General features: G+C 47.9%; 1 protein-coding gene and 1 long non-coding RNA gene across 3 annotated transcripts; one reads left to right on the top strand and one right to left on the bottom strand.

Annotated features, from left to right (window-relative positions):
- Positions 1–33374: 33374 nt before the first annotated feature.
- LOC113478679 lies at positions 33375–47542 on the bottom strand. Its single transcript, XR_003398110.1, has 3 exons — positions 47420–47542; positions 44111–44451; positions 33375–33740 (listed from the first exon to the last, which is right to left on the bottom strand). It is a non-coding gene; the product is annotated as an uncharacterized LOC113478679 (long non-coding RNA).
- Positions 47543–47736: 194 nt separating this feature from the next.
- LOC113478150 (phosphofurin acidic cluster sorting protein 1-like) lies at positions 47737–69406 on the top strand. 2 transcript variants are annotated; one of them, XM_026845070.1, is made up of 24 exons: positions 47737–48022; positions 55071–55160; positions 55520–55645; positions 55834–55996; positions 56154–56245; positions 57234–57314; positions 58112–58171; positions 58815–58966; positions 62993–63086; positions 63416–63487; positions 63779–63909; positions 64033–64165; positions 64290–64394; positions 65671–65777; positions 66096–66250; positions 66345–66455; positions 66543–66645; positions 67017–67049; positions 67404–67446; positions 67549–67591; positions 67696–67837; positions 68029–68252; positions 68456–68569; positions 68677–69405. In XM_026845070.1, exons 1-24 carry the CDS (start codon positions 47795–47797, stop codon positions 68790–68792), a joined length of 2718 nt encoding a protein of 905 aa, XP_026700871.1. In that variant the 5' UTR covers positions 47737–47794; the 3' UTR covers positions 68793–69405. The 2 variants fall into 2 exon arrangements, with proteins under 2 accessions (XP_026700871.1, XP_026700872.1); XM_026845071.1 differs by lacking the exon at positions 67017–67049 and having other exon boundaries at positions 68677–69406.
- The last annotated feature ends 660 nt before the right edge of the window (positions 69407–70066 follow it).

Genomic DNA, 70066 nt, shown 5'->3' with positions numbered 1-70066 from the left:
AAATGCATGTGGTTTGGGCTCACTTTGAGAGACTGTATATGTGCACCTTCAGGACATTATGTTTCATAAGATGCTCTGAATACTCTATCATTAAAACTTTCAAATGTGTGTTTTGGAAAGTTAGAGCCTAATGAACATATTCTTGCATCGAGAGCAGTTATTGCAAGTACAACCAGAAATATTCCATCAGTGCCAGCTATGGTGATCCCCTGAAGTGCCGTGAGGTGAATGCTCTTGTCTCTGCAACCTTGTTGTCCTATTTGGGCAGACAATATCTATTACCTGACACCTCATGGAGCGTAGGGTAAGACTTCATTTGTGCAACTGGTTGCATGCTTTGCTTTGTCTGCGGTCAGGAAAGCCTTGCAGTGAGCAGTACGTGTCCATACAGTATGGAGGAATGTGCTCTCCTCTGGCACAGCTGCATTCATCTGGGTTGGCAGCATCTCACAGCCCCGTGAAGCAGGCTGCTCTGTCAGCTGAGGACTCAGGGGTCTGTTTTTTCTCTGCAAGGAGTATTGCTTGTCTTTTCTACAACCCCCAAGAGTTTATTTTTCTGAAGCTGATTTGGTGATGAAGAGCCTCTGAACTGGGTGTTCCTTTAAGAAACACTTATTCCAGCTGGAATAACGTGTATTTATGTGCCTTAGATGTTCTTGAGTGGTGGTTTCCTGGGTAAATCAGGCATTTTCATGGTAAACTTCCAACCTCAGTAAAATCTGTTCTGTTTGAGTAACCTGGAGTTGCACCTCTGGGAATGTTAAATGATTCTAGATCCTTCCCTCAAAACTATGATGCTGTGACAAACTGGAGTAGCTCCAGACAGGGAGTGCTTGGGAGAGGCCACAGTTTCTTGTAAAGAAACAGTCTCTCGTAACTGGTGATATTTGCCATGTTTGAATGATGATTTCCTTTTAGTCCTGTATAGAAAACAAAATGTTCTAAACAGCCATCAGATTGCTTATTATTCTTAATATTGTGGGCTTGGCTACAAGCCTGCAACATATTACATCTGATGTGTTGTCCGCTATCTGTTGCTCTCTGTGGCTTGTCTGTCGCAGAGGAGCACATTTGGGATTTCTCCTCTGGCAGTGTTATGTTTCCCTTCTGAGCGTACAATAATTGAGTTGGTGTCTGTTATTCCTTCTTCCTGCTCATTAGTGGAACTTGGGACGAGTGTCCCCTGCTAGTATGATTGATGGGGTGTGTGCTCCTTTCAGAATATTAACAGTGACTTTCCTGAAGGCTTAATTTTATTTGAAGTACCTGACATGCTGCTTCCTAACCTTGCTCTCCAGTGTTTCATTCATTCGCTAGGCTTTGTTAGCTCAGCTGTCTGATGGCTTATCAAAAATGTTGCATTGTTCTTACTGTGCTAATATGCTCTAAGTGCTCATTCTGCTTCCTCTTGAGTATTTGGTTACTTGTGATTGATTACTAACAGCCATGTAGTATGTGTATAGTGCACCCCTCTGGGATGGAGATCCCCTGACCTTTATCCTGTCAAAATTGCTGAGCACCAGTACATTACGGGGTTCCTGTAGCAGATCCGTTCTTCAATGAAATTTGTGCTGATGCTTTTGTGTAAATGTTTGTAACGTGGAATGATTCTAGATTGAAACCCATGTCTCCAGTCAACACCAGAGAAATTAGTTCCATAAAAGAGCCAGAGGTGAGAAACATACTGTGTTTTTATAACATGCCAGATGAGCATCTGGGCAAAGCTATTTTCCAAATACCTTGCGTTTTCATCTGGTCCAAGCTTTCAGCATTCCAGCTGATGGGGAAGCTGTACTTCTGCTTTGTTTTGGTTTGTGCTTTTTTAACTACATCAAAGCTGGTGGATACTGTTTTGGGAAACAAGAAGTGAGAGTGCCTTACTCCTCTGTGTGGGATGTGGCAGCAGGAACCTGTCTCTGCCTCCGGGGAAGCAGACAGCTTAAGTGATATTACTCTTGTAGTTAGAAGTCTTTTAGATAAATGAGGCTTTGTTAGGATACTTCAGTATACTCATTGCAATGGACCCGAAGGAGAGATGCAGTATTTCAGGTACCTTAACACACTGCAACTTGTGGTTACAGAGACCACTCCCTGCTCTGCAGTGTGATTCAGCCTCTGTGCACACAGCCCAAAATTACACTGGATTTTTCTGCAGGCCTGTTGCAATGCCATCTCCTTTATAATTTACTGCCCACTGTCATCTCATGCTCTTTCTGTTTCTCCTGTCTCCTGTTGTCTAACCCAGTGAGGGGTTCTGTTTAGTAAATAAAAACTCCTGTTGTATTTTGGCTGCTATTCTAGTTTTTCTAGATCCTCTTTATTTTCCTACTCATGGTGGTTTTTACACTTCCACTGTAAATCCTTCTTATCATGCTCTTATTCTGCAGTCTGAGCATATCTTAAGTAGCATGAGAGCCAAAGCCAGTGCACATGGGACCATCTCCTGGATAAAAAATGTCCCGGTTCCATGCCCAGCTGTGTATTTTATCTCCATGCATATGATAACTAAATTCTCATCAGTATAGGCAGTTTGGAATGATGGCAGAACTCATGTCTTTGCTTCCATTTTCCAAAACTGAAAAACACTAACAATTAGCTGTTGTGCTGTTACAATGGTAGCAGGATTAGAATAAGAGTAACTCCTTTCTAAAGGGTTCTGCTACTCTGTTTCTGTTCTTTAATAATTTTCTCTACCAGGGGAGAAGATACATTCATCCAGAGCCTCTCATTGATACTGCTGTGTGATTTTCAGAAACAGTTCAAGTAGTGTCTCTGAGTCTGTATTATTTAGATCAGGGTTTTTTAAAGTTTTATATTATTTGTATATTTTCAGAATATCTCCCTCGTATTTGTTTAGCATTTTTCCCTGTGTTCCTTCATCTATCTTCTCATAGTCCATTCATTTTCTACCTTACTTATACATCCACTTTTTTCTCATCGTTCATTTCCTTCAAATCCTGTGCACACATGCTGATAATCTTGTCACTGTTCTCACATTTTTTCCTTGCTTCTGTCTTGCCCTGCACACCTGTAATTGAGTAATCTTCAGTTCTTAATCTTAACTTTTCTCTTTTCAACTAGTTTGCTTTTTTTTCCTCAGAGTTTAGAGGCTATTCCTTGTGAAGCTGCAATAGCCACACCTTGTTCTTGTATGGCTGGACTATGTTCTTGATGTGCTTGGGTTGTTTTTTAATGGCTTTTAGATTTTTTCACTGTTAATGAATATATTATTTTTTCTTTTACTACACATTCTGAATTTTCTTGTGTGTGCATCCCTGAAATACAATCCCAAAGGTTCACATTTGTTTCAGTCCTCTCATACCTTCCACTATTCCTTCCCTTTCCCTTTCCCTTTCCCTTTCCCTTTCCCTTTCCCTTTCCCTTTCCCTTTCCCCTTCCCCTCCCTTCCCCTCCCCTCCCTTCCCCTCCCTTCCCTATGTGCTCCTTTGTCAGAAGCAGACTTAGGATGTCCCTTTGGATTTCACAGCATACTGTGTATATGAATAATTTACTCTTTTTTTTTTTTTCTTGATGTTTGTCAATTCCCTTGACTTTTCAAGCTTTTTCACTGCTTATTGTGTTCCTTAATCTCCAGTCAGACAAAAGGATGACATTCCCATTACTCTGCATTTATACTTTGTTCATCTCACCTTTGTATTGATGAAATATTGATACTTATTTGAGGATAAGTTTATCTGTTGCAGTGCCGATTTGTGGAAGTATGGACAAGTCACCCTTATTTCAGGGACCTGCTCCACCCACAAGGATCTGAGCAGAGAACTGCATTGTACAGGCTCTGGTTATTAACAGCTTGTGTTGCAAGTGGATGAAAAGCCTACGCAGAAATTTACCAGTTTTGGTGAGAATCATTCTTTTGAGTGAAGAATCTTAACTGTGCAACTCTAGAATTAAACTTTTTTTTTTTTTTTTTTTTTTTTTTTTTTTTTTTTTTAAATGTAAGGTTTTTTCCTTACAGTTATGAAAAAGCCTCAAAAATGGATGTCTGTGCTGGTTTGACACTATCTCTTCCATAGGCCTGTATCATGGCTGTTGTATCACTTCAGTCCCTCCTCTGTGCTCTCTTCCTAGATGTATTTTACTATGGTAGCATGTCCCTGAGCCTGCATGTAGTCAGATCTAAGGTGCTTGCCAGCTCAAGGTAACAGCAAAGGAAACGGGATATTTGGTGGGTTTGCTACTTCAGAAGTAGCAAGCTGTAACACAACCATAACTCTGCGTTCATCATCAGTAAGAAAGTTGCTAGACTGTGTATTACAGAAGCTGCTGTATGGCACATGTCCCCTTTTTGTCAGCCTGCATGGAGGTCTCTACCAGGACAGTCTGGACGATGCAGCACGCTCTGTGTTTTACGTCACTGTAGCAGGGTTTGCCAGACAGGTGTATACTGGCACTTGAACAAATGCCTGCAGCAGAGAACTAGAGGAAGTTGGTGTGGATCAGTGAACTAACCTTGACCTCATTTCACTGCTTTTCCCAGTTTGGCTCTATTGGCCCATCTCCAGTGGACTTGGAGGTGTACCCCAGCAAACTGCCAGCTGATGAGTGTTAGGATGTAACCTGTCCTGCATCCCATTAGCACTTTCAAACTTGGTTGAAAGGTACTTGTCACTGTGTCTTAAATGCTTGTTCTTTTCCTCCTGTAGACAAGGCTGCAAGTAGTGTTTTTGTAATCACTCACTACTTTGTGGTGGTTAATTCATTAACACATTTTATTTTAGCCTGGAGACACAGTGAGTGAGCTGTTTAGCAACAGGTATCATGGCAGACTGCTAGTGCTGTAGCTCCATGGAGGCGTGGTGCATTTGCACCTTGCCGTGCTATTGAGCACTGCTTTGATAAACTGGCAGTGCAGCATTTTTGATAAAGCAGCCTTGGATTTGGGGACAGCTGGTGCAGCAATTCGGCTGTCTGTGGAAAGAAAAGTTCAAAATCTGTTACGTTTGTGAAAAAAGTTCTGTGACATCAGCCATACTAATGCTAATGCCTAATTTCAGCATGGGTAAAATGAGAGAAGATCAATGTGTTGCTGCAGAATTACATATTTTTTGTCTACCCTGAGCTTGCTTTTAGGCAGAGCCCAAGTGAACAGCTGGAAGTTCAAACACAGTGATCTTAAGTAAAGCAATGATCAGTTAAAGATGGGATGTTTCCCAAGTAATGTACCCCTTCTGTTGCCTTCAACTTTTTTTTTAAAAAAAAAAAGTTTGCTGCAGCATGTAGCCTTACCACTAACCTGTGGATTGTTTAGTAAGCTCTTTCTAACGTTTCTAGGGAGGCTGTTACACAGCAGCAGTGGATTTGGTCACATGCTTTTTGTTAAACTTGTTTGAAAATAGAGCAGAAAGATGACCTTGCGGTTTGGACACTGAAGTGAGGCTTAGATTCAGATCCAGGATCTGAAGTTGCTTGCTCTTCTAGTTCAAATAACCCTTTCCCTGCCTGAAGTCATAGCTATGACTCATGTTCCTGTTCTCCCTACTTTGTTCCCACCCGCTTGTTTCCATGCTGCAGTGTTGCTATTCCCTTGGTGTGTGCTAGGGTGACTGTGGAGTTGTATTGTAAAGCAAAAGTCATCTTGAGGTGTGGCAGGGTCGCTCCCAAAGCCAGTGTCCTGCAACAAGGAAGGAATTTGTCCTTCTTAGGAAAAATAGAGCCTTACAAGACTATCTGTACATGCTGGTGTGTTTCCCTGAGCTGGAAAGACAAAGCTGATGCTAGAGGAAACAGCTGGGCGATTCTTCCCTGGCTTCCAAGGACTGAGTGTTGAGCTAGGAAGCCTAAGGCTGCTCAATTGGAGAGAAAACCATCCAAGAGCCAGATCACTAGCAGAGTTTTCCTTGCTGTCTAATCTGGATGCTGCCAGCTGGGAATCCCCTGAACAGGCTCAGAGGACCATGGGAACTGGTGTAGTCTGGAGGAAGGTTTTGAGAGCAGTATGTGGAAATCAGTTGGGATTTCTGGGATTTTCTGCTGAGGTTTTAAGGGCTCTTTGTGCTGAGGAAAGATGGGCAATTAATATCTACATAGCTTGCAGTGGAGCATGAGAGAGGCTAATGGCTGTGTGACTGAGTAGCATGCTGTGCATGCTGGGACAGGCTGTCTAGGCAGATCCTAATGCTTCCTCAGGAGATGCTTCCTGACAATGTGCTTATTATCTGGAAATCAACTTGTGTGACAGGAGGCGCCAGGAGGCTATGGCAGAGTCTCATGTCCTGTTGTGGTAGATGCTGCACGATGTGCTATAATGAAATGCTCCCTATTCTGTAGGGGTTTTACTCCATGCTTTGGATAGACAAGGGTGAGGGGGAAGTAGAGGTGAAGTGATTCATCCAACAGTTAAAAAGTGGCAGAGACGGATTAAATCTTGCCTCTCTGCCTGGAACCAGATCTTAAGTCTAAATTGCTTCCTTCTGTAAAAGCAATGAAGTCTCACTAGTAGGAGAGCCTAGAGGATGTGGTTATATCACTGCAATGCTCCTGTGCACATGGTGGGGCAGCAGTTGTTTGGTATGGTTTGGCCTCAATTAATTTTTCTCTTTTCTTTTTTCCCCTCCCCAAATGTTTGGGTATTGTGAATAACACAGCAAATGAGTTGTAGCTTCACACAGGCAGCTCCTAGAAAATACACACTGTCTGTCCAACTCTCTCAAATGATCTATCTGCCAAATTTTGTCCTGGCTTATCAAGGGCAACTGTTTCAAAGAACCATGACTCATAGAAATCTGGGGTTAGAGGGAGGTTGAAGGTCCTATTACCTGTGATGGAGAACTTGGCTCTTTTCCAACCCCCTGTTTGCAGGCTCGTGTGCCCATGTGCATTGTACAGGTAACTCTCAACCATCCCCAAGGTTTGCTCTTTTTCCAGAGGAGTGATACTGAGAGTCAGGGGGGAGGGGGGTGGGGTAGGGTGGGGAAAAAGGAGAGAAGGCAGCCTGGAAAGAGCTAATATAAATGCAGGAAAGGGGGTGGGAGAGAATGGTGCATTTTCAGGCTAAGCTGTTTAATGACTAGTAGCAGTAGTTTAAGCACAATTTGAGCAGTGATCTTTCCAGTGATGCATCTGTGTGGGTATTTAATGTTAAGGATGCAGAGTGATGGGAGAATATTTTCAAGGATCCTGTTTCATTCATTGTTTGTGCAGCAAGGTGTACTTGCTCCCTACAGACATGGTTAAATATGCCTTTAAACCAGTGAGGTGAGAAGTGTCAGCTATGAGTAAGAGGCAAAACTACAACTCTAAACACCCCTCTTAAGCAACTGGAGGAGGAAAGGTTTAACAGCCACTCCCCTGCCTTATAACTTCTGCCTACTCAGAGCCTAGCCGAGAGGAGGAAAAGGAAATCTCTTAATCTTATTATTGTTTGTGACTACAGTAAGCAATCCAGTTACTGCCATCATTTAATCCTGATGCTGTTGGATCCCAATTAGAACAGAGAAGTCTTGGTTTCGTACCTTTGCAGGCAGGGATGTGGTGTCTGTGAAGGAAATCACTGAACCTCTCTGTGCCTTGACCATTACCTGAAGAAACTGTGATGAGGCTTCACACTGACCACTTGGACTTTGTCCAAGGAGCATGAGAACAGTTGGCCCCAAAATTTGAGTCTTGTCTATCTGTCCAGGTAAGGAATGACTGCCTGGCTGCCACTGGGTTCTCCAGCCTCTCTTTTTAAGTGACCTGGATACTTCCTTCATAGATAAGTGTCTTTTGGGGAAACTTTGAAGCTTTTAGCAGATCCTGATAGTTCCTCCCTCTTGAGAAGAGGCATCTTGAAAAGCATGTCCAAAGACCACTTCTGCCACTGCAGCCATGGTTATTTTTCCTCTGAGTAGCTAGCAGAGCTGTGTAATATATAAGACACTGGGCCATAGGCTGTTGTAGCTTGTGCCTGTGCCAGGGGAATGGTGTTCTTTGGGTGAGATGCAGAAAAGCAAAAATGGTTGGTGATAGGACAGCAGAAGTGGTCAACATCCCAGGCTGTGAGCAGAAGGCAGAGCGGTTAGTTATTTGCACCCAGAAGATCTTATACTCTTTTCTAAAAACTGATGAGGCACTTGTGTTGTGTCCAGTCCTGATTGTAGTAGCAAACACTCCTGTCGACATGAATATGAATAGCTTTTGTGTCCCAAGTGACAAAAAAATTAATAACTCTGCTTAATTACAACCTATTTTTTTTTCTAATACTCTGAGAGTAAATGGTTTTTCAAGGAGAGCTGGCTGTGAGATATGGAGGATGTCGGAACTCTCTTTGGGAAGAAGGCAAAACTAAGTAGATCAAGGTTTAAAATCCAGGGTAGCTTTGTGTGAGAGAAGCTCCATGGTCTCTCCAGAGTAGATGTGATTTCAAGCCAAACAAACTTTCTTTTGAGGTTAGAAGTGTTCAGTCTAGATCTCTTTCCAGTGTGGTTACAGCCTCAGCTGTCCAGGTAGAGACAGTTCTAAAGAGCATCTTCCTTGGGATACCTGACAGCACAGCACCCTGAAAGAGGTTATGAAAAGTGTAGAGTTATGTGTGGTTTTGCCAGCACTAGTTATATTTGATATAAGTAAAGTATGTGAGGCTTCAGAATTCATTTCCTGTTATCCAGAACAAACATTTGCTGCTGACATCCCTCAAGAAGGATCCCTGAGCTGTCAACAATGCAGGTGAATTGATATCTGATATGGTTTCTCTGTCTAAGCAGTAGGGCAGAGAGCAAGATGAGGGACTTTCTCAAAAGCAGCAGCAGCAGGAAGAACAACGAATACTAAAAAAAAGGAATCTTATTTAAAAAAAAAAGAAGAAGAAAGAAGGAAAGAAGATAGGTTGGTGACAGTGCAAGGATTTCTAGAAGTACCTTTTGAGTTCTTGGTTCTTGACTAACTATGGGAAATGAAGCCACTGAAGGAGAAATAACTTTCTTCTTTCTGGAGTTGAGAGAGATAATCTCAGACTGCCTGAAATGAGACTTTTGAACAACTTCTTCCCTTATTTTGCAATTGCAAATATTTTCTTCTCACAAAACAAGTGGTGTATGTTCTGTAGAGCATCTATTGCTCTTTGGGCATGTAACTGAAACATGTGTGCTCCCCCCCTCTATCTGAAAGACAAAAAATGGACCTCAGTGACAAGTTACCACCAAGTGTCAAGGACACTTTGGAAATGCATGCACTGCAAAAGACATTTGAATTTGAGCTGTGGTGACATGGCTGTTAGTCCTTCCTGCTTCTGTCCGTACCTGTGGACTCTTTTCGGAGTGCCAGCTTTTTGTGCTAGCTTCCATACCTGTAGGATGCTCATGGAGTTGCAAGTAACAGTTGCTGCTTCTGAATAATATGTGGTGATGAGAGGTGGTGATGGAGAGTATTTGAAATGCTACATTTGAAACGTGTCTCTGCAGAATGCTTGGCTCCACCAGCAAGCTTGTCCAGGACATCATTGTGCTCTGCCTGTTGTGCGTCATCCCCCTTCTCCTGGGACAGAGGTTCTCAGCCTTTTGGAAAAGCAATAATTCTGATTAAAGCAAGTAAGTCACTAGCTGGTACTGGCCATGTCAGGAGTGATGCAAGTCAGGTTAAGGCCACCAGGAGGCCTGCATGGATGAACAAGTAGCTCTTGGACAAGCTCAAACATAAAAAGGAAGCCTACAGAGTGTGGAAGCAAGGACAAGTAGCCTGGGAGGAGTACAGAGAAACTGTCCAGGTAGCCAGAGATCAGGTTAGGAAGGCCAAAGCCCTGATAGAATGAAATCTGGCCAGGGATGTCAAGGGCAACAAGAAAAGCTTTTCAGGTACATCAGTGGTAAAAAGAAGACTAGGGAAAATGTAGGCCCTCTCCAGAAGGAAAAGGGAGGCTTGGTCACCTGGGATATGGAGAAAGCAGAGGTATTCAACAACTTTTTTTGCCTCAGTCTTCACTGGCAAGGACTCCAGCCACACTGCCCAAGACGCAGAAGGAAAAGGCAGTGACTGGGAGAAGGGAGAACTGCCTACTGCTGGAGAAGATCACGTTCAAGACTATCTGAGGAACCTGAAGGTGCACAAGTCCATGGGACCTGATGAGATGCATCTGCAGGTCCTGAGGGAACTGGCAGATGAAGTGTCTAAGCCACTACCCATCATATTTGAGAAGTTGTGGCAAATTGGCAAGGTTCCTGTTGACTGGAAAAGGGGAAACACAGCCATTTAAAAAAAGGTAAATAAAGAGGACCTGGGGAACTACAGGCTAGTCAGTCTTACCTCTGTGCCTGGCAAGATCATGGAGCGGATCCTTCTGGAAACTCTGCTAGGTGACATGGGAAATAAAGAGGTTGGTGACAGCCAGCATGGCTTCACTAAAGGTAAATCGTATCTGACAGATGGACCACTCGGTGGATAAGGAATTGGCTGGATAGTCACGCTCAAACAGTTGTGGTCAATAGCTCAATGTACAAGTGGGGAGAGATGACGAGTGGCTCAGGGGTCATTGTTGGGGCTGGTGCTATTTAACACCTTTGTTGGTGACATGGACAGTGGGACTGAGTGCACCCTCAGCAAGTTTGTTGATGACACCAAGCTGTGTGGTGTGATTGACATGCTGGAGGGAAGGGATACATCCAGAGGGACCTGGACAGGCTGGAGAGGTGGGCCTGTGCAAACCTCATGAAGTTCAACAAGGCCAAGTGCAAGGCCCTGCACATGGGACAAGGCAATCCCAATCACAAATACAGATTGGGTGTTGAGTTGATTGAGAGCAGCCCTGCAGAGAAGGACTTGGGAATATTGGATGGAAAACTGACTGTGAGCCAGCAATGTGCACTCACAGCCCAGAAAGCCAAGCGTGTCCTGGGCTGCATCAAGAGAATTGTGGCCAGCAGGTCGAGGGAGGTGATTCTCTGTTCTGCTCTTGTGAGACCCCACCTGCAGTGCTGAGTCTAGCTCTGGGGCCCCAAACATAAGAAGGACACAGACATGCTCAAGTGGGTCCAGAGGAGGCCATGAAGATGATCAGGGGCTGAAGCACCTCCCTTCTGAGGACAGGCTGAGGGAGTTGGGGTTGTTCAGCTCAGAGAAGAGAAGACTTCAGGGAGACCTTATAGCGGCCTTCCAGAAAGGGGGCCTACAGGAGAGATAGGAAGGGACTCTTTATCAGGGAGTGTAGGGATAGGACAAGGGGTAACAGTTTTAAACTGAGAGAAGGCAGATTTAGATTAGATATGAGGAAGAAATTCTTTCCTGTGAGGGTGGTGAGGCCCTGGCACAGGTTGCCCAGAGAAGCTGTGGCTGCCCCATCCCTGGCAGTGTTCAAGGCCAGGCTGGACGGGGCTTTGAGCAACCTGGTCTATGGAAGGTGTCCCTGCCCATGGCAGGGGGGTTGGAACTAGGTGATCTTGAAGGTCCCTTCCAACCCAAACCATTCTGTGATTCTATGTCTCTGGTGAAGAAGTAGGGAGAGGGGGCAAAAATTAAGGAGAGTTTGTGTTCTGTCCTAGTGAACCCAAGCCATTTTGCAACTGTAGTACTGAAGCACAGTAGGAACACAAGCCTGTGGTGTTTCCATAGGATCTCTGTGGTTCTCACAGCTCTCAAGCTCTTCTCTGTTTCCTACAACATGCAGATTATATAAAGGACAGGTGAGGTTGGGTGAAAGCCAGCCATGCTTTCCACTTGCTAATTTTCTTACCTTTATATTTTCAGGGTTTGCACTACCTTGAGATTTCCCATATTTCAGTTATGATACAAATATTTTGAAGGATTAAGCCTTAATGTTTAGAATTAGATAAAAGGGGTTTTGAGGGAAGGAGTCTGTTTTATGCCTTAGTGACCTTCTTGTGCATGGACAGCCTGCAATGTTTGGGAGGAGAAGCAGCTCCTTAAACTTTTTGTTGAGTAGGTCTGCTAATGACAGATGATGTGGGGTGACAACTGCTAGTGGTCTGGTAGTAAAACGACCAGCCCAGTGAAACAGAGTAGCAGAGAGATTTTCCGGCTTGGGAATTTGTAGGAGGTTGTGAATGAGTGATTCAAAAGAGCTTTTTATATTGAACTATGTTGCACTTAAAGCTGCGAATATGCACCTATTGCCAATCTTAGATCTCCCAACTTTGGTTTTGACATGCTGTCTTAAAGATTTACAGCCTGAAACGGAAGAATTCATTGCTTGTGCTGAGTTTCACCACATGCTTTCACTAACATTAAATTGCTGCAATGAAGGACAAACAGAGCAAATTCGCCTAAACTGAATGCTGCCTTTCCTCTGACTTATATCTGCTGTGTTTTGAGGAGTGAACCTCATAAGCTCTCTTACAGTATGCATGCAGGTCCACAACAAGTACCCCTAAATATGTTTTTGGGTTTGTTTTGTTTTGTTTTTCTCTAATGGAAGGCCTTGAGACATTCAGGACTAGGGAAAAATCTTGCTCTTCCAAGTGGACTCACCTGAAAACAAAAATGTTTAGAGTTGCCCAGGACCCACAGGGTCTTGCCCTTCTTTCTTCCCTACCCTTGCAGAATTTGGCATGTGCTTTCTGTTGCATTGATAGTAGGAGCTTTCCTGTAAAGCTTTGTGATTCTTAAGGCAGGCTTTGGTTTCTTTTTACTTTGCCTGCTAATGTTATGCTTTTGAGGACTATCATCCTCTGAATATCAAGGCAGCTTTCATTTCCTTAAGAGTAAAGATCTGCTTTTGAAGGTATCTGCAGATTCTGCTCTGAAGGAAGGGGTCTAATAAAATAAGGAATTTTCCATCAGGACGAGCTACGTGTTTCTTGGTGGCTGCAGCTTCTAGATGAAATGGGTGAGATGCTCCTAAAGCATATGTTTTAAAATCAGATTTGTCTCTATACTGTGAATTACTGGGCTACATCCAGTTACAAAAGTGGATATAAAATCCTGCTCCTGACTGCAGACAGCTCCTGAGACCACAGCTCCAGACTATAACAAATGTGTTGAGTGTTAGTTGTTCTTCAGGCAGTTACTTTATTGCAGATCTGAGAAAGCTGAGCTATGAGGTGTGTGGTTGAGTTGATTTTTTTCCCCTGTCCTTTGGGATGCATTTCAAGCTGTTTCTCAATGGCTGTTGGCAGACTTCCAGTCTCTTCCTTGCTAAATCACCTGTAGTGTGAGTAGTTTAGTAACACATGAGAATTACAGCAAGCACAAGAGATATGACTGCAGTGTGTGAAATACACTGTTGTGCCCTGGGAGTGCAGAAGGAAAAGCCTGCCTGAAACTGATGTTTGGGGTGCCTGGTTAGTAGGAATTTAGTGCAAATTCAGCACTAACTTTCAGCTGATGACATCCCTAGCAGAGGATAAGCTAATAGGAGATGTTTTCTCTCTTCTGAGATAATTTTCTCACCAACCCAAAGGAGAATGGAGTAATGTGGCAGGGACACTGAGAAGCTGCTCCTTCATAGAAGTACATTACCTGGTGGGACTCCCTAGAGCTAACAGCAGCTTTGCTGGAGGGCAAAAGAGAGTTTCATGAAAACTCACTCTGAAACATGGCTTCTGGAAGGATACTATGTTTTTTGTTTCTTCATCCATGGTAGCTGACTTTCATTTTCTCTTGTATGGACCTGGGTGGGATTAGTTAACATGTTTTTTGGTAAAGAGGAGACAATCTGCCTGCTATCCAGTCTTTTCTAAGGAAGTTTGTCACTTTATGGGTGAGAGGAAAAATGCCAGCCCTAGCAGTGGTGCTGCTAGGGATGAACACCTCTTGCCTTTACTCCTTCGTGAGGAGAAACCTCTCTTCCAGTGCACCTGAAACCCTGCCCTCTCTTCTTTTTTCCAGAAGAGATGGAGAGGGGCAAACACTATGTGACATATCTGTTAGAGATATTGATCTCCCATTGGTTGCTCTGCTTTTAGACAGACCAGGGGACTGGTAATTATAAATTTTATTTCTTAATGAAGAAAAAAGTAAAGACTTTCTCAAGCAGGGCTCTACCATTTTCTCTCAGTTGCTCCTCCCTGGGCATATGGAGAAAAGCTAAGCTGTCTGTAGCCCTCCTGGAAGTTGCCTTAAAATTTGGCTCACCATGGTGTGAAGCAAATCCTACAGCTGCTCTGAAGCCCTTTGTAGGATTGTTGGTTCACATGCTTCAGGTGTTAGGGGAGTGTGTTAAGATAGAAGAGGCATTTGCAGTTCAAATATCATAGCATCTCCTTCACTGGAAGGGATCCATGAGGATTATCCAGTCCAACTCCTGACTCCATACAGGACAACCTAAAAGCCTCACACTGTAACTGGAAATGGGTGCTTCCAAACCTTGCAGCAGGTAACGCAGTACTAAGTCTGTGGCTCCAGGTAACACAGTGGTGGGGCCCATGCCGCGGAAGAGAAGGTAAGGAATGGTAAAGCCCACCAGATGACCAACCAGCTGAGTACTTGACACGAGAACTGGCTGTGGGCAGCTTGTGCAGATGTTTGTGTGTGGTTAAGCTCTGCTACCTGCTTGAGATGCAGCAGAACAGACAGGTCATGGTATGCTGCACTCTGGCTGCTTGAGAGCGTGCCTTGCTGTGAGGATGGGTGAAGGTAATTGTCCCCATTTCTAAAGGACATCTTGTAGCTCCCTGGCTATAAGTCATAGGCTTGCAGGCCACAAGTGTATGCTGGGGAAGGGAAGCTTTCTCCTACTGAATAGTAATTTGTTTTTTGGAAAGGAGACGATTTCTAGGGAACAACTTGAGGAGCCATCTCTGGATCCAGGCAGAGCTGTTCAGGATGGGAATTGGAGCTCCTCAACAAGCTGTAACTTTGCTTCTAAGTGTAAAGATTTTGGTGCTGTTTAGTGCAACAATGACTTTAAGGTTGTTGAGTTTCAACTTTACAAATGTTAAATTCAGCTCCTGTGAATGAATATTGGACACTGTGTTGCTGGTGGAGTTACTCCTGGAATCAGGCTGCTGCTTTGTCTGTCTGTTGAAAGGAGCTGCATCTAATATCTGATGGGGAGACACTTTTTCAGCTGTGTAGCCTTTTATTCTCTTGATACACCTCACAAAAAGGGCAATAAGTTTCAGAGATGGCTTCACATTATTTTGTTACTCACTGATGACCATTTTTCTGTGGGGTTTTGGTGTGTTGCCACTTTGTTTGCCTGAGAAAATATGGTGTTTGTGTATGCTCCACAGGAGATCAGGCCAGACAGACCTTTAAGACTAATGTCCCCTCTGATCTTAAAAAATATGGAAAAAACCTGCAATGGGAAGTCTTACAGGCTGAGCCTTAGGATGTGGCATGTTAGATCCTGACTTGGTTTTCTAGTAAATATCAAATATCAGCTGCCTTTTTGTTGTTGTTGTTGTTTTTTTGTTTGTTTGTTTGTTTGTTTTGTTTTGTTTTTAATTCCCTAAGTATATGTGGTGTTTGTCATCTTTCATCTTCTGCAATGCAAGTAGCTGGGACACATGACCCAAAGTTATTGTGTGAGCTCTCATCATAGCACAGTCAGTGTTGTCAATAGAAATCTGTGTAGCAGATTGCAGGACTCGGCAGAGGACAAAATAGGTGAAATAGAAGGACACAAATAAAGCCAACAGTACTGTCTTGATGAAGCTGTATTAGCACTATGGTATGCTGAGGGAGAGAAAGGTGAGAGGCACCCCAAAGTGGCTAACTGCGATTGTCTCACCTTAACTGGAAGCCTCACTGAGTTGTATGCCTTTCTGCTGGGTTGCTGGGTGATACGTTTAGTTGGCATTAGAAGTGGTGACTTTTATGGGTGACTCATGCATTGAGTTGTTTCAAAAGAAGGTGGGAGAGCTTTATTCCTTTCTCAGGTCGAATTCCAAACCCACTGTACCTACACTAGGCATGACACCTTGGATGGCATGAATTGGCAGTCCTGGCCTTGCAGCTTGGGACTGTCACCTATTCTCTGGCACTAGTTCCAGCGCACGCCTGACTGTGTGGCAAGCCAGCTCAGTGCTGGCCTGGAAGGAAACAACTCATTATTTTTTAGATTCATTCTTTGCTGGATTAGCAAATTGAGTCAGTTCATCATGTGCTCAGACACATGGTGGTGGTGGTGAATTGCAGGGAGTAGAGAACAAGGCATTGGCTTCTGGTGGTGGTGGCTGCTGGCTGGTTCACCAGCTTCTCTGCCTGTACCCTCTGAAAAGGATGTTGGTGTTTCCAAAGAACTGGAGTGATACTTTATTTCTGTGAACATCTCTTACAAGGGCCTGAATATGAGCCTGGAAATGAACTGTCTGGACCCTTGGGGGCATTGTGGGAGAAGGTGTGCTGTTTTATGTGTGTGTATGTGTGTGTAGCTGTATAAGGAAAAGACGTTCCTTTTTATTTCTTCACAAATGTCTTTTTATTACTTTGATTAATGTGGATAAGTAATCCTCTTTACATGTTGTTTTGGGGTGGCTTCAATTAATGGTGATTTGGAGTATAACTGGGTAGAGTAAGGTATTTCTCACTGAGTGCTAGTTCTAATGGGTATGTCATCAAATGTTCTCTTCCCAGGCACCTTCTCTGGGTGACTCCTTGCATAAAATTCTCTGAAGACATAGAAATATCTCTCTAACTGGAAGAAAGGCTCTTCCAAAACCACCAAAGCATAGCAGAGTTGGACTGAAGCATAGGTATTGTCATTATGTTTGAAGATGTTACAGAATTTCTTGGATACGGTGGTGTTTTATGCCGAAATTGCCGTGGGGTTGCAAGCAAACATCATTCAGCAAGTGAGTGGCAGGCATATTAATAGGGCTTTGAAATCTTACACTAGAAACAGTTCAATCAGGAGTGTAGCTCTCAGTCAGAGGTGTGTGCTGGACAGATTATCAATAGTGTTCAGATACCAGCTGTATCAAAAGCAGAGCAAAATCAAGAAAAAACTGCCAGAAACAGCTAACAAATAACCCCCACAGTTCTTTGTTCTGAGGAGTCTTTCCTTTAAGCCTTTCTTTTTCCAGGGGGGAAATCGACCCTGAGTCTAAACCCAGTGCTTTAGTGCCTGGGAGCAGCTATGCTTTGTGGAGGGTGCTCAAACAAAGCTAGCTTGTGGGAGACTGTCCCAGCCTGCTTTTTCAGGAGTAAGAAGCATTGCTCTGGAGAGGTGGAGTGCTGGTTCATACACAGGGTGTGCACACAGAGCTTGTTCATGGAGAGACAGGGGCAGGTACTGTGTACTTCATGTAGCTACCAAACCTGGATGCAGAGGTGGCTGTAACTGATGGCTTTTCATAGTCATGTGCCTCATCTCTGTCCTAGAGCCTGGTTGTCACCTGTATCATCTGCATTTTTTCTTTATATTTCATAGCTGTTCACACTGCTGGATTAAATCTTTTTTTATTGCAAGAAGAATTAAGATATATATCCTATGTTTCCTCTGGCAATGAAATGTGTGCACATCTGGGGTTTATTATGTTTTGCAAGTGTTCAGTTGCAGAATTTTTGCATCCCGCAGCATCACCAAGAGTGAGACTGGACTTGCTTTCAGATTGGGATATTGCAGAGGGAAGCAAAAGCAGTGCTGACAGAAATGCAAATGGTAGATGAGTCTCATGTTTCAGGTTATCTCTAGAATTGCTGGAATAATTTGTACTTTCTACTTGGCAGGTACCAGCAGTCAGAGGGACTGACAGGAGCAATTGCGTTAAGCCTACTAATACTGTGAGCCAGAGGGATTGCAGTGTTGTCTGACTGAGGCTTAAGCCAGGTGTTTAATATCAGGTACTTAAGTTCAAGCTTCGAGAGATGATGTAAACAAGAAGGAAGGGAAAATGCCCAGTTTTATTTCTGGGATTTTGGAAAATGCTGGAAGACTGCTGTGCTCTGAATGATTGTCAGCCCTTATAAAGTGGTTCTGGGTGGTTCTACTCACTCCAGTAGGTCTAGTTTGCCTGTTGTGCTGAAGCAGCTCAGGCTACTTTTTATCAGAGAACAAGCTGTCTGTGTTGCACACAACATGCATGCTGCTCTGAAACCAATGTGTGTAGTCTTCAAAGATCCTCCATGTGTTGCTCCCTCAAATGGAAAAACTTGGGGAATCAATTGTGGTGGCGGTTCAAGGATCTACCTTACAGTACCTTCCCAGCCTGGCTTTGCTGGACAGCAAGCTTTCGCCGGATGTATCAGCTGCTCTGGTGTCCCTTGGAGATCTTCCATTCATAAGACTGAGCGGGGTTGATATTAGTCTTGCAATCCTGTTGCCAGAAAGCAGGATAACTGGCTGTCATCCAGGTGCTGGAAGGGCTTTGCTCTCTGAATTTTCTGAGTATGGTGGTCTCCAGTGACATGGGTTTGCGGAGTTGCTGTGGCAACCTGCATAGTCCAGTTCCTGGCTTCCCAATTAGCTTTGCTATTCATCCCCCTTGTGAGAGGGGGAGTGGGGGTTGGGCCTTGGGGCAGTATGCCTGCTGGACAAGCAAAGCAGCCTCTGAAGTAGGGGCAGAGAACACCATCTTCCCATATAGCATTATAGATCTGAAGTGCTGTGCCTGCCTTCCCTCCCTCCTTCCAGCTGGGCTGGTGAGTGAGAGCTGCTGCCTCCCTGCAACCTCCCTGCTGCCTTTGCTTGATTCTTCCTGCCATAGTCAAAGGGTTCTGTTGTCTCCCGGGCCTAATGCATTTAGGTCAGAGTGAGCTAAGCCACAATTTAAATCAAGCTCTTAGGAAGTAATTTGAAAGCTTGTGCTGTTTTCATTTTAGGTGAAAAAATATTGGTAACTTAAGCAGACATATGGATCTTAAAACAATGCTCGCTGCAAGGGAGCTAATTTTTCTGGAGTTTGAGGAATGTAGTTCAAATAGGGCCTTGAGCTAAGCCCTTGAAGGCAGAATAAAAAAGCTCTCAAGGTTTAGGACCTGACACTTCTTCCTGGAAGATGCAGCCTGTGCAGAACTGTTCCCTTCACTCCTGTGAGTCCCGTGTGCAGCCCTCTTGGCTCCACATACTTAAAAATTTTCTTCTGAAGCTCCAACGCCTTCTCATGAGGATGCTCACAAGGCCCTGGGTGGATATCACTTTGAGCGTGACAATGTGAATCACCAGGGAGAAAATGAAACTTCCCATTTTATGTGGATGTTTTCTAACAGATAAGAAGCTGATTAATTAAAGGGTAGGCATAGCTGTAATATGGGGAAATTAAGGGTTGGAGAGAGAGAAGAGTATCTTTTTGTTTCTTTTAAATCAGATTTTAAACACATCCTTATTAGGTGTTGAGGGTATTATATGCATATCTGGACTGAAATTTTCTCGTCTTCCTTTCAGGATCTGACCACCCATCCCAGCATAATAGTCTTGTTTTCATGTTTCTTGTGAGGTGCCCAGCACTACTGTATATTTAATGTTCAGGGCAAGCTAAAGATGCAGTGTTCATTAGAAACTGTTCCAGTTTTTATTTTTTGGTTCAACAGGTTCTGCATAACTGATATCTTTTTATGAATCTTGATTCAAGTATAAAGCATGTAGCTTTCTTTAATTTCTGAGAAGTTTAACAGCGACTGTGGAAAAAACCCTAAGTGAACCTTAGTGAAAGGCTGCTTTGAGTTCCAACACAGAAAGAGTTGCTTATGTTTTGGTTTTGGCACTTGGGTCATAATCATAACAGTTTAGAATTGAAGGTATGGGACTGTGGACAGCAGAAGTAGCAGCTCCTTTTGGTGGCTTAGGAAGATTGGAAGCCTTGAAGTGTTTGGACCCGACCCTTTGGTTCCCATCAGACGTCTCAGTGATGGATGTCAGGGGCTGGAAGATGCAGAACTCATGGAGTGGCCTTGGCTAATCAGCTGGGTGTAACTAACGCCTGCTGGGATGCACAGGGTTATTTTATCCCGTATACCTAGCAGATGAAGGTGATAGAGCCAAATGTGGTCACAAACATAGCAAAGTCTTTATGCAACTTCTGAGGATTCAGTAACCTCAACATAATAGTGGCAGGTTGATCTCAGCATCCCTACCCTCAGCTACCTTACTTGTTCCAGATCACCTCAACCCCTTGCATGTTTTAAGTGTGCTGGTAAATGGTGCTTTCTTATCATATAGATATATTTCTGAGACTAGATGGCTGCCAAACAGACATGCATGTCTGATCATTTTGTGGTACATGTTCACTCCAGTTGTTGTTCCCTTTATACCATCCAAGCCACACAGCTCACTTAAAGTAACTTTTGACTTAGCTTTACAAAGCCTTGAGTCTGGAGATGTTCTGGGTATTGTATGTGTGTGATAAAAATAACACAGAAGCAAATAATGTGATCAGGACTTGAATTTTTGTAGAGCTAGAGCTGTTAGTGATCTCAGAAACCACAGGAGTGTCATGTTACTCAGTTCCCAGATGGAGATGCCTTGTAATGTCTGTGTGAAATGTTCTAACACACTATAAACGTGGAGCCTGGATGCTGCAGAGGCCATACATGGACAGAGAGGAGCTGTTTATTGAATGGTAGCACAAGTTCTGATCTTCAGTCTGGGCACAAGACTGTGCATGCTAGTGTCTGTACTGTTAACTTGCTGTATGAAGAAGGGGTGCTCAGGGGGACCTCTTGCACATTTGAGTTGGGTTTGCAGGCTACCTTGGGTATGTCACAAACATATCTGAGTGTCCATTCCCAAACTCCTGTGGGGATGATGAGTAATGTAGTAGACCAAGGGGCAGGGAGTGATGCTGGGGGCACAGAATTGCTGTTACTTGTTTTTACTTTTGCTATTTCAGAGCCATTTTAAATATTTGTGTTACATCTCATTGTGTTCTGCCTCTTACTTGCCAAGGCTGGTTGCCTTAGTCACCAGGGCTTTGGTAACTAGGACAACAAGATTGAGCAGGCAAAGGTAGAAATAATGGTAATAACTTTCTCAACTCTTTCTGAAATTGGCTTGTATGAACCAATAACTTGCATGTGGGCGACTTGTGTCAGCAGTCTGTTCTCCCTTTCTGCCTGACACATCCTGAAATCCTACTGGCAGCGCTACCCTAACAGAGCTGTGTGCTGTCCCTCCTGCAACTGGAAACAAGCCTGTCGGAGACATGGGAATGTTGCTGGCCACCTCCTTCCTGGAGCATGGCAGCCTGTGATGGAGCTGGAGCAGAGTCCAAGGGGCACCTGAGGCAAGCCCTTGGGGGCCAGCACTTGTGTGCCCACCAACTTGGTGGCATATCCTGAGTGGGAAGTGTCGGGGCAGTGTGTCTGCTGGGATGGGAAGGTTGGTTCACAAGTGCTGGGAGCAGCTGGTGGCTGCCATAGAGTCATTTTCTTCCATAGACATTGTCCTCTCCTGGAATAGTCATCTATTTGTTGGTTTGTTTGCTTACTCTTGGACTGAGGAGGGTCTGGAATATAGTAATTGGTGTTCTCTCATTCCTCAGGTGAGTGGCTTTTGGATACAACTATGAGTATAGTTGGAGGTCAGGTTTTGATGCAGTCTGCTTTGCTTTGAGAGCAGGCTGTTCCTATCCTACCAGGTAATCCAGAATCCGGAGTAGGGACAATGAAATTGTATCTCCCAACCCACGTTTGAAACATGGTGCTCCTGGAAGATCCTGCAATGCTGCATCCTGTTATGTCTGTGCCTTCTTATTAAAGCCTTTTCAGCAGTAAATAACCAGTGCTGTGTTCTCTCCTCTGGAAAGCCCCCAGCTCCATGAATTTGTGCTCTCTGTGCATTGGTTTCCTTCTCTGCTTGTTTTCTCTCAGCTGAACATGATAGGGAGCCACAGTCAAGGGATTCCCTGGAACCACAAACCTGTTCTTTGTGGACACCCAGTGCAAGCTTAATAGTCTCTCTTGAACACTTTAAGACAAAATCAGCCACTATCCCCAGTAAAATTAAACCTCCAAACAAACCAAAGTCAAGAAACTTGGTAGGACCTGAGGGTTTCAATGGTGTTTGGAGGAAGGGTTGTAACCTACTAGATCTCTGTGAATATTGTCCTTGAAGTGGCAGGTGCAGGAAAGGGTAAATAACTGTGGAAGGCTGCCACTGCTGTGTGCTTGCGAACATCACCCCATGCTCCAGTGAGGAATCCTGCTGCTTGCAGAGAAAAGAATAGCCTAGTCTGGTGCCTTGCTGCAAAAGAAACTTTGTACTTGCTCTGTCTTTGGTTTGGATTTCATTTAAATTTTGAGCTAGATGCTTAAAATTTGTTACTTTTCATATTAGAATGCAATACCCAAGCCTTAGTGTGTATGCCAGCCTTCCTCCTAATTCCCTGGCCATGGGTCTGTAGTCAGACACCCATGACCAAGACTCCCTTCTTCTGTGCTACAGTGCAAATTTGGGGTTTCTGGCCATGCATAGAGAAGGGCTGGAGGAACTGCCCCTTCAGGAGCAGTGGGCTTCGGGGCCTGCAGCATGTCCATATTTTTCTCAGCCACAAAAAAGGGGAATAGTTTGGGCTGCTTTGTTCACCTGGTAAGGAATAAAAAAAATTCCATTGCCAGCTGTGGCTAGTCAAAACTGTCTGCAAGAAACCTGTTCCTGATGTCTCAGTTGGCTGCCACCATGTTTGCTCCTTGATCTGTGACAGATGATCTTTTGAGGTTGAACACCAGGGCTTTGTGGCCATGGCCAGGCCAGGGCTGTGTGGCCATGGCCTGGCTCAGGGAGAGGGTCTCCCATGCTGCTGAGCCTTACCAGTGGCTCTTCTCAGCGAGGTCCCCAACCATGAGAGGGAGGAAGCAGAGGCTTTGTGCTAATGTGATGGCAGCAGTGTTGGCCTCTTACTTGCCAGAGGAGTGTGTGTGTGTAACAGAGCACAGGAAATCATAGGTCAGAAGTGTCAGCAGTAGGATATCTCTGAGCTATTTCTGTATTGGTCATGGGGTCCAGTGAGTGGCTGAACCCTCCCCAAGATATCCATGCAGCCTAATGAAAAGCTTAAGTTACAGATCTGAGTCTTAAAAATAATTGCTCTGATGGGATCCCTTTGACAAAGAGTACCTAGACTAGATAATTTACCAAAGGATGCTTCTGCTATGGATGTAATGTTCCAGTTTGAGCAAGTATCCCTGTATGTAATTTTAAGAACAGTGGCTTCTGATTTGGGTACTGTGGTGTTTTTAGCTTTTGCAATCTTACTTACTGCTTTTCTTTCTCACTGGTCACCCTTTGGATGTAGCTCCTGAAAGTCTACAGGCTCAGGAGTATGCTGAGACCTTGACAGCATTGTTGAGCTTCAGGTGGTACCTGGACTTGTAACTGTTGAGTGTTGTGCAAGGCTGGTGGTTATATGCTGTTGACCTACTGTGAAAGCAGCTGGTTGCCAACAGCAGGGTGATAGACTGAAGGTGGGTGCTGTGGGTGCCCTCTGAGGAGTGATTGTAGATCCAAGGGTGCCCTTAGTGCATTGCCCTGGTTGTGGCTCTCCAGGGAGGACTCTGGAAAGTAGCGCTGGGGAGAAGTGTCCTGCCACTTCTGTTACCAGGGAAACAGTGGCTGCATTTCACAGTCACTGAAGATTTTTTATTCCAGAGTAAAATATTAATTTCTAGACTGCAGCTGCATCAAGCTTCTTGGGCATGAGCATGCTGATCTGTTTGGTTGTGTCTGGCCTCTTGGATGAGTTGCAGCTAGATCTCAGATAGGAGTTTTCTGATGCTTTGGATCTCTGTCCAGCAGCTTGTTAAGTATCTGAGAATGCTGAGATTTCAGGCTGGCTGCAGTACTTTGAGAGGGCATTTGGAAACAGGTCTTGGAAGTTCATCCTTTTCTGCTGAGCTCAGGTGGCTGCCTCTACTCTGCCTATCTGCCCTTTTTGCAAGAGCACACATTCACTGGTTGTATGTGTACATGGAGGTCCACAATAGATTACTCTGGTGAGGAGAAGCAACAGTGGTCCATGGTAAGAGCTGCAAATGCTCTTACAACAAAGATGTGGTTGGGCAGTATCTCACAGTAATACATAATTTTATTGACCATAAATATTGCAGTCATCAGTTTGAGGAGATTCTGTCTGCTTTAACCAAGCATGAGAGAGATGTTGATCATTCAAGAGGTCTGGGGATAACCTTCCCTAGGGTCTGGCTGTTTTCTATGACTTGTACTGGGGAGGATACACTTGTGGTTGAGCAGTTTGCGACTGACCCGTAATTTTAGGGAAGCCATGTATCCAAGAGCTGAGAAGTCTTTTGGGACAGGTTCTAACAGGGACATCTTCTGGTCATCCTGAGTCATTGTCTGATCTGTTGAGTCTGCCTCTTCACTAAGATCGCCTCCTAGGGTCAATCTGCAGGCTATTCTTGCTCAGATACCTCATTAAGGACCTGTCTACCAGGCCAAGCAGTCATGATTTGGCAGAGTGGCTGTTAAATTTGTCCAACAACATAAGTCAAAATATCATTTTCAGAAGAGCACTCTCTCTCACTCGGCATAGCTGCAGAAAAAAGGTGCTCTGTTCCCAGGATTGTGCATGGTGCCTCCTGTGTGTGCCGGGGATGCAGCTACTAGCTCAGATAGTGTTGAGGCAGCTGGTAGGTAGAAAACTGGCAAAAAGACGTTTTGTCTGCTGTTTTGGTTGCTAGGGGAGCAAGTGCTTAAGGGCTCTGCTGTGTCAATCTGATTGCAGGGAGCAGCCCCCGTGCTCCTCCCACCCCATCTCAAACTGCTGGAATTTGAATGTGGTGCCTGTAAGTGACAACTGTGGAGGCCAGCGTAGCAGCTTGTACATGACAGAGGGCACTGAGTGCCACGGTATCGGCACCATGGCTTTCTCCTGCCATGGCCCTGTGCTCATCCAGCTGTTCTGCAAAGGGAGAGTGGTGTGCTGTGGCAGTCTCTTTGCAACTGAATGTGCCTGTGGGAACTCTGGAGGCCTTCTTGGAGGAAGGAAGGGGAGGATGTCTGGTGTAGCTGTGTGTGTTCTGGGGAAGCTCTCTGCTGAAGAGCCTCTGTGTTAGTGTTACTTCCTCCCACGTTTCTGGGAGCTGTATAGGTTCAGTAGTGTGTCTGACACTTTTCAGAGGCTGCCAAGCTCTGTTTGCTCTTAAGGCTAGAGAAATGGGAGGCTTAAGACAAAGTCACTTCAGTTAAAATGTAGCATCAATGACTGTTTCTTTGCCTGTCCCTTCTGATGTGATGGGCTAGTACAGAGACTGAAGTTCTTTTCAGGGAAGAGTTTTCCATTTGAGGATGAATAACCTTGAGAATCACTGTGACAAATCAAGATTGGTTTGTCATCCCTTCTCAATCCCTTGGTTGCAAGGCATGGTGGCTTTGCTATCTTCATTCTGGTGGACAAGGTGGTACTAACAGCTTAGTCTCACACAGAAGTGTTGGACACTGCATAGGCAGAGCCATACAATTGAAGTTGCGATGCCAGTAGTTTACTAAGAAACTCTGCTCCAAGAATGAAGAATTCTTTTATTTAAATAGTTTTGTATTTCTTGATTTAGAAGATTAAGTTCCTCTTGCAAAAGGGGTTAGGTTATTTTTGTACAAGAAGAATGGACATATATAGCCACTGTTAGAGAAGTATGAAGCAAGAACATTAAAGAAGACTGGATTAAAGGTGCTCATGTAGCCTTGCTTTTGTTCTACTGTTTCTTAGCCTTGACAGATTGAGTCAATGGACTTTATTTTAATCTAGTTTGAGACTGCAGAATCTTCAATAAAATGGAGAAAAAAAATCCAAGTATCCTGCTATGTGACATTATCTTGATATATGCATGATCACTGCTTGGGTTAGGGTGGACCTAAGAACATGAATATGGCTGTACTGTTTCGGTCTAGAACTGCCTTAGTGCTGAGTCCTGACTGTGGCTGACGGGATTTTTACAGAAAGAGTGTAAGAAGGGCAAGCACAGACTCCTGGCTTTGAAGATGAACAGCTTGGGTGCTTCCTTGGCTGGAACCTTTCTCTGTATTGGGTGCATTGGAAAAGCTTTTTTACAGCTTGGAGTGGTGGCAGAAGAACTTATGGAAAAAATGGGGAAAAAACCCAAACAAGTACCCCAGGACTAGATTCACAGGAGCAGTCTGGACAGATGCCAGTCTGTAATAGCTGGACTACTGAGTACAATATGTAGCCTCTTGCTTCAGCCAGTGTGTCTTCTAGGAGGCTGGGAATGACTGGTGGGAAACCACATTTTTCTAAGGGCTTTAAAGGAGATTTGAGAAAGTAGACTAGTAAGCATCAAGCACATTAGTCAAAGCTAAAGAACACGGGTAGTGAAGCACATGGATGCATACAATGTTGGGGCATGTGCTCTTTTGTAAAAAGAAGACATGTCTCTCAGATGTTTTGGAATTCTTGAGTCATAAGAACTGTGAGATCCAGTTGATACACTGCTTGGATTTCCAAAAGGCTTTCATGAAGATTTCTCAGAGGAGCTTCTTAAAAAGCAAGGCTGCCATGGAACAGAGGGGAAAGTCCTCACGTTGATAGATAACTGTTTAAATAGGTAGCAGGAATACATAGTCAGATATGTCAAAAGTTCACCAGAGGAGATCTGGAAGGATCTGCACTCAGATACCTGTTCAGTATAATCCAAAATAGAAATATTCCTTTTTGAAGAAGATTGCTATAGCACTGAAGAACTTCGGCCCAAGGAGCATCTGCTAAGGGGCCATTTTTCACACACACACATCCTTACTCTCTGCAGAACTTTAGCTGCCTAAATTTTTAGGGAGAGTTTGTGATGCTGTGCTGAAGACTTTGCATGTAGCTTAGATTTGCATTTCAGGAATGCAAGTTGAACTGTTTGGGCTCAATCTTATTTTTTCTTTTTGATTCGGGAGTGTTAAGAATCTGACATGTCTCTTCTTAGCAAAATATTGGTTTGGAGCCCTTGGAACTTTACAAAGATCAGCACAAGTATTTAATATAGGCATATTCCTTCATCCAGTTTATTTTTATGAAGTGTCAGATGATATTAGACTTCTTCCCTTTCCTTAGAAAGAGGAACATTGATGCTGAGTCTTGGGAAATAATCAAGCATGGTTTAAGGAGTACATTCCAATCAGACTCTGATAGAAGCCGTTGTGTGAGGTGCTCTGGCAGCTGAAACAAGTGGTTGAGTTTACTGTGGCAATGGTCTGAACTAGCTGCAAGTTTTGATGAGCTCTATGTTGTTGGGGTTTTTTTACCATCATGTTATATACAGTAGTGCAGTAGCAAGCATTTTATTCTATACCTATGCTCATGTCCACAGTGCCTTAGCTGTTTAGGCATGTATACGCTCTGCCAGCCAGACCTTCTACTCTCCCATCTGGCAGTGGTAGTTTGTAGTGCAGTGGAAAGTGAGGAGGCAGTAACTGGGAAAAGAAAACATGTATTGTTCCAGACACTGGGAAAACAGCTCACTCATCAGCACTCTGCAGTTCAGCTCTAATCCATGAAATGTGCAGTGCCTGCTCAGGCACCCAGAGCTGAGCTGGCACTGAGTTTGTTGCACAGCTACTTTGGCTGCCAGGGCTGTATGATGACTCTCTTGCACTGCAAATGTTCATCTCTGCTCTGAGAAATGATAACCTGAAAACTGAAAGGGTGGAATGGTGAAACCCCAGTTTACCTCGGTGATCTTTCCTCCAAGGTGGTTGCTGTTGCCTCTTGGCAGTCCTCTCGCCTGTGTTTTGCCTGTGCAAGGATCCAGCCAATTCATAGAGAGACTCTGAGTGTTTGGAGAAGGACAACAGTATTGTGATATCTGCTGAAGGGCTCATGGAGATGGGAGAGTGAGTGCTGCTGGGCCTCTCCTCCTCCAACATCCATGTATGGAGATGTGCACAAAGAGATGTGTTTCCCCTGGGAAACATAGATATCTGTTCACAAACAGAGCCCAGCTTGCATCAATATATATATATAATATCAATACATCTATACTGCAATATACATGGATGTTTGGGTGGGCTTGCATTGGTGACAGGGCTCAGCGGCTTCTTGTTCTCTCATGCTGTGGCAGTTCTCTCTGGCAAGTACTGACTGCTCACTCCCCTGCTCTCCAGGAGCTGCTTGCTGGCATGTGGAAACTCATTGCAATTCAGAGGAAGTAGCTGAAACTTTTCTTCTGGAAAAGTAGGTCGGGGAAATCTGCCTGTCAGGAATGTCTGGAGGGAGAAAAGGGGATTTGGTGAAGGCGATAAGAGCCCAGCACAATCTGCCTCCATTGGTTTTTATCGAAGAGATCTGTGCTGTGAATGTAAATCATAAAGGCTTCTATAAAAATGCCAGTTCCTGCTAGAGTGGCATCTGGTGCCCTGAAGTGCAAGTCCAGAGTGGGACCTTTGGGTCCAACTTCTCTGTGCTCTTGGGCATCTCACTTCCTTTTCTGCACCCTGCCTTCTCATCCAGAACAAGAGCAGAGCTGGGGGATTTGAATGACCAGAAGCTTTGCTAAGTTGTGCAGTGGGATGGGAGGATGAGGTGAATCAGCCAAGCTCTAGTGATCTGCGATAGTAGCAAAAAGGAAGAGATGAGTACAAACAGCTGTGTTTTGCTTAGTTGCTTTTTATCTTGAGGGGAAGAGCCAGGGCAGTTATGTGTGTGTCACTTGTCTTCCAGTACATCAGTGGAAGGGAAATTTGCTCAGTTAAAGAAACACGGGGCCCACTTCAGACCAGGCTCAACACAAGCTGAGCATAACTATTGAACTTCTTCTGGCAACCTGGCTGGCTTGAGTAGCTCTTGTTTGTACCCATTCTCCCAGCAGGAGTGTTTTGAGCCCGCTCCAGATGGGTCTCTTTCCTCTTACTTGAGAGGTCTTCAAAGATCTGCAATTGCTGCTGTCAGATGAGTGCTCTGGTGGGAGGAACTTTTGCCACCACACCTTGATCTGCCTTTCCTCAGCAATGGCACAATACAAGCCAGCCCACAATGGGAGTGGTTCACAGCAAGTTGGCCTTCCTCTCTATACCCATCTCATTTTCATGGCTGTGTCATGTGCTGGAGACAGAGCAGTGCCTGCAAAGGGTCTTTGGACATACATTGCTCACATTCTGGTAAAGGTAGGCAAAGAGAGACGCTTGGCTGTGGGCACGCTTGCATTTGCATGGGCTGTATTCGTGCGTTGCTACACAAAGCAGCAGCTTACAGGATGGACTTGCTTGAGCTTGCCACAGCAGAAAATGAAGTGTGGACATGGACGAGGAGGGGCTTATCCTGTGACACTGGCTGGCGCAGTGACTTGCAGCCTGCAGAAGACATTGGTGAGTGTGGCATAGTGTGTCTGAGGTTTTGCTACCTTGGAGATGGGCTTTTTAACAGACTTTTGGACTTGCAGGGTATGGACTGACAAGTCTTGGAGGGCATCAGTGTGTCCTGCTATAAGCTTGTACTGTACCCAGGACCGTGGTACAGTAGAACAAAAATGCTTTCCTTTTAAGAATGACTGTACTTATAACAGAGAAGTGTGTGCATAAGGCTGGCTGGAGGAGAAACCTTGTGAACAACAGCAGCTTCTTCAGTTGTAGTAGCTAGACCTGTCCTTGCATTGCTGAGGGCAATCAGCATTTAGATAGGTCTAACCTTTCTCTTAATCTTTGCAAATGTGCATAGCTGGTAGCCAAGTGGGTGCTGAATTTTTTAGCTCCTCAAATGTGAAAGAAATTTATTCAATGTTGCTTCTTCCAGAAGGTGCTGATCTGCTTCCAAAATGGGAAAAGCAAGTTTGGTTTATGTTAGTGAGGCAGGTCAGCTTTTCATGAGCGTTGATGGCTTTATGCCATTCTCTGTGTATAGAACTGATTTTGGGTGATGTGAGCAAGAGTTTCTCATGCTGCCAATTCTTAGCCCAGTAACTAGTCTTTGAATATGGAAGTAATGTGCCAAGAAAACAACCTCAGTCTCCTGCTCTGCCAATGCTTTGGGACTGAAGTCCAGATCTAGATCAAAAGCATCAAATGTAGAGGTCTTAAAATGCCAGACTCAGCTGGAGGCATAAATTCAAGATCCTCACCAGTTCATATCATAAAGACATTTGCCAGGGGACAGGTTTCCTTCAGAAAACTCACTAGGATTTATCCTAAAAATATTGGGCCAACGAAGAGAATCTTGTTTAAACACAACAAGGTCAATGCATCTTTGTGTTAATCACTTTTGGCAATGTGCATTCATCTGTGACTTCTGCCAGCACAAATGCAATAGACTCCAAGCCTCTTTGACAAGAGTTCTGAGATCTATATGCTGCTAATAGGAGTCCTCAGAGGCTTGGATGATAGTTGGGTCCCTTGTCCCTTTTGGTAGCAAGAAGAGAAGCATGCAACGCTGTCAGACAACATAAGCTCGCCTTCCTCAAAATGGATTGGAGCTGGAGTACCAAATGCTAATAGTAAGGCTGCTGCTACTGCTAGCAGGCTCCCCAGGGCTCTGCTGCAGCATTGCTTATGCTTTCTTACGTTCTGGAGCATCTCAGATATATGAAAAAATGTACCTTCTCACAGAAGCAGATTTAAGTCAGTAATCCATTCTGGAAAGTCCTTTACTGCTTATCTATAGTATAAATGTTGACAGCAGCATAGGTTTAGGATCAGTTTATCACCAAGGTAAAGTGTATCCAAGCACATGTGAACTCCCTGAGGTCTTTCATTCTGCAGCCCTACAAAAATTATAGTGTTATTCAGCATAATCATTTCTAGCTTAATTGTTTTTAAAGTGAGGGAGTGACTCACTTCATGTTTACTAGATTGAAAATTCACAAATAATTAATCTGCTTTTGTATGGAAGTGGAAGTTAAGTTAAAATCTTCAAAGTCAGTCCCTTAAAATTAGCTCACTAGAACTACTTTAGATGTACTGGATTATAAGAACGATCGTCAGAACATGTTTCTATATAGAAAGCCCAGTTAACTGGATGGAGGATTATTATTCCTGAGTAGTCAGAAACCACTGGATTCTGTTCAGTGCCCTCCAAGAGTCTGAAGCTAGCAGATCTTATCATATATGCTTTCCCCTTTTACTTGGAGGTTCAGAGAGGAAACCCAGCTTTTTGCTTTTTCTGGCTTCCAGTTGGGTTTCTCAACTCCACAGCTTGCCAATTTCTGTTTGCAGAGATATTCTCGCCGTGCACCCAGGACAGGAAAGGCCTGTCAAGACAGGCTGGCTCTCAGCTAACTCTGGTTCCAGATGTCAGTCTGCTGAGTTCCCTGTACTCACTTTGAGTTCTTTAAAGATATGAAGCATTTTTACTGCAAAAACTTTTTTTTAAGTTCACAGAAAATAGTTTTTATTAGCTGTATAGTAGGATGATTGTTAAAGTTTCAATGTACTTTTTAGGTGTATTTCTCTTTTCTAAAAGATTTGAATAGAATATCTTAACTTTTCTGTCTGCTCTAAGAAGTGCTGGCTTGGCTTTTATCTGCACATGTGCTTTGGAAGAAGGCTGTTACAGAGGAGATTAAATACAAGAGCTTTTTGCAAACATTCTTGCTGTACTGAGGCTCAAGTGTAATGAAATCTGAAGGGAGACATAAGATTACTGAAGGATGGAGGTTCTCAGCCCAGATGAATAGCTTCTGTTGTGTGGTGCCCAGAAAGTGCACCCACCTGAAAAGTGTTAGTTGTGCATCTGTGACCAATTAATCTGGTCTGGGCAGGACTGTGTGCTTTAATAGCAAGGTGAAGTTGTAAAATCCTGGTCCAGAGGACTGTGCCCTGTGAACTGCAGGTCCTGAGAATGTGATTTTTCAAGGGCTGGTGCTGTGTTTGCAGGACTTGCTGACTTCCATTTGTTCTTGGCTTCTCCAGAAGTGGCAGGTTCTGCCTATGGTGGTCTGCTCTTGCCTCTTCTGTTGTGAACCTTCTTCCTTCCTTTGATTGTGCTGTTTGTTCCCATCCTGTCCTTGCTGTCACCTTTTATCTCCTTTGATGACACAGATCATGGATGGATGCTGCCTAGAAGCCCCTTTGACATGGAACTCTGAAGTCATCCAAGCTGGATCGCTTGGGATATGTGGGATAATTAGATACAATTGTGTGCAGATGAAACAAAACAAGTTGCAGAAAAGCTCACAAAAACCCTGCACTGAACAAGGCTGATTTCTACATGCAGAGCATTCACTTTTGACGAGGGTATGATCAGCTCAGCTTGTGCCTTATGACAGTGCTGGAGAGTTAGTTGCTTTTAAGAAGATAAATTTTGTCCCACGGCTAAGACATACCTTGGCTCAGTGCTGCACATGTTTTGCCTGTTGCAACGTGAAGGGTGGCAGGGTTGTATATATTCTGGATAAGGGCAGGAGTAACTTCAGTGAGGTTCAATTTTAACTAACCTGTACATGTTTTTCTAATTACATTCTAATTTTAAGCAGGGATTATTCTTGTAAAGCCGTATTTAAATTTGCCAATGCAATTTTAGTAGACGTTAAAAAAACGAAACTAGTGCTGGCTTGGCATATACCCTTCATCAGATGGAAGCCAGCTGTAGATAGTGTGCAATGGGTGCTACCATGGCAGTTTGAAATCACACTGTTTAGCCTCACATGGATGTTGACAGATAAGTACTAGAAATCACAGCAGTAGTTGGTTGTGGACCTCAATAATTACCTCTGACTTTCTACTCAAAAGCACTGCAGTGATTTCCTCTGTGGTTGAGTAGCAATGCTCTTTAGCCTTTCTAAAGCAAAAGCCTCCTCCATCAATGGCAGGTGCCTTGAAAGGGAGACCTCCAGACCTTCTTCCTTCTTTCAGGTTACAAACCTATTCTGATTCTCCCTGTCGCTACATGAGTTCCTGGGCTGTCTTTCCTCCTTGTACAAAGTAGAGTTGACTGCACTTCAGGTTGGTAAAGACCCACGTTGTCCTGTGTGGAATTGCTCATCACAACTCGTTATTCCCTTTAAACAAGCATCTTTACATGTAGGTGACATCAGAGGGCCTCAGTGACTGGTATTTGCTTCTGTGGACGGGACCAAACTATACTCCTGTTCCCTCAGTGTGACAGTGTACTTGATACTGGAGCCAGCCCCAGTGATACTACAAAATGGTTCTTCCAGACAGTGTTGCCAGGGTCGCAGTGGACAAAAGGTTCACTTAAGATGGGGTGGGATTTCCCTGTATCGTGACATGGCTCTGGGAAATGCTGTGTTGGCTATGAGTGCTTGTTGGTAGGGAGCTGAGGGGGCCTAGATTTTTTATGTACTGTAGGACACACGGGGCTGAATACGGGAATCCTGGTGATGCTGGGCTGTTGCTCTAGTGCGGGTGTTGGGAGGAGGCATACTATATCTGCAGTGACAGTGGTGGAACTGCTTCTCCTGTGTCAGCTTGGTCCAGAGAGCAGCTCTGAGCATTTCCTACCCAGCAACAGGCAGGACTGCTGCTCTTGGGCTAGTGTCCTGGTTTGAGCCCAGAGGGCAACTGAACACCATGGAGCTGCTCATTCCCCCATTTCCACTCAGGAATTGGAAGGAAAAAAAGCAAAAGGCTCAGGAATTGAGCTAAGAACAGGGAGGGATGACTCACCCATTATGGTCACAGGCAAAAGACAGATTCATTAGGGGAAGAAAAAGAACATCAATTTAATTCAAACACTAACAACAACAACACTTAACAGAGAGAATAGGACTGTGGGAACTATTACCACATCTTGAAAACACCTTCCCTCCACCCCTTTCTTCTTCCTGGGCTCAGCTGTGGTTCCAATTTCTCTACGTCTTCCTCTCCTACAGCACAGGGGGCAGGGAATGGGGGGTGTGGTCAGCCCCACCACTCCTTCCTTAGGGGGAGGACTCCTCACATTCTTCTCCTGCTACAGCATGGTGTCCCTCTCACAGAAGACAGTCTTCCACAAACTTTCTCCAACATGAGTCCTTCCCACTGTGTAAGAGATGACTTGTGACTCCCCAAAACAAGGACCAACAAAAACAGCCTGAGAGAAACAAGGATGAGAAACAAGACTTGGTAAAGATAAGGGATTGGGGGAGAGTGGAGGCCCTCCAAGCAGAGGAATGTCTCAAACACTCGCAAGTAATGAAGCTATAGTCACGGGGTGGATAATGTGGAGGCTGGAGCTGATAAGACTGCCTGGATAGTATAGGATGCGGCTGGGGGAGGGAACCCTGTGGAGACAAGACGGTTCTGCTCTGGTGCATCTTGTAAAGTTTCAAGGGCCATCTGTCCGGTGAATGACCTTTGTTTCATTATCCATGAAATGCATATTAAAGCTGACACCCCTGCATATGCTAATGAAGATTAACAAGATTGTGCTACTTACATCATCCCATGAAGCACCTTACTCCTCCCCATACACAGATAGGCAGGTCAACCTGGGAGACCTACCCAAGGAAAGTGTCTATATATTGAGGAGGGGGTGAGGAGTAAAAAGGAAGTAGTGAAGCGAAGAAGATGAATGCATTCTTGAACTCTCATTAGCAGGACTGACACAGGGACCTGGACTGGTGATTTCTACCCCTATCTCTATTATTTTTTCCCTTTTTCCTTATTTCCATTAGGTAACACAAGGCATACTATATCATTTGTTATAATTCATTATATACTTAGTCAGTTATCATATATCCAATTAGTACATTGTGGGAAATAATAAATGTCTGCATATGGACTTTGAGACTTGTCTCACTGTTGTCCACTCCATTGGGAATTTACCAGTCTAAGTCACTTGTTTCCCTCAACTGCACAGGATGTGACACATGGGCTGCAACTCTTCCTGAGATGCTCCAGCATGGGTCTGTCCCACATGTTGCAATCCTCCCAGCACCAAACTACAATAACAGGGGCTTCCCACAGAGTCCTGGCCTTCTTCAGGCACAGTTATCTGCTCCAGCATGGGGTCCTCCGTGGGCTGCGGGTTGGCATCTGCTCCACCAGTGACCTCCATGGGCAGCAGGGGCACAGCTTGCCCTCTCTCCATGGGCTGCAGGGGTCTCTGAACCAGTGCATCTCCCTCCCTTCCTTCCTCCTCTCTTCTGCTGACCTCAGTGTTTGCATAGGTGTGCTCCTCACAACTCCCACTCCTCCTCTCAGGTTTCTCTGCTTAAATACATTATCACAAAGGTGCAGCCACTGTCACTAATTGGCTTAACCTTGGCCAAGGTGGGTCCAAGTTGGAACCAGGGGAGCTTTGAGAAGCTTCTCACAGGGGGCCACTGCTGTAGCCCCCTCCCCTGCTATCAAAAACCCCACCACACACACAAACCCAGCACAGCTGGGCATCCCTGTCCCTACCACTGCTGGAGATGTGCCTTGTGTTTGTGTGGCTAGGTGCTCTGAGCATGTTGGATGGTCTGTGCAGCTTCCAGGATACTGGATAGTTGCTGAGGTCTCCAGGTATTGTGGACCTGTGTCTCCCCTCACCTCTTTATCTCCATCCCCTCCACCAGCAGGTTGAGGAAGAGGATTCTTCCCCTCTACTCCACTCTTGTTGTGAGACCCCACCTGCAGTGCTGTGTCCAGCTCTGAGGTCCTCAATGTAAAGACATGGATGTGCTCAAGCGGGTCCAGAGGATGCCACGAAGATGATCAGGGGGCTGGAGCACCTCCCTTCCAAGGACAGGCTGAGGGAGTTGGGGTTGTTCAGCTCAGAGAAGAGAAGGCTTCAGGGAGACCTTATAGCAGCCTTCCAGTACTTAAAGGGGCTACAGGAAAGCTGGGGAGGGACTCTTTATCAGGGAGTGTAGGGATAGGACAAGGGGTAACAGTTTTAAACTGAGAGAGGGCAGATTTAGGTTAGATATGAGGAAGAAATTCTTTCCTGTGAGGGTGGTGAGGCCCTGGCACAGGTTGCCCAGAGAAGCTGTGGCTGCCCCCTCCCTGGCAGTGTTCAAGGCCAGGTTGGACGGGGCTTTGAGCAACCTGGTCTATGGAAGGTGTCCCTGACCATGGCAGGGGGTTGGAACTAGGTGATCTTGAAGGTCCCTTCCAACCCAAACCGTTCTATGATTCTATGATTTGGAGCAATAGTGACGCTCTGATGTCGAATCTCTGATCAGTCTTTTATATCTTACATGAGGGAAGAGTAGGGTGATAACACCCAAGGAATCATGCTAATAAAAGGCCTCATGCTTTTGTAAGTGGGTAGCAGTGCTCTTCAGCCTGCCCAGGGGAACAGCTTCCTTTGCCTTTTTTCCATATGTGATTATCTAGAGGAAGGGATTCACCTCATCTTTGAACTGGCAGCCTATTTATAGCTGCAAGCTGAGCACCAGTGAATGTAATGCTACTAAGAAGCTGATGAATGCTTTGGAGGCCTTGGTTTCTCTGGGCTTGTGTTTTTGGTTTTCTTTCTGCACATTGTTGTTCATCTCTTGGTAACTTGACTTGGTTTCATTTTTTAGATGCTTGCTTCTTGGGCCTGGGAACTGAAGATAGTGCGATCTAGCCAGGCTGTTGTGCTGCCCCTCCCTTTGGGCATTAAGATGGATTGACTGATGCCTTCACATCATTTCTGTTAAGGAATTGCCAGATATTTCTAAACTAGGTTTTTCCTTTGAGTGGTATCCTATTGGTATGTCCAGATTCTGGGCTTTTAGTTGTTTGCTCTCCTGATGTTGCTGTCCCTTCACTTTTGTCCTTCTCTTAAAAGTTGTAACTCGCTAGAATTTCACAGTCACTTGTGCTCTTATTTCCTGCCCTTCTTAACCACTTCTTACGTGTTAGATAGGGTCAGATTTAGAGGTATCCCCTCATGGCTTTTCAAAACTTTTCAGTATTATTCTGGGCTTGAACTAGCTTTATTTCTTTTATAGGCTTCTTTTACGGTTTGATCAGTGAACCAAAAAAAGCCACATTTTTGTCTCTTCTGCTTCATTTAGCTGGTGCAGAGCTGCCTGTGGGCCAGTCCCAAGGTATGTGCACTGACATGCATTTTTCTAACAGGCTGTGTAGAAGAGCTGTGGATGACTCATTTTAGAAATGTTTAACGACCTCCTGTATAAAATTCAGAGTACTTGGAAAGAAAGCAAGGGTGCTGCATTTGAACATACAGGTTTGACCTGGCTGACATATACTGAGATGATGGGCATAAGGACCATTTCTGTTGCACCAGGTGGCTTTGTATGCACCTATCGTGCAGGAAATCTTCCACTTCAGCGACAGATTCCCACAGGTTGGTGGGAAGGATTATATGAGAAACCACCTGTCCCTCCATTTCTCAGGTTCTCTGATAGGCACTCTGGTGCTCCAGTGAGCACTACAAAAATGTGCTTTAAAGAGAATAAGTGCTTGGTAGGGTGTTGAATTTTTCATGTATGTTACAAATTCAGATTGTCTTAGTCAGGGTGTCTTTGGATGGCTGCATGTACTAGTGTGATATGGTGAGGAGACACAGCAAGTTATTATTCATGGACCCTTTTGCTAGATGAAATGTCTGTCATGATACCTCCTGGCTCTGCTTGCAGCTTGCTGAGATGCTGGATGGACACAGTGATCCTTGGAAGAATGTCCTGTTCCACTGGGGCAGTGTCTGGAAGTGAGCAACTCCAGGTGCATGGAGTGTCATCTGCTTAGTCTGTGTGCTGCTTGCTAGAGCCCCCAGGGCCCTGTCAGCCTGTGAGTAACTGTCTGATGCTGCTGAGCCGAAGCTGCAGTGCCTTTGAGAGCAGGGTCAGTGCCTGCTGGGCAGCCTGGCGGCCTGCTGGGACATCTTACAGTGCCAGTGAGCATGAATGACTGCAGGTGGCAGCTGCTTTGCCTGGAGACGTCCTCAAGGGAAAACTGCCTTTGCTCTGGCCTGCTGAGGCTTAGACCACTCCCTGGATGCAGCTCCTCTACTTTTGCAGGGCAGCAGGTCTATGCTTCTTGATGCCTTTTCGCAGAAAACCTGATGTTACAGGGGTCGACCTGAGTGCAAAGCACTATTCTGTTGCTGGGGTTTTCAGGTAAATACCATGATACCCCTCCCTCAGCTAGGGATCTAGCACAAGCCATAGCAAGCCTTAGAAACACATGCACGACTGGGGAGAAACATCCCAGCAGCTTTGGGCTGCAGTGGTGTACAAGATGAACATCTCTTCCAGGAGGGGCTATTTCTGATGTTGACTGACAAGAAGAAGCAGCACACACTAGAGTGCTTGCAGGCGTCTCTATGCTAAAAGGAAAGGCGGTCTGTAGCACCAGGTAAGCTGCAGTTCCTTGCCATGGGGTATGTGAGATGTCTGGTATGTCTGTGACAGTGACACATTAGAGTGGCTGACAGGGTCTTTCTAGGCAGATCTCCAGGATTCTATTTCACCCTCTGAGCTTGCTTTTGACACTGAATGCAGAATGATTGTTCTCCTGTGATTTTAACAACTGTCCTTTCATAGCTCCCCCACTTTTTGGACAAAAGTCCTTGTGTTATGTGTGGTCAGCACTGTGGCCTCACTGGTCTAGATCAGTGGGTTAAGAGACCTGTGTATCAGACAGCTTAGAAACCTGTTGGGAAACTCCATGCAGAAAATTTAAACTCACTTTTAGTCACCCTGGATCACTTTTGCTTTCACCTGGTAAGTAGTCCACAGAGACCCAGGGGTCTGAGGTGATGGGTGGGTACCAAACTGCAAACTGGTTGAAAGGAAAAGATTTTAAGCAAAACTAGTAGGGAAGACACTGTGAGCAGAGACTGACTACATCTGGGAAGACAGCATAGCAACTTTGTTAAAATAGCAGTGTTACAGCCTGTGCAGATCCTGTGGATGATAATACTAGGCTATGATGCTTTGGTAGGGTATTTTTCTCTTGCTGACTTTTTCTAGCACAGAGCAACATGACCAGACTGTAAAATTACATTATGAGGTGCCAGGTTTGTATCTGACTTTGAATCAGATTAAATTTAGTAGGAAAAGAATTTTGTTGGGAAACATGCAGTTGCCAAGAGTATTATAGTCTTTCCTCTTAGCTTTTGAACCTGTTGGGCAACGTCATTTAGTATTTATGGAAGGGTAGAAGGAGAGAAGTTTAAAAACTGCATCACTGGGAGTGTGCAGGGAAGCCTCACGAGTAACAAAATGTGTCAGTTAAAATTTTGAAGCTGCAGCCCCATCAGAGCAGAGAGCTGGGCGTTCTCTGCCTTGTCATTGGCACCTGTTCCTTGCATTTTGCCTTAGTGCAGTTATATTGCCTACTTGGGCAGGCTGGAAGCTTGTGGAGCAGAGCTGTACTGTGTGAGGGGAGGCATTTAGTGCAGCTTTACAGGCAGTCATGAAGCTGTGATAAAACAGTAGCAGCCTGGCTGGTAGCTGTGCTGGATCCAGGACTGTGCCAGTGCCATCAGAGATGGAACAGCTCTTGCCTAGAGTGGCTTGGCTCAGAAAGAAAGTGTTAATAGCACAGAGGAAAGCTGGATGTGCAAAAGGCTGTAGCTTGCCTCAGAGAACAGTGGTACCTGCCTTAACTCTCCATACTGGTAGGTTCAGTCCCTGCTAGTTCATATGCTCTGCTGGGCAGAGCTCTGTATTGAATTCTGTCTGGAAATAGGAGACTTGCTAAGAAGGAGGGGCAGGAATAGCCCTGCCAATGTTGACAGGCTGTTTCCTGTTGCCCGGGTTCTGCGCTGGCTGCATACACAGGCAGTGCTCATTCTGCTTGGGAGTTTGTGGTGCTGGGTAGGCCTGTGGCTGCGTTAGCAGCTGCTCTTTCCTCCCATGATGTGACTAGCCACATTGGCAGAAATGGCCCCTGAAATGAGGGTAGGAAGGACGTACGTCTTGTATGTAATTTGCCCTGCAGGCTGGCAAAGCATGTGGGAGCCCTCAGTCCACAGCAGGGATGTGTCAGGAGGTGGCATTTCTCAGGAGGAAGCAGTCCTCAGGTCAGGAGGTGGCATTCAGGTTATATACTGACTTAAGCTGTCTCTTCATCTGCTGTGTACAGTGTCCCACACTGAGCAGCCTTGGATATGAGCATAGCAGTTAGAGTTTGTGTCCTAGACACAAGTCCACAACACAAACAGCTAGTAGACCACAGTGGTCCACTTCTTTTCAAGGCTGCCTGTATTGCTGAGTCCAAAAAGTGTGGAGCTGCCTGTATCTATGGAGCCTGCAAAGGACAGTTGTGCTTAGAGAAATATGCCTGGGAATAGGAAGGGAGCATTTCATCATACAGGCTTATCTTCCACTTGCCTCCAGTATTGCATTTGCATTGGTGTGTGAAAGCAACATTTGTCTTGTTTAGAAGTGATTTGCTTGGAGAGATACTGCCCATGTGATGAGGCACGTGCAAACCTCAGAGGGATGGCTCAGCAGCCTCGAGGAGGAAAGCACACATGCTCTGGAGCAGTCGGCTGCAAGCCTGACAAGTGGGGATCCCAAGCAGCTTCACTGGATTGAAAATGTCTGTGCTTAGAGGGGATGCTTGAGAACAGGGAATACTCCCTGATCTTGATCAAGCATTTGTACGAGAGCTGTTTTTCCGTTGCAGCTGGGCCTGTTCTGTCCTGCTTTGGGATGCTGTCACCTCTGCACTGAAGAAGCCATGCATTCTCATGCCTCTGTTTCATTGCCCTCCTGCTTTGAACAGCCCACTCTTCCTCACTATGCCATTGTCAGCAAACAAACAGAGCCATCTCAATGTTTAGCTCTTGTCCTGAACAGACAGTCTTTCTTTAGAAATGCAGTGTTCCATGTGCACTGCCTGCATATTGACATTTTGGCAGCACAAAAGCAACCTGTAGTATATATATGTAGCTTTTTGGAAAGAAAAGTACTATGCAGCCTGAGCACAGCACTGCTGCTGGTTTATCTGCCTCTCCTCACATGACTCGTTGTGTTTAGGGCTGGTATACACTCAGTAATGCACCTTCGCTGGTCTCTTTTAACAAGGATGTTTCAAAAGCATAACCTGTTAAAACCCTGTGAAAGAAACATAGTGTTTGGTCCAAAACCTGTTTTGGCTACAGCTATCAGATACCAGTTTTGAAAGCCCTGGGGAAGAGAACGATTTTGCACATCATGTTAGGTATTTAGAAAGATTTTTATATGCTCCTAGGTAAGTCTAACAAGTCTCTTCTGTAATGCTGAGTGCATCTTAAGTCTTTCAGACAAAATCAGTGAATCCATTACCTGGCTGTGCTCGATCCTCCCTCACACCTGGCTGCTGTCACACAGGTAGCAAGCAGCTCTGGAAGCTGTTGCTGGTGATCACTAGTAGCTACTGCTACCAGCTGAGACATGCACACAGTCTTTCAATGTTCTTGTCCCTTCTCTGAACCTCCTTATCTTGTAGGTGCATTGGACCAGCCTGATAAGTCTGCCATGCCTTGTCCTAATTGTATCTCTTTGGGGGTGACCTGCTCTTTCCTATGCATCTGTTGAGTGGCCATGCCATCTCAGTGGTATTACAATACTCTGAAATATATATCTGGCCACAGAGGAGTGCTAAGAGCTTGTGATGGGAGAGCAAGCTGTTCCCAGAAGGCTTCTGGGTGACAGCCAGAGCTCCTGGGCAGACTCGTGTATGGTCCTTGCAGTGGGAAAGCTACTTCTGAGTGTGTTTAATAGAGCAGCTGGGTGCAGCAAGCTCAAGGGCAAGTCTCTGACCAAACCAGAGCTGTTCTGAGATCATCTGCCCAGAGATTAAAGGCAGTCATCCAAGGGCTGATAAGAACAGGGCATGTCTGATAAATGTACATACACAGTGAGATGGTGATATTTAATGCAGTTAAGAATGGACTGCCTAGTCAGATGAGAACAATGATGGCTGTTGGGATGGCCTTTCTCTCCTGTGAGAACAGGAAAAATCAAAAAATGAGGTGCTCTAATTCAGTACAGTGGTGCTGAGTCCCCACTTCATGTGCTACACTGGCAGGGCCTGCACTGGCCTCTTTGAAAAGAGGCTGCAGTCTGTCTTGAATGGCCATCCCAGGGGGCGTGTGCCAACCAGGACAAAAGGCTGTGAGGAGGACTCTGAACAGCTGCAAGCAGCCAGACATGAAGACAAAGGTGAACATTTCTACTCACACTGTTTTCTTCTCTTTGCTTCCCATTTGCCCTGACTGAGGATGTCATCTTTATCTTGGTTATGTATACCCTGCTGACACTGACATTCTTTGCTGTTTCCAGCAGGCCTTTGTCCTCCTCCCACGTAGTGTGGCCAGCTTGCTGCTGTGGGGAGAAGGAACCTCTTCCCAGCACGGGCTTCGTTTTCCTTTGCTGTTATAACCCTCAGAGACAAAAGGAAGACTGTCAGCCTGTCCTCCAGAATGTTCGAGCTTTGGTCTTGGGTTTGGTCTGTCTAAAGGCACTTGGAAGGAAGTAGGATGATGGAGGGGACCTGGAATAGTCACATGGGAAAACAAGCTGGATTTCCTAAGGCGTAGGAAAGCTTACATAAGATGTGCAATACTTTACAGGAAATGAAGGGACGTAGCAACCTGGGGAGTTTTGTCTTCCTTTTCCTCATGTTTTGGGATTTCCTTTGGGAATTGGGATCTGTCAAGCCTACTGCAATTTGCAGTAGCGGAAGTCTGCTCTGGATTTAGCAGAAGTGTGCTGTTAGTAGCAAGCTGCTGTCAGCCAGGATGCTGGGGAGCCATAATGCCTCTCATGGCAAGGGGAGGAGGATTGCTGGTCAGCACCAGGGCTGTTGTACTGCACACCACCTTGTGTAGCTCAGCTGGGGGACTGGATACACAGTAGGCATTTGGTGGCCCTGGCCCTAGCTCTGTCCTTGGGGACCCCAGGAGGTTGCTGTCATGGCCCTTGGCCTCTGCATCCTACTGTGTTAAACCACTTCAGTGCAGCTTGCTTTACTTGTCCTTCCCAGGCTGCAGGAGTTGCAGTTGCTGGAGGGCAGAGGTAAGCGTTCTAGGAAGCCTTGAGTGCTCTGTCACACTTTCACTTGGGGAGGCTCTCAAAGGAGGCTAATGTCAACTTTCAACGCAATTCATCTTAAAGCATGTAACTGGCCCACCTACCTGTCCTGATGCCTGAGCTGCAGAACCTGATGAAGAATCTGCTGCTGTCCCAGTTCATCTCTCCTGTTTGCTGGCAACAGGGACTTGTTTTCTGAAAGTGGAGTAGGTCTCTCCTCCCCACTGTGTGCATCAGTCATGTCTCGTGCATACATACCACTTACGGCTCGGAGAGTATCCTGGCTTCAGAAAGCTGTGACTGAGGGTGTTCTGGGCAGTATCTCACTGTTCACACCCCGTTTGTGTGCTCTTCCCTTGGCACCTGCTTTGGCCTCTAGCAGAGGTGAGCTGTAGGGTTGGACACCGCTCTGATCAGAGAGGGTACAGCTGCTTTTACAAACTGCTCTTTGAGAATGGCCAGTGTGCAGAGAGAGCTGCAGGGTATCCCCACCGACCGGGGTGTCTGTCCTGGCTGGCTGCCTTCTGCCCTCTAGTGGGAAGCTTTGCAGGAAATAGGTGCTGCACAGCAATTGGGCAGGGGTGCAGGAGTGTCCCCTACACTGTGAGCCCCACTGAACATCTGGCATCTCTTCAGAAGCCCAGTCTCAGAAGTGGATATCATCTTGAAACGCCAACCTGTCAAAGTCAGGAAAAATATCGAGGAGCTGCTAAACTGCTGCTATTGAATGCTGCTATCCCCACGACTGTGCATCCAATAAAAGTGCTAGTTATTGACAAGGGTGTGTGGAGGGCCAGTGCTGGGAAAGCTGGATGTGCTCTAACATTTGTAAGTGGCATGCGAGCTACAGGCAAAACTGAGGGAGCCTGGCTGCTGCCGCTTGAAGAAATTAGTGCAAAAGTTCAGGGAAATAATCCTGCTCAGAGAATGAGCTGCCACTCACCAGTGGTCAATAAGTCAAGCACTGAACAGCCCAGGGTGCCAGCAGAAAAAAATGTACCATGTCTGCTCAAAAGGAGTGTGAGACTTGCTGTTAAGGTTTTATATGCCATTAGTGGCCAGACGTACCAGAGAGCCCTTGTTGATGCCTTGCTTTATGCTCTAGCCTTCATCTTCTGTGTATGATCCCAGTAGAAGTGCTCCTCAGCACCCCTGTCTCTTCAGTGTGCAAAAAGAGATGTCTGAAGTTCCTTGTTTACACAGAGCTCAAGCTGCCTCTCTGCCAGGCACCTGTGAGAGTTTGTGGATAAGTTTTGGATAGTTGTGCAGCTCCAGTTTTGCCAGGTGCTTCTAAAGCTGCAGCTGCCCCACTGTGTACAGTATACCTGCAAATCTTTTTGCTGAGGCCGTAAGTCGGTAAAAATTGTTTTCCTCTCCTTACTAGTTGCTTTCAGACTTATAGGCAGAGCACAGACTCTAACCTACTCCCTCTGTCCTGTGCACAGATGTATTTTCATCCTTTTTTCCCTTCCTTCTCTACTAGCATTAGGAATCGTACCTCTGGTTTGTATTCCCCTGGCATCGGGGCCTTTAGAGGTGCGTGGCATTCATTGGCCTTGAAATACAACAGTAAAACAAGCCACTGTGTGTGTCACCTGTGAGCAGCAGGGACCTGTTGGGACAGGAGGTTGAATGAGTTTGCAAATGAGAGCTGGAGCCAGTGCTTTACTACTGCCACTGAATTTTACAAAATGCATGTGTTACAGGAGCTTTGCTTTTCAAGATGAACTCACAGGCCAAGTTGGTGACAGTGTTACAAGTGTTTCATCAAACTTCAGAGCAAAACCACCAAATTCATCCTTTAAGTAGTGAGGAAGAAAACAGTTGGGAAGCTGCAAACTGGAGCAGGAAAAAAAAAAAAAAAAAAAAAAAAAAAAAAAATGCCTAGAACATACTCTAGAAAATCATGTACTCCAGAAAATGTCACCTTTGAGGTTTTAATGCTATCAGACAGATAACTTGGTGAGTTCCTGGGTTTGCTTCTTTCTCTCTCTTCACAATCCCCCCATGCTTCAATCATATTTTGATGTAATTGCTTGCAATTCAGAATCCCAACTTCGAAAGTCAGTGCTTGCTTAACTGAGTGCAACTGTGTGTCTGTGTGCACATGTGTTGATACACACACACACACATGCTCCTTGGCTGGGGGTGGTGCTGTCAAGATGCACGTGTCTGTGTGTATGTGCGTGTGCTCCTTTCTGTTACCATCATCTCAGCTGGGGTGGCGGCAGTGACGGGTGTAAGAATGTGTGTATGTGTACATGTACTCCTGTTTGTTACCTCCTCAGCCAGCAGCAGTGATGGGGTGTGTGTTCCTGCTTGGTAGCAGGTTAGTAGGAGGTAATAAGGAGGTAGAGTGGTATGAGTGAAAAGTAGGAGCTGCTTGATTTTGTTTGAATGTTTAAAAAGCCATGATCAGGAAAGGGGATTTTTGGCTGAGTGACCATCTCAGTTAGTTATGGAAAGAGGGAAGCATTTCTGAAGATAATACCAGGAAATGGTGAGTACCTCTCTCCAGTAAACAACCAGTAGTGGAGAATAGGAGTGTAGTGTCAGACTGTTCTATTGGAGCTCATTTTCCTTGTTGCTGGCAGTCACTGTTGCTATCAGTGTTACAGCCATGTTCACCACAGCTCAAGATAGAGGAAGTCCTTGCAGTAGTTCCTCAGCTCAAAAGCAGTTGCTACTTATTCTGTTTAATTACATGAGCAAGTGGATCCAGATTTATAACTTACCTACCAAAAAGTTCAGTGACTTGAGGGGATCACACAGTGATCAGTTCTGGGCCAGGCCATGTGGCAGTTGCCATGGGATTTGGCTGAAGGATTCAGAGAGGCATACCGTTCTGATTGCTGTGGATCAATCCTGTCCTAGAGAGATCTGCAGGGATTAGTGTGGGACTCACTGCTCTTCAGTACTGGCACTAAACACCTAGCAGTGACACAAGTCTGGGTGATGCAGTTATTGGTTAAGTAAGAGATCAAAAGAGGGTCATCAGGGACAGCCAAGCTGCTAGGGAGCACCCTTTTGAAAACTGTGTGCTTGTGTGGTGCAAGTAAGTACATTTAGACTCCAGAACATGTGTGCTAATCTCTGTGGGAAGGGTAGTGGTATTTTAGAAAGCACTGTTTTGAGAAAGAGTTGGAGTTGCAGGGTACAAACTATACCTGGGCTAGTAAGACTTTTGGGTGCTGTGGGAAGGGAAGAGCAGAGGGTGCAAGGGGATAACCACCTTCCTGCGTGTGGTATGGGAAGGATCAGGGGCAGAGTACAGGGTCTTCCATTGTGCAAAAGAGATCTTGAAAACTGGAAAGGGGTAGAAAGAGAATAAAGAAGCTTTAAAATGCCTTACTGAAGATAAAATAGCTGCCCAAGTGGGCAGAGCTGATCTGTGTGCATATACTCTTCCCTGAGGAAAAATACTAGATACTGATGAGACTCCTGAGTGCCTCAGAGAGGAGCATGAAGAGCTAATGGGTGAATTAGTTTAGATAAGGAGTGTGTTTTACAGTAAGAACAACTGCCAGGTAGAATTGCAATCTTTCAATATCCTCAAATTAGGACTGGATATCCTTATAAAGTTTTAATCTTTTGGAAATAACTTTTCCATTCAGGCAGATGTCACGACTAGATCAGTGCTGTATGGAAAATTTGAGTAGACATTCTGTCCTTGCCTTACACATTCAAGACTCATTCGTCTCTGTGACTTATCTAGGGACTAGGGACAGTTAAAGTTCACACTGGTTAGTGATGGTGTTAGCTAAGCTTAGACTCTTTTGCAAGCCTTTCCTTAGTACATTGGTGTGGTTGCTGTACCTCAATCTTTCAATCCTGCCCTCCCTGCCCTAGAGGTAACCTCCTTGTCTTTGGCTATACTCCCCGCAGCTCACTCCCAACTTTGCCTAGGTATTTCTGCAGAGCAAGAAGCCTGCCCTAGATGATAAGATTTCTCCCTTCCTACAAGCAGGGAGGTCAGAGGGGAGGGGTGGACATAGGTGGGATCACTGATTGCAATGCTGGGTCCAGGGTACAGGGGCTTAGGGGGCTGTAGCCCTGGATTTTGGCTGAAGGATACAGGCCATCTGGCAAAGAGGTGGGCAGAGCTTGCCTGCACCCCCAGCTTCCTGACTTCTGGTCCCTTCCATGCCCTGCTATCCAAACACGAAGGACAGAGCAGCAGGGTTGCAGTCACAGTCCAGCAAACCTTCTGCATAAGCTAAAATAATTTTAGCAGGGAGGGCAGGGACGTGGTAGGAAGTGAGTGCTTCCTAAACCCTAAACCTCTCCAGCAATATTGCTGTCTGTCCTTCCCTTTCCAGTATCATTCCACCTATGGGTTGTTCTATGCTGTTGCTGTATGTTAGCATAGTAAGAGCAGGGTTTTTTATATTAAAAAAAAGAAAAGCAGGAGGGAATAGATTTGGTCTTCAGAAAGCAGACAGAAAGGTATTTGGTGGTAGCCCATCTGTTCTCCAGGGAGGGTGGCCTAATTCTCGGGTACAGCACACTGGTATCCACAGAAGTTCTGAGTACTACTGGCTGCAGCAATGCTGACATTAAGCAAGGAGCACAGAGGCTAGCTTGCAAAACATGAGAGTGTCAGTGTTGCTTGTACAAACGTGTCTAGCCTGTGCTCCCTGACAGATAGTCCCTTGCAAGTAGTCTCCATGGGAGTCTTGCTGTAGGCTTCTAGACAGGAGGTCAGGGTGGCTGGCTGTCTCACAGGCTAATCATTTGAGCAGCAAAAGTAGCTCTTCTCACTCAGCATCAGGCTCCATCATGTTTTTTTTCTGCAAGTGCCACTTACCATGCTGAGTCCCCAGGATTTGAGGTTGTCAGGGTGGCTCTGCTGTATGAGGCTTCCTGCGGGGCTCCCAGCTTCCCAAGTCAGCTCTGTGTGGTACTGTGAAAGAGAAGAGCTGAGTTGTGATGTCTGCCTGGGAACATTTGCCTTAACTAAGTCCAGGATAAGAGTGGATTTAAGTGCTTTGGTTTATAAATAAACAGCACTGTGGCCAAGGTAGATTTAAGCAGAGCTGGCAACAGCCCTACTTGGGAAGGGATCTCTTTACCACATGGCCTGCTGTTGGACTTCCTGTCGCATGCTAATCCCTTAAGCCTGCTTTAGCTCTGTTAATTTTCCTTCTTTCCTTTTTTCCCCAATGGGCTGTTTTGGTGGTGCATGAATGCCAGTGTTCCTCAGCCAAGCTTGTGCCTGTGGCTGGGCCAAGCATCCAGGCTGCCTTCTGAGCACTGGGTGCCATGTGGCAGGGCCCCAGGGATGGTGGTGCCTGAATGTGTCCCATTCTCTCTGTCTTACAGGCTCTGCAGTCTGCGCCTGAAGAAACTCACAGTGCTGAAAGAGCTGGACAAAGAGCTGAGCTCTGTGCTTATCGCTGTGAAGATTCAGGTAGGCTCCTCTTCTTGCTGCTGCCTGATGGTAGCAAGCCCATCCTTGTGCCCTCTGTGAAGTGCTGGTCTGCATGTCCCTTGCCTTGTGCCAACCCCTTGCTTCTGTCTCAGTTAGCACCCTTGAGGAGATTTTGACTCTCGGGCAGGTGGAAACGATGCCCCAGAGACAGCAGTAAACTGCCTGGTGTTGATTTGTATCAGGGATGAATTTGGTCAGGCCTCTGTGCTGGGACGAAGTATGTCTTGCTTCCCCGCCTGCCTCAGCCAAAGCCCTCCTTCTAGCTGCTGTTCACAGCTTGGCATCCCCTACCCCACTGTTCCCAACCCTTTAGACAGGCTCTGTGCTGCGTGGTTTCTGACAGTGCCCTCCATCCAGATCCCCTCCCTAGGGAGTGAAGGATGGGGTGGGAGGGGAAGGGTGCAAGGGATCATCAGCTCTGTGCATGACTTCTGCTGACATTTGCACCCTGTGTGATCTCACTGCTGCCTCTGCTGTCCCCTCCCTTTCTCTGTGCATTCCTGCTAGGTCTGGTGCCTCTACTCTAAATCAGGCAGAAGGGAGGGGAGAGGATCTTTGTCACTAAGGGAAGAGGGAATTTGCTGCCATGCTGGTGTGTGTGATCCTCCCCTCTCCCTCTCTGCAGCTGTTGGTGAACAGTTGGGTCCCTGTGGATGTGGGCACATCCTTTCCACCTGCCAAAGGACAGCATGGAAGCAAGATGCCTCTTGAGTAGGCTGTCCTTGCCACAGCTCCCGTAATGCAGCTGAGATGCTGGTGTCCTTCCTTCGTTCTTGTCAGCTGGCAGAAAAGCTGCTGATCCCATTGAAAGCACTGTGGGGTGGGAGCTCAGCAGCTTTGCGCTCCCACAGAGCTCTTTGTGCCACACACATTAGGATCTAAATCCTGGATTAGTGCTGGAAGCTGCAGTATTAGTGAAGCTCTGGGAACTGGGGTTTGCCTTCATGGCCGATCTCATTCACTTGCACAGAAGGAGCTGAAAGCGAAATGTGTGAAACCCAGAGCCTGGAGTGAGGACAGCAGGAGGATGCTGTGGTCCATACACTATTGACCAATGTCCAATTTTGCTGTCATTTCCATCAGTGTGTTTGGTGCCATTCAGGAGAGCTGAAAGCACTGGGCTTTCAGCCTCGAGACCCCAGAGACCTGCACCCTTTCGGTGCAGGCTTTAGCAAGGGAACAACCTGGGCAGGAGAGAGCTGCCTGGCCCCTGGAAATGCGGGAGCAATCAAGGCTGGGCCACAGGTGCCAGCAACACAGGACTGGGGGCTGCGAGCCAGCTGGGGGCTCTGGGTCCCATGAGGCAGGGAGGGCTAGACTGACCCCTCACTCCTTTTATCTCCTGCACTGTCAACCCAAGCTGATTGTGCTTCTCCGGACTGGGGAACCTTGGGCTCCTGTGCAGACCCCACCTTCTGCTGAGGCTGCCATGTGCTGAGCATGTATGTCCCCAGCTGCCTTCTTTCTCATGAACCACAATGTGAGACTGTGAAAGAGGCTGCACAGCGGCACTCCAGCTCTTTCAAACAGATCACCCCTGTCCCTGCTACAGGCCAATCTTGCACCCTGTTGGTAATAGGCCTCAGCAGTGACTGAGGCCACAGGGACTCTTCACTGCAGGTCTCCTTTCCTAGCCAGGCAATGGAGGCTGCATTCAGGGTCTTAATTTAAACATGATCAGCTCCTCTCTGTGTGACCACATACCCATGGCTGCATGCTGGTGCAGGCTTTCTGCAAAGCTGAAGGAAACTGGAGGAGAATGCTTCTGCCCACATTACCCTGTGGTTCAAGACTCACTGGGGTGGATCTGTGTGCCTCCAGGCTGCTTCCACCTGCCTGACCAGCTGTCTTGGCAGGGTCAGGGACTGCTGAGCTTTCCTGGAAGGCAGATGGAAGCTGTAGGCTGCTTCAGTGCAGTCTGCCTACAGAATGGCCTCAGTTGGATCCATCCCTCCTGCTCCTCTCCTAGGTAACAAATGACTCACGCTAGCAAGAAGCTGTTTGAAGGCTGCCCAACAAGCGTTGCCATCTCCATCTTTTGGATGGAAACAGCTGATGCATGTAATTTGTGGAGGACCTGCAATTTCCCAATGGGGCAACTGGGGACTAGTGGAAATGGGAGCTATATTTTCTCTCATTTCAGTAGTAGCTCTGTTGGGTTAAGAAAGTTGCCTGTCAGGAAGCTGCTGCCCTGAAAGGTAGATTGCATGGAAACAAAGCTCTGACACTGCCTCAGTGGAGATGGCACCAAGACAACAGCCCTAGTGCTGGAGACACACTGGTCAATGAATGTACGTGACCCAAAGGATAGTATGAGCCTGTCTAGAATATCTAATCTTCTCACAGTGATCATGTTCTGGTCTTAAAAGACAGCTTCCAAGTGTGGCATGTGCTGTTATCTGTTCCTTCATCTGAAAAGACTGTTGTCAAAGGGCTAAGGGACCTTTCTATGTCCACAGAACATACCCATTTCCCAGAGGTGATTTGCATATTTAATGATCAGTGGCTTCCAGTGAGATAAAGTCTAAACTACTGTGAAAAAGGGGACTTACTCTCATATCACTTCAGTGGTTTTTTAACTTTTATCCTTTCGTTATTTGTTTTAACATACTGGAGATGGCATAGAGTGTTTCCTTCTGTGTATTGCTCAGCATGGCATTAAGAGATTCCGATGTGCCTGGCTCAGCTCCATAAAGGTGCAGATACCTGTCTTGGCATCATAACTGGTTACGGTGTGAAGGGAAACATGGTGCTCCCTCTCATCAGAGAGACTTACCATAATTCAGAAGCACCAAGTCTAGAGCCATGAATAGAGGAAATAACCAAAGAAGCAAACAAGCCCCACCACTCCCAGAACCTTCAGCTCCTGGGACAGGTGCTACGGGAGGGATGCAGATCCTCCTGCAGCTGCTTGCAGGATGTGGCTGGTGACTCAGGTTCAACCCTTAGTGCTGCTGTAGAGGGCTGATGCTGTCAGCCCCTACATAGTGGACCAGAATGTGTGCTACAAAATAGGCCAGGCTGAGAAGCTTGTTTGCCTCTGACAGGCCTACCTGCTGTCCCAGCCCTACTCCCTGCAGGAACTTGGATTTTTGCTCCTTCTTGCTATGCATGGAAGGTACGTGCAAAGTCTTCTGTCTACACTTCACTCATGCTTTGTTCCTAATCTTTTTATAACCACTTGAAGGATTTTCCACTCCTGCCTCAGCATTCACAGCTACCCTCCGAAGAACTGAATTTGCTGAAGATATTTAATGGGCTATTCTCTCCCAAAATGCACCTTTAGCTTGAATTCTGAATAGTGCCTTGCTCTCTGCCTTGGCCTGGTCTCCCATACTCTGTTAGTCCTCTCTCCTTTTCCAGGTTTGGTAAGCTGTTCTAGCCGCAACTCTATGCTTTAAACAAGACCCATCAGGACAGATTTATACCTGAAACTGGGTATTGTACCTTGCAAGCCAGACCCGGGCATCATGTGCCTGTGTATAGTAGTGAAAGCTCCTGTATGTTTTCAATCTATTAGGTAGTGAAGATCTGTGACCATAACCTCTCCCTATTGATTTTCACTTCCTTGACGGTCTTCGTCATCTGTGTTCTTCACTCTAACAGTCTGATATTACATTTTCCTCTAGTACTGATGGTGATACTCAGCTGTTCTTCTGAGAAATTGTTCTTGCCTGACATTACTGAATTGCAGAACAGCTGAGCTACATCAGGTGCTCAAGGCCATGGCCAGTTGAGATTTGAATTTCTCAAGGGATGGAGAAGCCTCAGACTTTCTGTGTTCTGTCCCAAGGTTTGGCTGCACTCGCAGAGAAAAAAAATATCCCAACATCCAACGGTAATGTCCCATGTGCCAGCTCATCCCCATTACCTCCTACTCTGTCTCTCTGCACCTCTGAGAGGAGTTCTCTTCTGTCTTCTCTGCACCCTCCTGCTAAGTGTCTGTAGGCAGCAGTAAAGTACCTCTTCACCCTCTCTTTTTACAGCTGAACAAATCCAGCTCAGTCGGCCTCTCCTTGAATGTGCTGTGCTCCAGCCCCTGACCATCCTGATGTCTTCTGCTGGACTTGCTCCAGTCTGTCCATGTCTGTCTTGTACTGAGGAGCCCAAATTGGCTCTGGAATCCAGCTGTGGCATCAACAGTGCTAAACAGAGGGGAGGAATCCCTTTTTTCTGCCTGCACACTTGCTGAGGCTGAGATTGATGTCATTGCTGCTGCAGGGCATGCTGCCACTGTAGGGTACCTTGATGTCCCCCAGGATCCCCCCTGCCCCTTTCTCCAGAGCCTACCCTGCTGCCTGGGATTCTTCTCAGGCATCACAGTCATGGAGTGTTGTAGAGAAGGACTTTGCTTTTACCTTCATTGAACCTCATGAGGTTTGTGTGACCTTACTAGAAATCCCAAATTATTCTTAACTCCCTGGGCAGGTAGTAGCCCCCAGGTGCTAGTTTCTAATCTGTTTAATTGGAGCAATGCTAGTTTCTGCTGGGTCATGGTTTGCTCCTGAAGGTGATCAGTGTTTCCTACCGGATATGTGAGTGCCATCCATTTCAAGAAACCTAAGCTGAGCTTTAGGTAATGGCTTTACCTTGCTGAAAGGACTGTACCTCATGCATTTGCAGTACAATGTTTAGCCCTTTTTCTACCCCGTGACCCAGGTGCTATGCTCCATGGTGTCCTGTGAGTTGGTCCTCTGACTGAGCTTAGACATTATGATCTCTCTCCCTTCATGTGAACCCACAGGCCAGGTATCTCCTAGGACTTGAGCTCAGCCAGGGTGCAGCCTGCCAGGTCATTGCCCCATAAAGAACTGGCCCATACCTAAAAAGCACTGCTGTTTAGGGGTCTTTGAGCTCCACTGCTGCTTGCATTGTGATAATGAACTAGCCTTTGTCCCAGTTATTGAAATACCACATGGATGTGCACCGGCATTTCTCTGACGGCCAGAGCCAAGGCTTGGAGCTGGGTGTGTAACTTCCATAGTGGTAAATGACAGTAGCACAGAGGATGGCAATGTTTATGAAACCTTTACTCACCAGACCAGTGAGTCACCACCCAGGCTGTCCTCACCTTTCCTTTGCCGTAACTCTGTCCCCAGAAATAGCATCTTCAGGAAGAATAATTGCACCAGTATGTATGTTTTGATGAAAGAACAAATTTTTGGTGGACAGTCTTTCTGCAACAAACAGCAAATGGTAAATGTGCTAAGGTAAATGGTCACTGTCATAGTGACCACCTATCATGTCATATTAAAGAAGAGTTCAGGAAGAGTCAGTGCATTCTTGGACAGGAAAGCTCACAGATGGTGAAAGAGATGAGCTCCGCCTCCTCTCTTGGAAGACCTTTCACAGGAAAATCTCACTCCTGGCACAGTTGCTGGGAACAATGTTGCAGACAGCTTGGACCGGACCTCTTGAAAAGCAAGGAGTGTTTTGCTAGAGCTTGTCTTTGCTGAGGTATCAGTGAGAACTGTAATTCTGCATCACTGCAAAGTGTGTATGCCTTTCTTGCCTCTGCTCTATAGGCTGTTCTTTTTCCGTGGTAGCACGGGTAACGCCAGCAACAGAGATGCAAGAAGGGCCTTATGTCAGCACCACCCAGGCTTGCTGGACCCTGCTGAAGCTTCCTTGGTGCTCGCTGGGTGCTGAAAAACACCTATGTCCGTGGCCATTCTCTTTGATTGCAGAGTGCCACCTGCATGCTCGTGTCATGACTTTGGGGGCTGCTGTCCCATCTGCAGTGGAGAGGAGGAGCTGGGGGTTCTAACGTCACCAAGGCTCTAACCTCATCTAACCATAGCCAAATCTAGGATTTGTTGAAGTTGCTGAAGGGTCTCTGGCCATGGCTAACTTAGGATCCTGCTGGCCACAGCATCTGTCAGGATCAAGCTGGGCAAGGTGTGAGGTCCTGGGAAGGGGCAACATACATGAGATGAGAGTCAGTTCCTCTGGACTGCTGTGCGTATTTGGTTAGCTTTGACCCATCTGCTCACTAGCCCACAGTTTAAGTTAAGGAGTGCTTATTAAGCAGTGATAACTGATTTGCAAGAACAGCTGTACTGGCCTATCCTGTTGCTTCCCTAATTCAGTGTCTAAGCTTGCTGGCCCATTCACAGGGAGGCAGGAGAGAGTGAGGAACCACCATGGGCTATTTTAAACTTGGAACTGGTCCCATAGCCCTGCAGCCGGTAGGCATGGGCCTTTTGGGGGGGTCTGTGAGTTGTGCCACCCTGCGACCAAGCAAGCATGGTGTGTGCAGACAGCATTTTTCATCGTCCAAGTCATTCAGTGTCTCTGTCAGCAGCCAAGACATAGAGATAGTAAAGATAGGACAGAAGTAAAGGAAGGAGTTGTAGTGGGCCTGTGGTTAGAGTGCCTCTCTTACTGCCCTTCTGGGGCAAAACCCCATTTGTAGATGTGGAGAGATAAGGACTGTTGCTGGAGGAAAGGACTAGGAGGAGTTTTCTGACACAAGATGGGCAAAGTGTGTGGGGGAATGGGACAGGACCCTTGTTCCCTTGGGACATCCTGCCTTGGTCTCAGCAGAGCCATATTGCCAGCTGTGCTTGGGCAGGGGTCTGCCCTGGTTCTGTGACCTGGGGGGCAGAGATGTGCTCTCCTGGAGGGGCAAGGTGTTGGACACTTTCCTTCCCCTGCTGGTGCTGTGTGCATAGCTCCCTCTGGCTCTAGCAGTGTCCCCCTCCCTCCACAGTGGCTGGTGGGCTCCAGGTGCACAGAGCCAGGTTACACAGAGCAGGCTTGGGAAGAGCAAGTGCTTTGTGGCAGGTGGGCAAGGAGAAAGGCCTTTGGCAGCTCAGGAGAAACTGCAGGCTTTTGCGAAGCACCGATTGGTATGTGTGAGGTAGAGCAGAACAGAACAGAGTCAAAGCATTGGCTCTTTCCTTGTGGACTGTGAACACCATTGACTTGTGTGTGTGTGTGTGTGTGTGTGTGTGTGTGATATGTAGTCGAGTCTGTGGCTAAGATTCTCCAGCTTAGCTGTGTGCATCTACCAATCTTGTTGTAGGGTTCAAAGCGAGTCCTGAGATCAAATGAATATGCTCTCCCGCCTGGCGGCCTGATGGAGACCGAGCTGGAGCTGACCTTCTCACTGCAGGTACTTTGTGTTGCCTGGTCCCCTGGGCTTCCTGATGCTCCCCTCACTTCGCATTTCTTGGCAAGCACGGCTTTGGGGGCTCAGTGTAAAGGGGGCAGCCTCTGAGGAGGGACCTCCTGTGGTTGTCCATGCTCACATCATAACAGCACGGATTCCTGCTGCTGGCCAGCTGCTCCATTGCTCCAGGGATTGTTTTGCTGGGCATGGGGATTTGGAGAATGATGTGGAGGGCAGGTGACCTTTGAGGGGCATCTCAAAGCTCAGCAGGTCAGATCAGCACTGAGGAAGAGTTTTCTACCTGTGCGTCCCACTGAGACCTGCTCTCATGCTGCCATCTTCCCTGTGCTTCCCTTCCCCAGTACCCACACTTCCTCAAGAGAGATGGCAACAAACTACAGATCATGCTGCAGCGGAGGAAGAGATACAAGAACCGCACGATCCTAGGCTACAAGACCCTTGCAGTGGGCATCATTAACATGGCTGAGGTACTGGGTGCTGGGAACAGTGGGAAGCTTCGCATGGCCTCCCTGTGCCATCGCTGGGAAGGGAGCTGGGCTGCCTGACAGGTGCTCGGTGCTGTGAGTGCTCTGGCTTGTTGGCTAGCTGTGACAGAGGGGGTGGGCTGCCAGCTGCCCTTGTGTCACCCTGGCAGGGGGCTTGTCTGTCTGCCTAGGTGATGCAGCACCCAACAGATGGCGGGCAGCTTCTGGGCCTCCACAGCAACATGAAGGACGCGAGCATCCGAGTGGCTGAAATCAGTATCTACTCTTTGTCCAGTCAACCCATTGACCATGAGGACGGGAGCATCCCTTCAGGTCCTAAAATCAAAGCTTCAGGTGTGTTAGCACTCATCACAGACCTGAAGGCAAGCGTTTGGGGCAGGATATGGGTAAATGAGTGCATCCCCAAGCACCTGCCAGCAATACCAATCGTTTTACTGGAGCTGTGATAGGCGTCCTGCTTAGCTGTGGCATGTTCACTCTCTGCTTTCAGATCGCTCCCCAGATATTGATAACTACTCTGAAGAAGAGGATGACAGCTTCTCCTCAGAGCAGGAAGCCAGTGATGATGCTGTGCAGGGTCAGGTAAGGGAGGCCTGGCATGGTAGCTTATGTGCTGGTCCCATTTCTGGGAGTAGAGTCAGGGGTTGAGGGATCACCCTGAGCCCTCTCATCTCCGTTGTAAACATTTGTCATAGTTTCAGAGGGCAGGGAGCCACGATACCTGATAGCAGAAAGAACTGTGGGCTGCAGTCAAGTCCATGGTGGGGCAAGGGATTTTGGAGAGCCATAGGTCTCACTCATTTGTCCTTGGAGCTGCCTGGTCTGCAGCATAAAACGCCCACTGAGCCCCCACCATTTTGCACCATGATTCTCGTCCATCTCCCTGTGACAACAGGTCAGAGGCTGCCCTCTCTCTGAGAGAGGACAGAGATTTTAGGAAGAAGTACAGTCTGGGTCTGAAAATGGTCAGAGGTGGCAGACCCATCCTAGTCCTGTTGATGAGCTCTGCCACTGCTGTTCACTGTCCTCTTGTGGTGCCTACACTGGAGGCCAAACAAAGACTTGTGGTAGCGTGCTGATCAAGCAGAGGGACAAACTCATGTTCAGGGCCCTCCACATTACCTGTCCCATCACACTGGGTTAACACATCAGCGCACCATATCCCTGTGAGCTGTGCGTGTGGCTGAGGCTGATCCCTGGAAGACTTTTTGTGAGCTCAGGTGCTGTGATCTTTGATTTAATACTGGAAAGGGAAGAGCAGGAGAACAAAACATGGGTTACAGGGAGGCTGGTGAGTGCAGAGAGGAGTTTTAGGTTGTAACAAGGATTTGCAGAAAGCTGCTGTCTCTCTGAATCTTGCTGGTACATGTCCCTGTGGGGGGTGCTTGGGGGCAGAGATGCTGAGGAAGGGGGACAGTGCTAAAGAGGGAGAAGTGAAAGCCAGATTCTGGGAGCAGAGTGGACCAGAGCTTTTTTAAATGGGGGGCAAGCACAGGGCAGGAGAACTTCTAGGAGATGCTGCTCCCTGCACTCTGAGTTGCTCTGATGTGCTGTGACCTTTTACCTGTAGGATCTGTTTGACGAAGAGGATGACTTGAGGAAAACCAAGAAGGCTAGGAGGAAAATGATCCGAACCACATCAATGACCAGAGTAACATCAGCATTTACAACATGATCAAAGGGATGGAAGGGATTCACTTCCTCCCCTCCCTGCAGGGAGTGGAGGGTGGTTTGGGGAGGATGCTGGCACTGGTGCAGAGCCAGGGGAGAGAGCCTTTGGCTCTGAGAAGAAGGGGCAAACCTCTTGCCATGAATGAGTTAGTATGCTGCTCAGAGCTGTACCCCAGATTACAGTCTGTATTGTGTTTCACCTGGCTTTGTGTCAATGATGACCTGTGTGCACCAGTTTTGACTTGCTGCTGTGACACGGTCTCTTCTCTTTCCTTCCCTGAGGAAGGGCAAGATTGGCATGAGGAAGGGTGAACCATTAGCAGCTCCTTTTCCTGTCAGTAGAAGGGAGGAGCTGCCCTGCCAGCCCTAAGCATCTCCTCATACCCAGCTGCTTCAGCCCTGCAGGCCCCTGAGCACCCTTTTCCTGAGTTTGTTCCCTGTCTTTTCTTGCTTGAAGGCAGTATTCCTCAACAAGATGACCTGAGGAGAAAGGGGATTTAAATGGAGAGAAAGTACTATTCCAGCCTGTAGCAGAGAGTCTGAGTTTTTGCACCCTCCCTCATGCCCAGATACAGTGGCTTCTTGCGGAGTCCAGGTTTAGTCCAAATCCTACAGCAAACTTAAAGAGCAAGGGAGATCATAGCTGACCTTCAGCTGTGAACCCAAAGAGGAGTCAACGGCATACTAAAGAGAGCAACAGTGGCCTATACGTTAGTCATCTTGGAATATGGTTTGATAGTTTTGCTGATCTTTTTTTCTTCCCTTGTTTTGTTTTAGCAACCAAACTTCAAGCAGAAATTTGTGGCTTTGTTGAAGAGGTTTAAAGTGACGGAGGAGGTAAGAAGCGGGAAGGCTGCCCCACCTGGCAGTGTCTCCTGCAGATGTATAGGTGTCAGAGTGCTGCTTCCCACTCACTGGGAGCACAAGGCATGAGCTGCAGGTGCTCTGGGGTGTTACCAAAGGTGGTGTGAGACATGACACAAAGCCTTGGCTTTTCCAAAGCCTTCTGTTTGAAGAATGCAGCTCTGAGCCTCATGCTTAAATCAAAAACATCTTCTTGTTGGGGAGAGGGGTCAGGGGAAGAAGGGTGTTGTCATACTCTGGCTCTGCCCCAGGAGCTGGCATTACAGGGGCAATCCTCTTCACGTCTGAGAGCAGGCTAACATCAGCCTGGGGGTAGCTGGCCTTGGCTGGGAGCCTACACCGAGTGTGCAGCACAACCAGTGGTGGTCTTCCCAGGTCTCTTAACTCCCAGGGAGTATGATGGGTGTCTGAGACTCCTTTGGATGTCATGCTCATGGCACCCTCCATTGGCCCAGTGACAGTGTCACTTGCTTCTCCCACAGCCTGGATTTGGCTCTCTGAGGTGGGAGCAGTGCCATGGTGTGCCTCATGGCTGGGATGGAGCTTGGACGTGCCTGGCCTGGGATGCCGGTGTCTCCATATATCTCTTCATTCCCCCCTGGGCTTGGTCCCACAGGTCCTGGACTCTGACCCAGTAGACCAGACCCAGGAGGTGGAGGAAGACCTGGGCTTGCTCTATGACAGCCTGGAAGAGTGCAACAACAGTGACAGTGGCCCGGACATTGAGGACAATGAGAGTGTGCACAGCACACCCAAGCCCACCCTGAGGTAAGGGTTGCAGGGAGTCACAGGCCATCACAGTCTATGGGACCTGGAGAAGTGGCCTCTGACACTTTTCTGTTGCTTGGGCTAATGCTGGCATTGCCTTGTCTCCACTCCCATCGCCATCTTCTGTTGGCATCACTGAGCTCCTCACTTGCGTATCCTGTTTAATAAACTCAAACCTGCCCATTAAAACTGGTTTCCTTCACATATAGTCTCATATAATTTCCTGCCAGCCCAGCATCTGACACTGATCTGCTGGAAGAGTACTTACTTGATCTAAGCCCCTGCTGTTCCCAGCTCTCATGTGTTTTTGCTGACAGTCCTGGCCTTCTCAGGGCTCTCCACACTGAAGCATGCCTGTCTTTTGAGCACTTTTGACTGCTTGGGCCAGTCCTTGTGTCCATGTGAGATCTGCATGCTGTGTTCCTACCCTTTGTGAAGACATGTGACTAGCAACTGTGTTCCTCACCCATTCCCCAGGCACGTGGTGGCTTGTCTTGCTCTGCCAAGCACTGCTGACTTGGCACAGAGGTTTCCAGTGGACCGTGTAGTGAAACCAGGCTTTTTTCCCATGAGATCTGCATTCACCTGGCCTCTCTGCTCATGGCTGTTCTGTTTCTGTGCTGTCCTTTTGTGAGAAAGTTGCCTTTTATTGTCTTTCTACTTGGCTGCCTCACAGTGTGCTGGGTCTCTTCTAGCCAAACCAAGCTTACTTGTCATTATTGTTTCTGTAGTTTGGTATTTAAATATAATTTGATTTAGTTGTAATCCCTGCTGAAAGTATTCAGGGATAGCAGACTTGGTCTGCCACAGGCAAACTGTTTGAAATTAAATCTGCTGGATTCAGGAACCCATGGGGCACTGGGGAAGAAAGGAGCGTGACAGAAGTTGTGTTTTTCACAAACCCAGAAGTCATTGTGAAGTAGACAGCAAGCATGTGGGCAAGGGGGGGGCTGCTTAGCTGGTCTGCTTGGACTCCAGAAGGAGTTTCACGTAGTCTCTTGTCAAAGGAAACACAGGTGCTGTGGGAGAAAAAAGAAGGCCTTTTTGTGGTCAGATAACAGTTTATGTATGTAAATTATGTAAACCATAAGGCAAGTTTAGTGAGAGCATTTAAGTGTAAGTGCCTGCTTGCGAACATCTGGTCACTGGGAGAGCATCAAGTGATGGTTTGTGCTTGTACTGGCTGTTACAGTCTTCCTTGGATGTTTGCCGCTGTCTCTGGTAGGATGGCCCTGGGCTGTTTTTCAGCCTGTTCACAAAGTGTCTCTAGCTTGGTTTGCTCTCTAGTGCCTCAGTTTCTGTCACTGCTGAGTGTGTATCCCCTTGAATTCACATTACTGGGTCTGTACTTTTTCTAAGGACATGTGGGAGCCGATGCCAAGGACTTTAGTGTAGACTGCGTGGTTCCAAGGCCCTGCATAACCTTTTCAGCTGGTGGTGACCTTCCAGTCCAGCCTGTAAATTCAAGATATGATCCTCACGCTGAATTTATTTGTTGTCATCGCCTGCTAGACACTGTGCAGGTCTCTGTAGAGCAAGAGCATTAGTAGTCCCTTAAGGGTGAGTGGTGGCTGGTATCCTGGGTTGGGCCAGTGGTGTTGGGAGCAAATAGCCATCTTTTTGATCAACCAGGGAGGCCACACAGCTGTAGAGCGCTCCTGTGCTGGGGCAAAACTGGAGCTAGAACTAAGGCTGTTAAGTAAGACCTCAACAGTCAGAGCCTTTGATTGAAGATCAAAGGTGAAGAAGCAAATGTCTCCATAGGTGACTGAGAGAATGAATAGGGGAGAGGGGCCTAATTCATTGAAAAGAGAAGGAGGCTGTGCAGAAGGGCTGGTATTTGCCTAAATCTCAAATTGCTGAGACTTAGACCCAATCATGCCTATAGGAGAGCCTTTAAACTGCAGAACAGGGAAAGATGAGAGTTGCAGAAGAGCTTTGTGCTCAGTGTAACACATCCTCTAGGGATGAAAGCTCCTGAATTGTGAGGGAGGGAGGGCAGAAACAGACGGTTTCCATGGGGACTGGGGAGACAGCCCCATTTAAAGGGGGTGTTGAAAGCCAGACTGAGTGTATGCAGTCTAGGTACATCCAATGTCTAAGAAAAAGAAGGGGATGAAGTTACCTTTTTGAGGTGCCAGTGGCACCAGGGGTATGTCATGTTCTGATGGGATTACTGGAAGGTACAGAGGAGTGTGGGAGAGATGCTGATTGGGGAGTGAGTTATTAGAAAACTTAGATTCTCTAGTTTCACTCAAGTTATTAACATAGTCTGCATGGATTGAAATTGCTGGCTGAGAAAAGGCAAATGTAGACTAATGACTGTACAGGGTGGTTAATGCCTGAGATCCTGTAGCAAGAGATTGGAGGCATGGGGAAGGCAGAAATATGTTAATAACAGGAGACATCATTTATCCCTGGGTGACCTGGAGAAAATGTCCTGCTGGGGTGCAATTCCAACTCTAGACGTGGAGCTTTGGTAAATGAAAATGTTGTGTAGCAACTGATTATGGAGCCAGAGAGAGGAAAACTGAGCCTTGACTTCTTCCAGCCAGTGTATAATCACTGCTGCTGAAGAGCTGCTTTGTGGTGGGACCATCATTTACTGAGATGAAATGTCCTTGTTGGAGCAGTAAAAGCAAAGAACCTAGCACACACTGTTGTGCCTGACAGCACAGAATACTGTATACAAGTGAGGAAACATGTTAAAAGGAGCAGCTAAGATGTTCAGAGGTCTGTAAGTATCTTGCAAAAAGCTGCAGATATATCCAGATGAGGACAATAGAAAACAGTGGAAACTCTGGCAAGAGTCCTAACAGAAGAACTGCTCTATATCCTGTGCCTCTGTGGCCATCCCTGGAAACCTGCAACCTGGTATTCCCATTTGGAGACCAGGCAAATCAGGAGAAACTTTTCCTGGGTGTTATCAAGCAAATACAAACATACACCTTAGGGGGAAGCTAGCTCAGATCTCGTGCAGGAAAGTCGCACACTGCATGCAGATGGGCTTCAGTTGCTGCAGGGGTCCTAGAAGAGCTGACAGGTGAGATCCAATGACAGAGCATGCTTGTTTGCTGAAGACTTTTTCCCAAAGACTTTGAGCAGACCACAGGATGTGGGGGTGGTCCTTGGCAAATAAATAATGGGTGCAAAAAGGGGAAGCAAAGGTGGAAGCTCACACTGTGGTGGCAGAGACAGTTCTGCTGCCCCAAGGGAGTTCCTGTGTTGACCATTGTGACTGGGGAACAGGACCTTGGAGTTGCACTGTGCAGCTCTACCAAAATATCAGACCAGATACCTAAAAAAAGGCGAATTTAACTGCTGGGAAACAAAGCAGGACATTGCTGTGCTGCTGTGCTACCTGAGGTGTGGTTCTGTGCATAATACTGTGGTCTTCAGAGCCTCGGGAAAGGGGAAAGCAGAAGGGAAAGGTGGAAGCTGCTGCTGGAAGTGTACAGCAGCAGCAGTCAGAGGCAAGGAGCCCTCCCTAGAAAAGGGGAAACAGAAGGGAAGGCAGCAGAAATCTGTGGATGCTGTGGTGGTGCAGAGGGGGCAGAGAGATTCAGCAGCACATTGGGGTTGTGGTGTTGATGGAGACCATATACCAGTGAGATGGGGTACAGTGGCGATTTCTCACCCTGCACTGCAGTGGTGGGGGAATCACCTGAGAGAGAAATTGCTGCTGGCTAGGAGACAGGGACCCTGCCTCCAGCTCACTGGGGTCACAGGTTTAGCCCTGTTGGTCTGGGGTGGCCCCATCCTGTCCCTGCACCCAGCATTGTTGCAGCAGACCATAGGGTGTGGGGCTGGCAGCCTGCTGGCAAGTTGTTCCCAGGCTGCAAGTCACTCAGACACTCGGGTGTCTGGCCCCGTGTCCCAGTGGGGGACGTCTCCACAGCGCTCTGTGCTTGGGACAGGCCGGCGGGGTGTGCTGGGATCATGGTGACTTTGTTCCTCTCTTATTCCTGCCTTTTTCTCTCCCGTCTGTCTGTCTGTCCGTCCGTTCGTCTGTCTGTTTCTCTGCAGGCGTTTCTTTGAGGGAGTCTCTCATTCTGGTTCCCAGACTGAGATCGGCAGTCTGCACAGCCAGAAAGGGCAGGATCAAGAGTCGGGCAGCCCTGTGAGTTACACCACCACTACCACCACCACCACCACCAGTTGCCCCCTTCCCTCCCCAGCCAGCCCAGCATCCCTGCAGTGCCTGCAGCTCCCTTGGAGACCACAGCTCCAGGCAGCACCTGCCAGGGGCTGCTCCTTCCCTTCTTTCCTCTTCTTTTTCCCAGCGCAGGCAGACAGGTTAGCGATGGGGGGCATCCTCTGGGGCCGGTCCCAGGGGGATGCCGGGCTCCCCTGTGGGAGCACGTGTTCTGTGAGGCCAGGCATGGGTCACTGGCAGCTGCCGCACTCGGGGTGCTGCATCCTGCTCTGACTCCTCTCCCTGTCCCCCAGGGCGAGGCAGACAAGCGGAAGCCAGGAGTGTTGCGACCACAGGAAGAGCCAGGAGTGGAGGTCCCTGCAGTGGTGAGTCCAGGCTATGGGATGTGGAGTGGAGCTGGTGGTTTCTCAGGCTCCACCTTGCTTTCTGGGGTACGAGGGGTGCCCACCAGCCTGAAAGCAGGGCTGATGGACAAGTAGATTAGCCTGGAGAGCAGCAAGAGTGAAAGGAGGGTTAGAGCCTGCAGGAGATGCAGGCAAGCCCCCTCGAGGCTCTCCAGCAGGGTCACCAGGCCTATCCTGGAGGGGGGCACCCATGGGTGCAGGGGGCAGGGCAGGGAGTGCAGTGTGTGTAAAGTGACTGTGTATGGCCCTCAGGAGCTGGCTGCGGAGGAGCCGTGTTCACGGCTGGCCCCCGCAGAGGCTGCCACAAGGGAGGGCAGTGTGGACAGGCTGGCCCAGCTGGGCCCCGGGACCAAAGCTGAGCTCCCCAGTGCTGTGTCCCCCAGGTAAGCCGGGTCTGCGCCTCATGCCAGGGCTGAGAGGGCTCATGCTGTCTCCCTGGATTGAGTGGGGGTTGGTGGAGATGGGATTTCCTCAACAGTGTTGCCTCTCTATCTCCTCACTCACAGCAAGGCAGAGAGCAAGCAGTTGTGGCGTCCCCGCAGCACCTCTGTGAAGGACCGGCAGAGCTCAAAGGGGCAGGGTGGCCGCACCAGCAGCCTGGACAGTGAGAGCTCTCCGGACTCATGGCACAGCACCCAGGTGAGGCTCTGGAAACCACCTCACCTGGAAGCTTCTCACTTGAGAGCCCTGCTGGGCCTTCAGACATGGGCAGAGCAGCTTAGGCAGCCAGCTGGAGTTAACCTTCATGGTGGTGCTGTCATAGGTACCCAGAAAGTCTGTTTACGATCAGCTGAACCAGATCCTGGTGTCAGATGAGCAGCTTCCCGAGAGCATTGTGCTGGTGAACGTCGCTGAGTGGCAGGGGCAGGTGAGTTGGTGTGAGGGGAATGGGATGCATGGGGATAGCTGTTAGCAGGGTCCCAGGGGATTCTCCCAACCACAGCAGGGTGTCCTAGGGAAACTGGCACCAGCTGTGCCCTCTTCTCCCCCAGCATGGCCCTTTGGGGAGACAGTGCATTTGCACAGTGCTGAGCTACATACATGAGTCTGGCATGTCTTCTCCATCATGTCCCAAACACCAGCAAAGCACCAATGCCCTGAGCAGTCCCAGAAAGGCTGATTAACGGACTGTACCTTGTGCCCTCATTGCTTGGTCTTGGCTCAGTGACCACACTAGTCAGAGCTTTGTTGGATGCCCTGGCACCAGGCCCTGGGAAGCAGCAGAGGTGCCATTTCCCACTCAGAGATGGGGAAGCCTAGCCCTCACTCACAGAAAGCATTAACTGCATTGTCAGGATGGGCCCAGTCCCCGACGGGCAGCTGCCTCCCCCATGCATGGAGGACTTGACTGCTGAAGGTGAGCAGGGGCACGCATGTGAATGCAGACACGCAAACAACAGTTAGATGAAGCACTGATAAGACCCCTTTAAGATCCTGCAGCTACATCTGACCTCCAGAAACAGTGCTGGAAAATCAAGGCAGGGTTTGTGGCAGAAGAAAAGGCTTCTCAGTGAGAGGTGGTGAAGTGTTGACCCAAGCCACGCATCCTTGGCGTGTTCCAGCTCTAGCTCTTGTCCTGATGGGGGAAAAAAGGAGCAGTGCCCATTCCCAAACCCTGTCATGGCATCTTCTAAGCCTCGTTGTCTAGCACTAATGCCTGTTTACCACTGTTCAGCTGCACACAGACACCTGAAGAAGCACAGGATTTTTGAGTGCCACAGTCGGAGAGAGAGCAAGAGAAGGGAATGAGCAGAGGAGGGCTGAGCCTAGAGCTAGGCCCTCCTGTGGGATGGCAGAATTTAAATCAGAGGGTTCCTGGACCAAACCCCTTATCCCAAGGAGCACAGCCTTGTTCTTGGGACAGTTTTGCCCTTGCCATTGCAGGGTGGTGACTGCTGTGCTCAAAGGTGAGAGTGGAGGGCTAGGGCAGCCAGCCCCCTGCAGCAGAGCTTGGAGGAACAGGTGTGCTCAGGCATGCAGCCAGGGGTGACCACATGGTTTCAGCCTCCCTGCACGGCATAAGTGGGGACAGACACCCCAGGTCAATCTCAGGGTGCACAGGGGCCAGGGCAGGTATGGGCTAGTGCTGGCCAGCACGGCTGTGCCTCCCATGGTGCCTTAACCTGGGCTCTCTGCATTGGCAGTACGTGAGTGAGCAGCTGCAGGCGCACAAGCAGTTGGTTGTATCCACCTGCTCCGTGGCGGACATCCAGGCAGCCTTCAACACAACCGTCTCCCGCATCCAGCGATAGTGAGTACAGCTCGGGCTCAGCTTGGCGGCTCCCTGTGACTGCAGAGAAGGGCTGGGAAGGGCCCTGGCTCCCCCAGGGTTCATTAGGACCCTTTGGGATTGTGGACATAACTATAGGAGCAGGTATAGACCCTTGGGAAAAGCAGGGGATCCCAGCGCCAGTTGTGCCCACAGCAGCACTCGGCAAGCTGGAAATTGTCAACAATAGGTTTCTGATGCTGGGTTGGCTGGCCTGGAAGGGCACATCTCCTGCCCCCCTGACCCAGCTGCTGAGCCACTACATGTCCCTCACAGTCTCCTTTTCTCTCCCTTTGGCAGCTGTAACTGTAACTCCCACATGCCTCCTCCGGTGAAGGTGGTGGTGGCAGGAGACCAGAGCTACTTGAGCGTGGTCCTCCGTTTCTTTGTGGAGCAGCTGGCCAGCAAGACACCCGACTGGCTCAACTACCTTCGCTTCCTGCTTGTGCCGCTGGGTGAGAGCCACCATGAGCCCAACCCCAAGGTTGTCCTCTCCCATCACCCTGGGCTCCTCGGCCTTGGAGCCAATGTTGCCCTTCTCACCCGCAGGCTCTCACCCTCTGGCCAAGTACCTGGCCTCCGTGGATAACAAATACAGCACGCTCTTCCTGGACACTGCATGGCGGGAGCTGTTCAGCAGGGCCGAGCCACCCATTGCAGGTGAGGACCAGGGCAGGCAGGGGCCAGCAGTGCCCTGGCAGGGAGCCCAGCTGTTACCAAGGCCCTCACGGCTCTTTGCACTCATAGACACTGTGGACATCGCGGGCCGCGTCGCTCAGTTCATTGCTGGAGCCAGCTTCTCCCACCAGCTCCCCATTTCGGAGGCGATGCTGACGTACAAGCAGAAGAGGTGAGTATGGCCCATGGGCACCTGTCCTGTCTTGTGCAGCCCCAGTCCGGGCTGTGTCCATGATGAGGCTGTGGGAGTCGGGGTACAAGCGAGTGAGGCCCCATGCTCTACTCTACTGGTGAGGAGCAGGGTGCTGAGGGGAGCTGGGGTTCCACAGTGAGAGGCCTGCAGTGCCACCCCCTGCCACCCTCTGCTGCGCTCGGCCCCTCCAGCAACGGCGGGCTGTGATGGCCCCAGTGGTGGGGACCAGCTGCCAGGGCTGGGCTGGGCTGGGCTGGGGGCCGCAAGCTGGCACTGTGCTGCCTGGGGGTTGACGCTCGTGTTCCAGCTGCACTCTCACCTCTCCCTTCTCTTGGTTTCTGGCACCCAAGGAAGAGAAGTCTCTATTTTGATTTTTATATCAGGTATTGGCTTGTGCTTGCTGTGCCGCTGCCTGGCCCCCCCCTCCCCTTTCCCCCCATGTGCGTCCATCCCTCTTGCCGTGCAGAGGAGCTGTGACCTCAAAGTGGGGCAGGGCTGCCCTCCCGCATGCAAGCCCTCTCCCAGCACTGGAGGGGCTGACTCCTTGCCTCCTTGTGTAGTGTGCCCTGTGCTGCCATGTTGGGGACAGGGGCTCCCAGGGGAGGGAGGGCAGAGGAGACAGTCCCTGTGGCCGTGAGCATTGGCCCCTGCCGCTGTGGGGGTCCCTGAGCCACAAGGCTGGCACGCAGTGCTCAGCACACCCAGACCAGCCTGACCAGCCTCTCTTCTTTGTGCAGCCCTGACGAGGACTCCTGCCAGAAGTTTGTACCCTTTGTGGGGGTAAGTGTGTTGAGGGGCCAGGGGAGAATTGGGGCCAGGGGAGAAGGGGCAGCGCTCAGCCCTGCTGATGCCAGGGCTCATTTGACTCGTCTGTCCTCGCAGGTGGTGAAGGTGGGCCTGGTGGAGCAGTCCTTCAGCGCCTCTGGTGAGTCCCTGGGAGCCCAGAGTCCCTGGCTCCCTTCTCCACTGGGGGGAAGGTCCTTGCCGGTATCCCCAGCCCCCCCACTGACCCACACTCTTCCTCGCTAGTGGACTCGGATGATGCCACAGTTTGCACGCCCTCCCTGCTGAGCTCAGTGCCAGCCACCGGTGGAGTAGCCCCTTACGGCAAGGAGACTGTGAGCACCCCGCCACCCTCCCCATCTGTCAGCAGTGGCCTCTCTGGTGCCGGGTAAGGAAGCTCCACTCAGTCTGAGGCAGTGGGTGCTGGTGTGGGATGGTTTGAGGTGCTCACTGGTGGGGCAGCCACATCCTGGGGTTATTGGGCAAGCGTGTTCCCAGGGTGGGCTGCAACTGGTACCAGGGAGGGAGAGGAACAGGGACGGCACCTGTGTGCTGCATGGTGTTGCCCATTTTGCTCAGGTCTCTGAGCCCTGGCGTGGAGGTGATGGGCCTACAGGTGGACTACTGGACAACACAAGGGCTGGACAGGAAGAAGGAGGGTGAGAAGCGGGAGACGGGTATCAAGAACACACTCAAGAGCAACTTCCGCTCACTCCAGGTCAGCCGCATCCCTGGCACAGGGGAGCTGGTGCCCCCTAACACCATGGCCATGACCGTGGTCACCAAGGAGAAAAACAAGAAAGGTAACCAAGCCCACCCTGGGGTGCTCTCTGGCTGTGGGGCCACACTCCATTGTGAAAAGGGCCAGAGGGGAGCCCGCAGAAGGGCAGGGCTGAGACGTGGCCCAGCAGGGGCCAGTTAGTGCAGCCAGCCCTGAGGTGAAGAGTCCCACCCAGGGCCGGCTGGGGACATCCTAACATTGATCCCATCTGTCCTTGGCCCCCAGTGATGTTCCTGAGCAAGAAACCAAAAGAGAAGGACCTGGAGCCCAAAAGCCAAGTCATCGAAGGGATCACACGCCTCATCTGCACAGCCAAGCACCAGAACACCATGTTGAGAGGTGAGAGGGAGGCGCAAGCCCCACAGGGCTGTTGGGGGGCAGGCCAAGCAGCATGGGCTGCCTGGAGCAGGGCCGCACCCTATCCTCACTCCATCCTCTCCTCTCAGTCTCCATAGATGGGGTGGAGTGGAACGATGTGAAGTTTTTCCAGCTGGCAGCACAGTGGCCAACACACGTCAAGTACCTCCCTGTGGGCATCTTCGGCTACTCAAAGAGTGTGTGAGATGTGGGGCAGCCCTGGGATGGAGCTGCAGAGGGTTGCAGGAGGAGACGGGGAGATGGAGAGCTGGACGTGCTCATGCCCCCTGTCTTCTGCGGCCCAGCCCCTGCCTGCTCTGCAGAGGGAGATACCACACTCGCACCTCTCCCTGTGGGCCAAGACCCGTGAAGGTGAGGCCAGTGAGACTGGGTCCATGCACCCTCCAACACCAGCCAGGGCGCCATGCCACCTGCCTCCCGTGACCCATGACAGCAGCCTGGGACAAGGGTTGGCACCAGCCAGAAGGGACCCAGAAACGGCTCCAGGCCCCACTCTCCCATGCTGTGCCTGCAAGGCCAGCTCCCCAGCCAGCCGGGGCCCCAGCTGGGCTGGGCCCCGCCAGGTTCCCCAGCACTGGAGGTGGCTCATGATGGTGGAGGGGGCCGAACCAACCCTCCACTGCCCCTCGCCAGCCCCACACTGAGCCGCAGCGGCTTTCCTAGTCCCCCTGCAGCCCTGCTGCTGAGGCTGGCAGAGCGCTGCGGAGGCTGTGCCCCTCATCTCCCCCTCCCTTCCCAGCCAGCCCTGCCCCACGGTGCTGCCAGCTGGAGGTGTGGCATGGGGGCACCTGGGTTTTTTTTTTTACAAGATTCTATTTTTTTTAAATTTATTGTACGGTTACTTTTCGGGATTAATTTTAATAAATTAATGCTGGTACCATTATGACAGGGGGGTTGTGTGTCCCTCCACGCCTGAGGGCACAGCTGAGCACAGCAGGGAGAGAACAAATGCAGGCAGGGTGTGGCTACTCCCACCCTCCAGCAAGCACAGCTGTTGGGGCTCCCTGGGCACAGCAATGCTACGGGCTAGATGAGCTCTCTGACAGGCTACGAACTGGGACTGGGTGGCGCTTGGCTCATTTATTTAAAATAAAAGTCACAAGTAAGTAGTCAGGGAGAGACAGACTGGACCCAGCCTATCCAGGTCCTTGTCTACCTGAAGGTGGAAAAAGTCTGTCTCCTTTCAGCAGAGGCTGGGCTTGCTGCCATCTTGATCTCTACAGTCTGGAAGGCAACTTGGGGCTGGACCTGGGAGGCAGGAGGTGTTGTGGGTTCAGCAGAGATGTATTCCAAGACATGAGGCCTCTCCTCCTGGCGCCGGAGATAGCCCTGGTTCAGCAGGTGCAGGACACAGGACAGCACATCCACGCTGTGGCAGCAGAAGCTCAGGAACTGCAGCCCTGGCCCCAACTCGCCCTTCTGACAGGCATCAATCACCTACAGCACCAAGGGAGCCCC

This window comes from Athene cunicularia (genome assembly GCF_003259725.1).
Source record: "Athene cunicularia isolate RWA chromosome 3 unlocalized genomic scaffold, athCun1 chr3_part1, whole genome shotgun sequence".
NCBI classification, from domain to species: Eukaryota; Metazoa; Chordata; class Aves; order Strigiformes; family Strigidae; genus Athene; species Athene cunicularia.
The sequence above is the reverse complement of the archived record's forward strand: the minus strand, read 5'-3'. Positions and strand labels throughout refer to the sequence as shown.

Excerpts from the sequence above, each read along its gene's own strand:
- LOC113478150 (XM_026845070.1), top strand. The coding sequence starts at position 47,795 with ATGAATGCCAGTGTTCCTCAGCCAAGCTTGTGCCTGTGGCTGGGCCAA. Across the intron at positions 55,161-55,519 it reads AGCTGACCTTCTCACTGCAG|TACCCACACTTCCTCAAGAG; the intron begins GTACTTTGTGTT and ends TCCCTTCCCCAG. Across the intron at positions 63,087-63,415 it reads ATCAAGAGTCGGGCAGCCCT|GGCGAGGCAGACAAGCGGAA; the intron begins GTGAGTTACACC and ends CCTGTCCCCCAG.